Consider the following 72,089-nt stretch of genomic DNA (forward strand, 5'->3'; position numbering starts at 1 on the left):
CCACCAGGGATAGTTTTTACCTCCCTTTGGGCAAGGGAAAACCAGCTCAGAAAGTATTCTTCCAAATTTTTGTCCTCCCCTCCACAGTCCTTGTAATACAGCTTTTGAACTTAAAAGCTGAGAATTAACATAAAGGGCTGCTAGTTCTTCTGTGACAGTCATCCTGGGTCAGAAAAGGTCTGCTCTTTTGTCCCTGTGAATTCAGGAAGGTACAGCAAAAGGGAGAAAAAAAAAATCAGTCAGGATGCCTAGCATCCTGCCAGACTTGTGAACTTGGTTCTCTTTCCCACGTTACTTTAGGCCTGGGGCGGGAGGTGGGGGTGTGTGTTTGATGTGTTCAGCATCGCATACCTGGACCAGCGTGTGTCAGGTGTGCGTATCTGTGGAATTTATGAATGAATGAAGCAATGGAAAATCAGCACTGTGCTTGTGCGCACACACACCAGATGCAAGAACAATTGTGCAGCTCTCAGCCAGGGCACAGTGACCCAGTGACTGGCAGTGACCAGAGGCAGGTAGGAACTAGAGTACATTATCACGGGTGGCCAAAACTCAAAAGAAACTTCAGAAACTATTTCATAACCTGGAAACATTTTACTGGTTCTGAAACTGAAAACTGGAGAAGCAGGCTAGACCGAAACATCCAGACCACATTGGATTTTCCTGAGGTCCACTGAGTCCACCCTAGCCCCTCACACCTTTGCTGAGGTGAGGTCTGCAGATGGAAAACTTGGCTTTGAAGCTCAGGGCAGAGTTGAAAGCTCCACACAGAGAAGTGTCTTTAAAATCTCATGTTTTATATTAAATCTTCAAGTTGATTTCCTATTTGACTCCATGATAAGTGTGTATATGTGTTTTAAAACAAAAATTAATGTTTTTCTCACAGCCTGCTGTGAGCTCAGAGCTCTTTTACGCTTCCATAAATCATTTTAGCTTTGAGCTTTTCTCTTCCAGACTGATAATGTTGTCACATGAAAGTCCTCACCAAAGCTGGAATTCACTGTCAGATTTATATTTTGTGCTGATGTATTGGCAGGAATTATGACCCAAAGAGATCGGGAAACAGAAACATAAATATAAACACAATTAACGAGTTCTTAGTCTTGTTTTTACAACTTTCAGGACAAGTTTTATCTTGACAAATTTTGTTATGTTTGAAATCGTAAATACTTGAAATCTGTGTAAAACAGAAATAGTGAGTTTCCAAACTCAGACTGCATGGTTGTGAATATTTTGCCATTTTACTCCAGACATGCTTGAGTGGTGACTTAAGACCCCTCCTAAAAAAAAAAAAAGACCCCTCCTCCTCTCACCCAGGCCCTTCCCTCCCTCCTCAAAGGAGCTTCTATCTGCCATTTGTATTGGAGTTGTCAGATTTTATATAAACAGTAGCATGTGCTGGGTTTGTTTTGCAGCTTCACTTTTGCCTCAGTGCTTCCCTGACATTTATTCGCACTCCTCTGTGCAGACAGAGCTAGAGCAGTGAGCTTGGAGTTTGAGGAAGTGGCTTTTGCCCACGTCCACTCTGATGGAGTGCACATGCCTCGTGGGGTGTTTGAAGACTCTTGAGAGGGGGTCTCCGAAGCGCCCTCTTCTCTGGGCTCTTGGGCGAGTGTTGCGTGCTCAGTCGTGTCTGACTCTTTGCAACACTATGGACCATAGCCCACTAGGTTCCTCTGTTCATGGGATTACCCAGGCAAGAATACTGGAGTGGGTGGCCATTCCCTTCTTCAGGGGAATCTTCCCAACCCAGGGATCAAACTCAGGTCTCCCCCATTGCAGGTGGATTCTTTATCACCTGAACCACCAGGATACATATAACCCCTCCCTCCTGAACCTCTCTCTCAACCCCCACCCATCCTTCTAGGTTATCAGAGCATGAGCAGAGCTCCCTTATACAACAGCTTCCCACTAGCTATCTACACATAATAGTATATATATAGACATAGACATATAATAGACATATATATATGTCTATGCGACTCTCTCAGTTTGTCCCACACTCTCCTTCCTCCCACTGTGTGCATAAGTCTATTCTCTATGTCTGCGCAGTGTTACTTCTTTACTTTTACACAATACCAAACCTGAGCTGAAAACTACTGTGTCTTGAACTCTCACTGTGGGCCAGGTACTGTGGTGAGTCTTGTAGACCAATGAGGGTTAGGACACATATGGTGCATGTTGAATGAAGAAGCTGAGGCTTAACAGATCTATCTAACATGACAAGAAGGCTCAGAACAGGCTGTCCGACCTCAGGGCCTTCTGGTCAGCTATACACTGTAGAGTCGTGGGTCTCACTGTCCAACCCACAGTCTGGACTTGGGGGCAGTGTCCCTGAGCTGCCCGTGGATGGTGCCAGCATCCCCCACCACTGCACCCCGTCTCCTGCTGGTGATGCCCCGGACCCTCTCAGATGAGGAAGGGAGGCCTGCACTTCTTGAGGAAGCAGGGTTCTGGCTGGCTGGAGGCCTCCTCGTGAGGACCACCTGCCAGCCACTGAGCTTTCACCGCAAATCTGGGAGAAACATTACATCCCCATGGCAGTATGCCACTTCCCATCCTTCGCATCGCCGTGAGTGTTGAAGCTACTTCAGCCGTGAGCCTTGGCACATTACTGGTATAAAGTGTAAATATCTGTATGCTGATTATCGTAAAACAAACAGACCGCTGTGTCCGAAGCAGATTCAGGCAGCCAAAGACCCCAGCTGGCAGGCAGCTTGTGCATCTCTGAACAGCCAGAAACAGGCTTCCCAACCCCTCTGCCCTGCCACCACCTGCCACCCCCCTTGCAGAAAGTTCTGAGAGCTAAAAGCTGCCCAGTGCCACTTGCCCATGTGAACCTTTGCCTCTTATTTATTTTTTTAAACTTTTTATTTTCTATTGGGTATAACTGATTAACAGTGTTGTGATGGTCTCAGGTATTTGGCCAGCTATACATATGTATCCATTCTCCCCTAAACTGCTCTCGCATCCAGGCTGCCACATAACATTGAGCAGAGTTCCCTCTGCTGTACAGTAGGTCCTTGTTGCTTATCCATTTTAAATCCAACAAGTCTCTGCCTTTTCAACCGTTTTCCATCTGCCCTGCTGCCTGAGGACAGACCTTGAACTGCTGAGGAAGATGGTCCCAATGAGAGGGGCATCCCACCACTCCTGGTTACCCATGTGCATACCAGACAGCCAGGCTCACCACCCTGGCCAGAAGGGTCTGAGCCCCTCCTGACTCCACTCTGTCCCTCAGGGTCCACCTCTGGTCCCCTCCTCTTGGAAGCAACCAGGATGACTTCAATCCCAGTCGCTCTTCTGTCCACTCACCCATCTTGGGACAGCGAAGGCAGACAGAATCATCACTTTGTCTTCCTACTGAGAGAGCAAACCCCCTGGGATCAGGGACCTCCACACCTGGAGCTCCTCCGAAAGTGTTGGGAGCTGGCCTCCCCTTCTGATGGGCGGAATTCATGTGGTTGGCCAGCTGGGCAAGGCTCTCTAGTGGCTGCCAGCTCAGAGCCCTGTGGATTCTGTGAACATAAAAAAGGATGTTAGGGGAAACAGGATTTTAGGGGACCATGTGATCCCACCAGTGCAGGGACCTAGGCTAGAATTCAGCATGGTATTTGTGGCAGAGAGGGGAAAAAAATTTCATTAAAATTTTAAGCAAGGTGCACCATCTCCAGCTTTGAGATATAATAGAAAAAGATGGGACTCTGGAACGGTGTAGAGGAAGGGAAACATTAGGAGCCAAATGAGATTAATAACGTTTGTAAGGAGTTTGTTATAAACATTGTGTGTGTTCAGTCACTCACTTGTGTCCGACTCTTTGCAGCCCCATGGACTGTAGCCCGCCAGGCTCCTCTGTCCATGGGATTTCCCAGGTAAGAATACTGGAGTGGGTAAAACTGAGAATGAAGAATTAAAATGAAATGGTATAGATACAGTGACTGGTTTATAGGGGCAGCTGCTGATAGCAGTGAGTGATGCTGGTCTGGTCCACCCCCCTGACATCTGCTGTTCATAATCCCCCCTGCCCCCGCCTGACCTAACGTGACCCCATGACCCGGGTTTCCTTTGCTGGGAGCCGCTCATAGGATGTCAAGTGGATCACGCTCTTCGGTAGACACTGCCCCAGCCGCCACATTTTGCTCTGAGGGGAAGCCTGGTGCTAAGGATTGTAACTTAACACGTTTGCCCAGCGAGCTCCCTCCAGTGGTCCAGCCCCGGTAGCATCCTTCCTCCCGTTAGGGACTGCGGCATCCTTTTGAGGGCCTGGGATCACTGACCAGAAGCCGCCAGCAGTGGGGTGCCCTTCCTTCTGAGGATGAATTGCCCTCCTGCTGGTAAGAGAGAGACAGAGAAGGGGCTATCCTCCCACCAGGAGTTCTGCTCGACCTGGCTGACCTTTTCCTTTCTATTCTTCCGACATTAGCCTAAGAATGGGCTGAGATGGAGATAGGATGCCCTAAGGAGTGGACTGTTACTGGCCTTGAGGATTCCTCACAATTATAAACAAAGGAAAAAGAAAGCGGGTCCTCTGTGAAGGGAAGGCCTGAGGTGCTGAAGAGACTCTCCCTCCAGGGCAGCCCCCTCCTGTGCTTGGCAGGCTGAGTGTTTTCTTGAAGATGTGATGATAGCTAATTTTAGAAAAATGGTTCTTGAAAGAAAATGACTCCTGAAGGCTGTTAAGATGCACGAGTGCCTCGCTGTAGCTCATACACCACATCTTCTTTACTATTATCTCACTGTTAAAACAAATACTTAGGTTTTAGACAAGAACACACACACACACAAAGGGCACAAGAGTTTCTCAAACCAAGAGAAAACCTGGCCGAATGGCAGTTATGGCAGATGCATCATCCATCAACGTGTGTGTTAAAAAAAGAAAAGAAACTCTCCATTCAAGAAAACCAGCAACCAAGCTTGTCAACCTCACGGGGTAGGTAGGACAGTATTCAAGAAGCAAAGCCCAGGAGTAACTTCTCTTTCATTGTTGTCGTTATTTAATCACTGAGTTGTGTCCTACTCTTGCGACCCCATGGACTGTAGCCCGCCAGGCTTCTCTGTCCATGGGATTCTCCAGACAAGAATACGGGAGTGGTTGCCATTTCCTTCTCCAGGAGATCTTCCTGACCCAGGGATCAAAGCCACATCTCCTACATTTGTAGGTGGGTTCTTTACCACTGAGCCACCAGGGAAGCCCTAATTTCTCTTTAGCCTTAATAAGATGGTATTAACCCTCGGCTCCCTCAGCTACTGGAGAATCCCATGGACAGAGGCGCTTGGTGGGCTATAGTCCATAGAGTTACAAAGAGCTGGACACGACTGAAGTGACTGAGCACAAACGTGTGCAATCCTCAGTGGCGTCGTGGTGTTGGTCTGGGCCGGTGCTTACACTGCATAATTTCATCGGACGACTTATCACAAATTGTGCCTTTCTGAGAATGTGATTTCTTTCTGAATGACTTGGAGGAGCATTTGACTACTCTGTGCTCTTGTGGAACATCCATGCAGAAATGGGACTCATTTCTCTGAGAATTAGTTTATAAGATTTGGGCATCAGAATTCCAGAGCAGGTAGAAGCATCAAAATGATTTCTTGCAGTGGGTCACTTTTTTGTTTTGTCTCTAATCCTTGTCCGCATGTTATGTTTCCTAGAAGCTTGGCTACAAAGGCGACAGAAAGTGGGCAAAAGATAAGAACAAAGAAAATTGGTTGAAATAGGCAGAGCACCCAATTGGAACTTATGCCCTAGCACGGCCAGATGCTGATGTTGGAATCCTAAAAGGAAAAGAGAGAAATCCACACAGCACAGGCCATGCTTCTCAACCTGGCCAGCAGGACCTCAACAGCCTCAGTCAAAGACACCATCCCAGAAAAGGCTGCGTGTGCTCCATCAAGGAGCCCCTTTTCATCACCGCCTGGGGACCAGTGATTTGTATGATGAGCCTCTATTCGTATGTCCCTGGTGCCATTCATGTCCCCCTGCTGATGATGAAATAGGTCAGTGAGTTACAGACACTATCCATTTGAGCTGTATCATCACAGCATTTCAGGTGTACTATACTAATGGGGGGAAAATGTTTTTTCTATCATTTATCCAACATTTCTTCCTGTTAGGCCATGTGCTCAGTTACTCATTCATGTCCAACTCTTTGCGACCCTATGGACTGTAGCCCTCCAGGCTTCCCTGTCCATGAGTTTCTCTAGGCAAGAATACCGAGGTGGGTTGCCGTTTTCTATTCCATTTTCTATTCAACCCCTGACCCAGGGGATCGAACCCACATCTCCTGCATTGGCAGGTGGACTGTTTATCACTGAGCCACCCGGGAAACCCTATTAGGCTGTATGGTTATTTTAAGGCAAAAACTGATCCAGGCTCTGACACTGACAGCATCCTCCACCTCTGTGTCCTGGATCTTTGCAAAAGTACCAATAACTGGGACCATGACACATGAAATGATTTCTGCAGCCTGTTGCTAGCAGAGGATCTGCACCACCTTGAGATTTCAACATTTTGGAGGACGTTTCCTTAACTGGCAGCAGAGATTTGCAGTGACAGAGGCTGCAGGCACAGCTGCAGTTTATTAACAGTTGAAGCCTCACCCAGAGCGGAGGCAGCGAAACCATGCCTTCAGGTTATTACCAAGCATCAGGCACGGAAGTCTCAGCTGATGAGAAGTCATCCTGTACCTTGGGATGATGTTTGTTTCTCCACGTCCAAGGCCTCACAGACCCACCCTTTCAGCTCCCAGAGACCTGTGGAGGGAACCCCACATCGCCCAGGGTGCTGGCCCCTTGCAGCTCCGTCCATCCTGCAGGGCTTCTCCTTTCCTCATTTCGAGTCCCCAGACATCCTCTCATCACATCCCTCCCTTTCACATCTCTCACCTCACCATGAGGGAAAGGGTTTCTCGAACCTTCTGCTGGGAGTCAGGCATATCCATATAAAGCAGGCTGTGTGTGTGATGCCGAGTGTGCGGTGGGATGTGGCAGGTCCCCTCCCAGCTCAGTTCCCATGGCCTCCTGACCCTGCAGAATGGAGGCAGCTGGGTGTTGTGCTGGCCCCCAACTCCTCAGGAAGTCAAGGCTTTGCCAATGCCAGCCTTGTGCACACCCCTCACTTTGACTCTGAAGCAAATGCTGAAATAAGAAGCCTCTGTTTCCTATTCTTTTTTTTTTTTTAACTTTATTTTACTTTACAATACTGTATTGGTTTTGGCATACATCAACATGAATCCACCACGGGTGTACATGAGTTCCCAATCCTGAACCCCCCTCCCACCTCTCTGTTTCCTATTCTTTAGTGACCTTCCAGGATTAGCTCAAAGCTATTCCCAGTGCAGCCAGCAGTAACGAGGATTTCCAGCCAGGAGCAGAAAGACTGCCTTTTACATTAGCTACTACTGCCTTACTGTAGTACAAAGAATTGGTCTTTGTCCCAGGTCTAGAAATGGAGCTTCTAAAACCCTTGAAATCTCCTGAGTTATAAGAGGGTCTTTGTTGTGCTAAAGAGGTGAGTCTTGGTGAAACTTCCAGGATGGGGGCAATCACCAGAAAGACCAATCCAGTGATGAGATGGTGGGGGCTTTGGGCCAGCCTGACCTCTGGAGATGGGAAGGCAACTGGAGTTTGAATTCAGTCACACCGCCAAGTATTCAGTCAGTGATGTCCAACTAATGAGACCCCAACTAAACTCGGGTCCAGGGCTCAGTGGAGCTTTGTGATTGGTCAACACATGCATGTCCATCATTTGACATTCCTAGACCCCAGGTACAGAGAGCCTGAAACCTCTGCCCTTGGGACAACCCCCACCCAGCCCTCAAACTCTGTGTTTCCCTTTCCCAGAGACTGTGATCACTGGTTTATGTTAATAATAGTGCTTTTCTGAGTTCTGCCAGTCTTTTTAGCAAATCTTCAAACTTAAAGGTGTCATGGGGAGCCCCTAGATCAACAGCCAAACTGCCAGAAGTGCAGGTGGCCTGGGGAGCCCACTCCAGGCTGGTGTCTGAAGTGGGGCCATCATGTGGGCCTGAGTCTTTTCCCTGTGGGGGCCCTACTAGCTGCAGGGGTTGGTGTCAGAGCAATGCGGCAGGGCGCTCAGCTAGAGGAAACACAGAATAACTGTTATTAAGGGTAATTTTGTGATTGCTAATAGAAGTGTTGAGATCCTGGAAACAGCTTTTCGATCATCAGGCTGGGGCATCACAGTTTGAAGCGCAGGCTCCTGAGTGGACAGGTTTTGGAAGATCATTTAGCAGTTTCTGCTTGGTGTGGTCCCTAGGCAGTGTCTGTCTGGGGATGCTGCTCATTGGCTGTCCCTCAAGAGTTATGGACAGAACTTGGTGGTGAGCCCTGAGAAGATTTTTCCAGCACCAGGACATTGCCGAGACTGTCAGGAATGGAAATGTGTATTCAGAGTCCCACAGTTTGGCATATTTAGTATAGACAGCCTCATCTGGTACCATCAGATGGAGTCAGAACTTAGCATTAAAAGTGTAAGCAGGTGGCTTTTTTGGTGCTGTCTACTGCATGCTATCTCTGTAACTTTGGGCAAGTTACCTAACCTCTCCAGGCTTCAACGCCCTCCTCTATAAAATGGACATAGCAGTGTTTCCTACTTACTAGGTGTGTGCTAAGTCGGTTCAGTCATGTCTAACCCTGTGCAACCCCATGGACTGTAGCCTGCCAGCCTCTTCTGTCCATGGAATTTTCCAGGCAAGAATACTGGAGTGGGCTGCCATTTCCTCCTCCAGGGGCTTTTCCTAACCCAGGGGTTGAACCTGCATCTCTTATGTCTCCTTCATTGGCAGGTGGATTCTTTACCACTAGCACCACCTGGGAAGCCTGAGTAGGTGCCAGGAAGACCAAATAAGATAATGAAGGAAACATGTTAAGTGAGCACGGAGTCTGACAGAGGGCAAGTGCTGGCACTATTCTTGTACACTTGTTCGCTGGCATGAGTGTCTGGCTTGGTGAGACCATGCTCTGTGTGTGGGTTTGATGTGTGGCTGCGAAGGAAATCTACAGCCTTGCTTTGATGTGTCAAGCAGACAGCAGCTTTTAAGAAGCCCCAACTTAAAAAACACTTCAGTGAATGTTTCTCTTCACATAATCCCTCTGAGAGGCTGGGCTTGTCTCAAGGGTGCATGACTGTTGAGGCATCTGGGGAACTTCTCATCTGGCTTTTCTAGCAGAGCCTGTTCCAATGATCGTTTCTGATGTAACGAATCAGCTCCAGACCTGTGGCTCATAAGAGCAACCTCTATCACTTTAAACCAGTGTCTTTATCACACCTGGTTCTGAGGGTTAACTGGCTCCACTGGGTTCCCGCTTGGGGTCTTACCTGCAGCAGCTGCCAGAGGCTGGACAGAACTGGAATCATCTGAATGTTCCACTGGGCTGGAGTCCAGGATGGTAGTGGGCTGGGACAATTGGACACCCAGGGCTCAGCTGGGCATCTCTCAGTCCATGGAGAGATGTCTGTTTCTGCTGGTGACTACTTCCTCTCTCGTGAGCATTTTAAAGGCAGGACATGGAAGCTGCTGGACCTGAGCCTGGTAACTGCTCAGAGCACTCCCTCTGCTCAAATGGGAGACCCAGACCCATCTCTCCGTGGGAAGAGAGCGAAGGACCCATGTCCATCTGTAATCAGCTACAGGGCCATAAGGCGTGTGGGTTTCACACCCTGGCACATCATTTTTTCCACAAGAGACTCTGTGTACCTTCCTCAGGTGACCACACTGATCTAGGGATCGCCCACTTGGTTTCAGTTCTTATCTAAGTAAAACCCTTTGCCCTTGCATGAAAACCTCATCTGCTCCCATCTCCTCATCTGCTCCCTTATTTAAAATTTCGACATTTGTCCATCTTACTCTATCAGAGGCTGATGATGAGGGTGAACATCAAGGGGTGTTTTGAGGTCCACAGACACCTTAACATAACCTTCTCCTGCAGCCTCAGTGGCTGGGTCATCACTTACTAGGGACTATCGGGGCACTGTGCATACTGGGGACCATCGGGGCACTGTGGAGAAGTTTCCCTTAGAAGCACTTGGCCCTTTGTTGTACAGGATCTGAGCTCTGAGCCAGTGTTCTGATGAGAGAGGGCAACCCGACTGAGGCCTGCTGCCAGCTTCCCCAAACTGAAACCTGGAACCAGCTGCGGGGAGGGAGCGGGGAAGCGGGGCAGGGGGGCGAATTAGCCAGTCGTGGCAGTGGGGAGGCAGACACATCACCAAGGTGCCTTGGGTAGTTCTCCAAGGTATACCGAGCTCACCTCCCCTCTCCCAAGACCCTGGGCTGAGGGGATGCGACTTCTTGTTCTGTAGGCATCCAGAGTGGGGCATATGGGCGCTGAACTTAGCCAGAGCTCCAGGCCATCCCGGTTTCTGATGCTCCCTCCAACCGTCTTCAGAGACCCTCATGGGTAGACTGTCCCCAGTGCTGTCCTGCGTGGCTCACTGTGACACCCTCTGTTTTCAGGTCCAGCTCGCCACCTTGGGACACAAGCGCTGACCCCGTGGGCCTGCCATGAAGCCGCACCTGAAGCAATGGAGACAAGGGGTGCTCTGCGGGGCGTTTGCGTGGGGGCTCCTCTTTGTGGTGATCTTCCTCTACTTCACCGACAGCAGCCCGGCCAAGCCCTCGCCCAGCTCCTTCTCCTTCCTGGAGACCCGGAGGCTACTGCCCCTGCAAGGGAGGCAACGGGCCATCATGGGGGCCTCAGAGGGCCTGCCCGAGGGCGCGGACTCGCGGCGGGGGTCTCCCCGGGGACTCCCATCCGGCCCCCTGAGGACATGGGCCGGAGATGGCTTTGAACGTGAACAAGAGTTTCTTTCGGCCCAGCCAGGGAGAACGTCCCTAAGCGCTTTTCCCCCGGAGGACCCCGCTCCGGGCACGTCGGGGCGCCTCTCCCCTGGGGACCCAGGCCCGGAGGGGGCTCGGCCGCCACGCACAGCCCCGGGACGGCGGGCGAAGCGAGGGCCCCTGAGGCAGAGCCGGAGCGCAGGGGGCGAGGACCGGGAGCGGCTGTACTCGTCCATGTCCCGGGCCCTGCTGAGACGGCTCTGGAAGGGCGACGCGTCGGCGCGCATGCTGCACCCGCGCCTGCAGAAGGCCATGGGTGCCTATCTGCGTGCCAACAAGCACGGCGTGCGCTTCCGGGGGCGCCGCGCGTCCGGGCGGAGCCGCACCGAGCTGCTGTGCGCGTTGCGGGGCCGCGTGCAGGTGCGCACCCTGGACGGCACTGAACCGCCCTTCTCGGCGCTCGGCTGGCGCGCGCTTGTCCCTCCGGTGCCACTCAGCCGGCTGCTCCCGCGCGGGCTCCGGACCTGCGCCGTGGTCACATCGGCAGGCGCCATCCTTAACTCATCTCTGGGAGAGGAGATAGGTGGGTCCCCGCGGCCACCCGAGCCCCACCCCCAGGGCGGCCAGTCTGACACTGTTTCTGGAGAGTCTTGGGTCTCCTTCTTTCCCTGGGACCGAATGAGCCCAGATGGATCCAGCAGAGGTCTCCTTTTATTGTTGTTTACTCGCTAAGTCATATCCGACTCTTTCGGACCCCATGGATTGCAGGCAACCAGGCTCCTCTGTCCATGGGATTCACCAAGCAAGAATAGTAGAATAGGTATTCTTACTGGAATACTGGAATGGTAGTCATTCCCTTTTCCTGGGATCGAACCTGTATCTCTTGTGTCTCCTGCATTGCTGCAGAGAGAAAGGTTAATTTTAAGGCCTCCTCCCTGCCCTTGTGGGGGCTGGGAAGCCTGAAGGCCACTGGACAGGCAGATAGGCTGGCTGGAAATGCATGTAAAGGTTGTTGTTGCAGCCTGGAGCCCCAAATTTGTGGGGCAGGCTGGCAGCGGGCAGTTCAGGAGGGTTCCCACTTCTAGATACAGAGTCCCTTCTTCTCAAGAAACTGCGGTCTAGTTTCAGGACCTCGACACCCCCAGTGACCAGCCCAGCCAGCTGCAGCAGCAGTGACCCAGTAGCTCCTCCACTCCTTTGGCAGACACGTGGCCCCTCCTCTGGGCAGGTTTCTGTACCAGGTGCCAAGAAATCAAGTGCCTACTGGACGCAGCCTTGGCCTCGAGGCCAGATGTACAACCACAGCCCTGTAACTCCTCACGGCGGATGATGTTAGCTCAGCCTCCCTGGACACAATCTGCAGGGATCACTGCCCACTGCACTGAAAGGAGTCATCGCAATCTCTGGGGCCGGGGCATTTTCCATGTTCCCTAGGAGTGGCTGATGCCCCATCACTAGGCTCCACAGCCCAGACCTACTCCCACAGGGTCTTGGCAATGAGGCTGAATCTGAAATTTTTAAGAAGTTGAAAAAAAAACAAAGCTCAAGCCTGGACTTGTGGCCTGGAGTCCCAGAGTCCCCATGCTAACATTAAGCAGGCTCATAATCACGTTGTCCGAGTGTCACAGAAACTTGCGGCCAGAGCTGAGCAGAGCGGCTGCTTCCAATTAGGAGGGAGCTCTGGCTCAGAGGCCCCTGGGGCGAAGTAAAGCCACACTTCCCTCTGGTTCCCAGGACATGATTAATCACGGAAGGAGGAATGTAACCAGCACGCTTTAAAGCAGGCACTGACTTGCTCTTGGTGGTTTTTTTTTTTTTTTTTTTTTTTGCTTTGTTTTAAGCCCCACTGCCTCCTACCTGTGGGTTTGCATTGTTTTCATCCATCAGGCAGAATTCTCTCACTCTTTATTCGGGCGTAAATATCCCCAACCAGAGTCTTGTAAATTCTCTTCTATTCGACCAGAGTCTTATAAATTCTTTTCTGTTCAGAATTCAGAAGAGTGTGAATGGCACTGGGAATGTCATATTTCTGGGGAACACGATGTGTCAGCTATATCTTTCTTAGTTTCTGGCAACCAGATTTAATTGACAGCATCTGCGCTCACACAAAGGTTCATGATTAGAATCATAGAATGGTACGTGAAGAACAAACACTGGGAAATTTTTAAAAATTCTCTATTGTTTTGCTTCACTTCCTTTGAATCCAGTTTTGTAGCTGCCTTTTTAAGAATATATAATATAGCACAATTCCATCTGTAAAGACAAGAAAGAAGCCTTTCCTTTTCATAAGCTGGCATCTCTCAGCATCGGCCCTCGTGATGCCAGGTGCTGACATGAACTGAATGTACACACACTTATCAGTACACAGTTGTTAGCACCTCTCTTGATGAGAACAAAGTCACCGAGCCAATTTCCTCAGGAAGCTTGGAACTGGGCGTGCTGTGTGTTAGTGGCTGGGTCGTGTCTGACTCTCTGCAACCCTATGGACTGTAGCCCACCAGGCTTCTTTGTCCTTGGAATTCGCCAGGCAGGAATATAAGAGTGATAACCATTCTCTTCTCCAGGGGAGCTTCCTGACCCAGGGATTGAACCCGTGTCTCCCTCATTGCAGGCAGATTCTCTACCATCTGAGCCACCAATAGGGCATGCTGTACTGTTTAACTAAACTCATCTTCACCCCTAAGCATCTATTGTACTTGTGAATTGGCTAAGTGAAGATCAGAAGACTTGCAGGAGGTTGTGGTCTTATGAGGGCAGAGGTAGAAAATCTCCCCGAGCCCCCTCCCCAAGGGAACCAGGGATGCCCCAGGGTTGCCTGCAGCTGTCCCCTCAGCAGCTCCCTCTTCTGGCTGCTGTGATACCATGGTGTTTCCCCAGTTCTGTTGCACTGAGTCATACCTTGTCATTGTTTTTGAGAACAGTGTAGCAGCTGTAAACACCTCCACTTTGAATATGTTACTAAAAAGCAAACTGAACTATTTTGGAAACATGGAACACCCATTGCTAGAGTCATGAGATGATCTTTTTTCACCTGTTCTGTAAATAACAATTATTCGTGAGCTCACTAGCAGCCATCCTTGGGAAGCACGCTCTAGACAAGAAACGTCTGCCCTAAGCTAACAGGCATCACCTGGAATGCGAGATCAAGACTGTTCCTTGAAACTCAGATTCCGGCCAGCGTGTGGGAAATGGGAGGATGGAGAGAAGGCTTGCAGGGAGGGGACGTCTTCCTGGGTGAACTTGGAATTTGGCATCCTGTTACCATTGCTTAAAAAAGCAAGAGAGCCGGTCATATAGTCATTCAACAACCATGGTCCCCAACTCTTCACCAGCTACTGTGCTCACCACCAGTGATGGAAAGATGGATGAGGCCCAGCCCTAACCCTCAAATCTTCTGCTGTCTGGTGGGAAAGACAGACTATAAAGAGACACTTCTGCTATCACAGTTAGAAGGACAGAGAGACACATAGGGAAGAAATGACCTTGGGATCCGGCCACCCCTCGAGGGCTGATGTCTGAGGAGGTAAATCCTGGCCGAAGGCCGGCAGAGCAGGTGGACAAGAAAAGCAGTTCAGTGTTTGGGTGATGAGGGAGAGCACAAGGGGCTGGGGGTGAAGAGCCAGTAGATAAGCTGGACCAGTGGCAGGTCAGCCCCATGCTTTCATATGTCATTCTCCAGAAGTTAGACTTCACATAATGATCATAATAGTAGGTACCACATATAGTTGGATGGCATCATCAGCTTAATGGATATGAGTCTGAGCAAACTCTGAGAGACAGTGAAGGACAGGGAAGCCTGGAGAGCCGCAGTCCTTGGGGCCACAAAGAGTTGGACATGACTTAGTGACAACAACAGCAAGTGTAGGGTCTTCCCTGTTACTGCAGGGAAGTTCCCATCCTCCATGCTTTTATGTGTTAACCAGCCTTGTGATGCCAAGTGACAGACAAGATGATTCCCATTTTATAGATAAAGGAAACCGATACACCTAGAGACACAGAGGATGGAGCCGGGTTTGAACTCCAGTCTGGGTCTCAGAAATTCCGACTCCATCCCTGGCTTCCTGGTGCAGAGCTCTGAAATCTTAAAGTGGAGGAGTGATGGATCAGGGTCTCCTTAGGGAAAGATTGCTCCAGAGCCAAGATTGGAGCAAGCACATTGTGAAAGTCAGTGAGGTGAGAAAGACCTGAGTGGCAGGTTTGGGAGGAAGAAGAACTGTCTCTTTGGCAGGCTGTTCCCCAGAGACCGGGGCGTGGACTCCCTCTGCAGATTCCTGCCCTCAGGAAGGGTTGGGGGCTCTGGGAATGCAGCGACCGGGGCTGGGGCTGGATTTCATGCTGCTGCGCCTTCTGGCCGGCTGCTCCCTGCAGGGTTTTCATCTTCCTCAGTGATGCGCTGAGCCTGGCTCTGTTCTCAAGGTCAACATCAAGTGGCTCTTGCCTGGAAACGTGTCCTCCAGAAATGACTGACTCTATGTTCTCTTCTCTTGTCTCCTGTCTGATCCATTCCTCTCCCTCTAAATGTGATGGACAGTTCAGTTTTTAAGGTGATTATCTGGGAGAGGCACAGCCAGGCAAGATCTGTCTGATGGACTCTCACAGCTCGTCCTCTGCACACTCCCCCTCCCATCCTGGTCCCTTCTGCTCCCTGACAGCTGGAGGAGGTTCAGTTTCTGTCGTTGCCTCTCTATGTCCTCCACAAAATTGACCTCTTAACTCTTCAAACTCATGCCACTTCCAGAAGAGTGAAACTTGATTACCTTTCTGTGCCCTGTGCCTTGTCAAGTCCTTCTGAGACTTAAAACACACCTCAGTATAGAACAGGGTTTCCCTGGAATCCACCTGCAATGCAAGAGACCAGAGTTTGATCTCTGGGTTGGGAAAAGTCCCATGGAGAAGGAAATGGCTACCCACTCCAGTATTCTTGCCTGGAGAATCCCATGGATAGAGAAGCCTGGTGGGTTACAGTCCATAGGGATGCAAAGAGTCAGATATGACTGAGCAACTAACACTTTCAGTGTAGAACACCAGCTTTTAAAAACTGGGGCATTTGCTGCAGTGATCGATTAATCTGAAGTTTCTACATAATCTGTTAGAAATGCACCCACTGCCTGGCCTCCTCAGTTTGTTCACCTTACCTCTAGATGGAGGCTGTGTTGAGGGGGCATGGTTTAGAGAGAGAACTGGTCCAGGAGTGGGATCCAGCCACCCCTCGAGGGCTGATGTCTGAGGAGGTAAATCCTGGCCGAAGGCCGGCAGAGCAGGTGGACAAGAAAAGCAGTTCAGTGTGTGGGTGATGAGGGAGAGCACAAAGGGCTGGGGGTGAAGAGCCAGTAGATAAGCTCTGGCCCTGGTGCCCACCCTGATTACCTCTCAGTGCCTGGAGTCCACCCCACTTTTGCCCCAGGTCAGCAGTTCATAGAGTGTGTGACCTTGCACTTGGAGTCCCCAAGACCCTTTCAGGGGTTCGCAAGGTGAGAACTATTTCCATTATAGTACTCACAGGTCCTTTTAGCTGTTGGCAGTTGAATAGGAAGATGCAGGAGCAGCAGTGGATAAAACAGATCAAAGCAGTGGTAACCAATGGTACTAGCCTTCATGGAATGCTTTGCTGCCAAGCTTAACAGTAACAGGAAAGGGTGCCAGTTCCAAATATGGATGTCCTTGATGAAGCAGTAAAAATGATTGGTTTTATTAGATTTCAGTCTTTGAAGTACATGTGTTTTTAAGACCAAATGGGAAATAACAATGAAAGCGTTTCTGCAAACCAGCCCCCAGTGGAAAAGCACTTTTGTGATTGAGCTGTGAGTGGAACAAGCCCCTTTTGTCACGAAACACAGTTATACTTGGGACAGATGACTGATAGACAGATATACTTAATTTAGACTTGGACATTTGGCAGGTATTTTCTCAAAAAGGAAGTAAGTAAGCCTGTCACTTTTAGGAACATAACCAACAGTATTCATTGCCAGTGACAAAGCTTTCAACCATGAGCTTAGAAGCTTCCCAAAGTTAAAAAGTGATGATATCCATGGTGATATATATGATATTTGATACTTTATAATGAAATGCATAGATATTTGAAAGATCTGCATGACTTAATGAGCTGATAGTTTCCAAATGACCCTTATACAGTGTTACAAACGATATATCATTTTTTTAAAACTTGAAATATAGTTGATGTACAATTCTGTGTTAGTTTCTGGTGTACATCAAAGTGATTCAGTTATATATACATATATTCTTTTTCAGAGTTGTTTCCATTATAGGTTATTACAAGGTATTGAATATGGTTCCCTGTGCTATGCAGTAGGTCCTTATTAGTTATCTATTTTATATATAGTACTGTCTATCTGTTAATCTCAAACTCCTAATGGATCCCTTCCCTACTCACTTTCCCTTTGGTAACCATAAGCTTGTTTTCCATGTCTGTGAGCCTGTTTGTGTTTTATAAATAAGTTCATTTGTCATCATTTCTTAAGATTCCACATATGAATATCATAGATTTGTCTTTCTGTCTGACTTTCTTCACTTGGTATGATCTCTCAGTCTATCCATGTTGCTGCAAATGGCATTTTTCATTCTTTTTTTATGGCTGAGTATTTTTTCCATTGTGTAGATGTACCACATCTGTTGGTGGGCACTCAGGTTGCTTCCATGTCTTGGCTGTTGTAAACAGTGTTGCTGTGAACACTGGAGTGCATGTATCTTTTCAAATTAGAGTTTTCTCTGACATATGCCCAGGAGTGAGATTGCTGGGTCATATGGTAGCTCTGGTTTTAGTTTTTTAAGGAACTTCCATACTGTTTCGAAACTGGAGAAGACCCATAGAAATTCCCTATTGCTGATTAACTGTGGTTTCAGCCCTGTTTCTAGGAATCACATGAGACTCCACAGGGCAGTCTAGACACACACACACATCTTGACATTTCCTGCATACGTAAAGCATGTCCTTAAAGACTGTGAATGCACACCAAGCATCTAAATATAACTTAGATGTTGTAGGATGACTTGTAATGGATTGACATGGTTTCATGTTTATTTGCCCCCAGCCAGGATCTCATTCTAAATAAACAGTATACCGAACAATGTGTATGGAGAAGGGGGAGGAGTGTCTGAACTTTACTGGGGTCCAGTTAGTTTCAGGTATTGAAAGATTTGCTTTAAGATATTTTCCTAGATATTGCTGATTTTTATGCAGAGGCAAAAAAAGTCATTTTGTCACATGTGTGCCCTCAGATTCCCACGATGCAGTTTTGAGGTTTAACTCTGCTCCTACACGTGGCTACGAGAAAGATGTCGGAAATAAAACCACCGTCCGCATCATTAATTCCCAGGTAAGCTGGGTAGACTTTTCATGGATGTACATTTTACAGGTAAATAGCTTAACTGGGTGAATGAAATCACCCAGCTCTCCATGACCATGATCTCGGGGTTTTGTAATAATAAAGAATTACTGAGAAAAAATGCAGAGACATGGGAATTCATGTGTGCTGTGAAGAGGGAAAAAAGTGGTAAATAAAAGCAAAAGGAAAACTCAGAGTAGAGGTAGAAATATATATATAGGTAGCACACTGAGTTCTGTGAACTGTGAAAAAGGAAGTTAAACAGAATAAATCAGGGGTGGAGGGCAGAAAGGCAAAGATACAGAATTCAAGAGGCAGAAGAACCCCTCAGAAATTTCACTTTGTCTTTGTCATTTGAAAATTTTAAAAAGGGTGATTCTTTTTTGTGTGTTCTTAAGAAGAATGTTTTCCAAAATTCATAACAAAATTATTCTCAGAACAAACCACAACAATTTCTAGCATTTCAAACTATATGTAAAAAATGGAGTGATGAGAAATTTATAGTGAGTTTCTTACCGAAAAAAAAGGTGTGTTTTCTGCATCAGGCCCTGGGCTCACAGCCTGAGAGAGAGGTGAGAGTCAGGCCCTGCTTCCTGAATTCAGAGACGCCACTGATTGAAGATTCCTCTTCTGTCTGACGACAGCTTTTCAAAGAGGAGAAGATAAGCTCCAGCAAATTAAGACACCTGTCATTGTGAGATACACCCTAACTTTAGAAATACTAAGATGTGAAGAAGAGTGTCTTAAACCTGAGACAAATCAGTGCATCATTCCCCCCGGCACCCACCCCAACACCACCACCAAACTATAGTTTTAAAAAGGTGATGGGCAGATGAAATTGAAGGATTCACCCAGGGCCAGAGAGGGCCCCAGTCTCCAGATCTCTGGGCTCTGTTTGTTCTGAGGCTGTTTGTCGCAGGGAGGCACCTGAAGATTCTGGTTCTTCTAGGTCTGCAGCTCGCCCTCAGTGACCTGTGAAAGCCACTGAGGAAGAGGCTTTTGGAGTAGCCAAGGCGCCAGGGGATTCAATCCAGAGCTGGTATCTTTAGATGGGTCCATTGCGGGCTCTTTTTTTAAAAAAGGAACCCACCCCCCCTTTCTCCAGATATTTTCTAAATTTCTAGTATGTAAAGCCTGCCTCTCTCTCTCCCCCAGAAAATCTGAGGAACATTTTTTTCCAATTCCTCTTTTAAATTTTCACTTCTTGGGCTTCTGTGGTGACTCAATGGTAAAGAATCCACCTGCCAATGCAGGAGACACAGGTTCGATCCCTGGTCCAGGAAGAGCCCACATGCTGCAGAGCAGCTAAGCCCGTGCACCACAACTACTGAGCCTGTGCTCTAGAGCCTGGGACCTGCAATTACTGAGCCCAAGTGCCACAGCTACTGAAGCCTGCGTGCCCTAGAGCCTGTGCTCTGCAACAAGAGAAGCCTCCACACTGAGAAGCCCGCACAACACAGCTAGAGAAGAGCCTGCACAGCAACCAAGACCCAGCGCAGCCAAAAATAAGATTATAAAAGACAAGTTTTCACCTTTTAAAAAATACTGATTCTGAAGACCTAAACCCTTACTTTGCAGTGATTTTTGTATATATTTGCAGATTCTAACCAACCCCAGCTATCACTTCATGGACAGTGCCTTGTATAAAGATGTCATCTTGGTGGCCTGGGACCCAGCTCCTTATTCTGCAAATCTTAACCTGGTGAGTATTTCCTTGGTGCCCTGACCCTTGCAGGTCAAACGGTACCTTTGACTGATACATAACAGGAAGAAGTCAGGGACTGAACTTGGACAGGCAGAATGAAACTGATCATAGGCGCTAATTAAACTCATGTATGTTTATACTGTTTGACTCCCAGTTGCAGTAGCTCCATGGTGAGCATCAACTCTCTGACGATAAAGTGTTTTTGTTCTGGAGGACTTAAAAAAACAAAACGTACAACATCTAGATGCTAGGAAAGTCCTAGTCATACCGGAAATTGGACTGCTTACATGCTGAATTTTTCCATTGTAGCACAGTTACATCACCTTCCCATTTGTTAAAAGATATTTTGAAATAAATGGGAAGTTCCTGGTGCGACAGGCTAAGCTTTGTGACTCCACAGCTCATTATTATTGAAATGGAGCCTGTCACAGTTTTTTCCTGAGTGCCCAGCTCTTTGGCTTCTGCCTCCAAACCTTCTTAATCTTCTACAAGAGAGGATAAACAAGATTATTCAGTTCAGTTCAGTTATTCAGTCCTGCCTTTGTGACCCCTAGGGCACTCAGGCTTCCCTGTCCATCATCAACTCCCAGAACCTACTCAAACTCATGTCCATCCCGTCTGTGATGCCATCCAACCATCTCATCCTCTGTCGTCCCCTTCTCCTCCTGCCTTCAATCTTTCCCAGCATCAGGGTCTTTTCCAATGAGTTGGTTCTTCTCATCAGGTGGCCCACTTGACTTCACATTCCAAGATGTCTGGCTCTAGATTAGTGATCACATCATCATGATTATCTGGGTCATGAAGATCTTTTTTGTACAGTTCTTCTGTGTGTTCTTGCCACCTCTTCTTAATATCTTCTGCTTCTGTTAGGTCCAGACCAATTCTGTCCTTTATCGATGCCATCTTTGCATGAAATGTTCCCTTGGTATCTCTAATTTTCTTGAAGAGATCTCTAGTCTTTTCCATTCTGTTGAAGTCAAGTGAGCCTTAGAAAGCATCACTACGAACAAAGCTAGTGGAGGTGATGGAATTTCAATTGAGTTGTTTCAAATCCTGAAAGATGATGCTGTGAAAGTGCTGCACTCAATATGCCAGCAAGTTTGGAAAACTCAGCAGTGGCCACAGGACTGGAAAAGGTCAGTTTTCATTCCAATCCCAAAGAAAGGCAAGGCCAAAGAATGCTCAAACTACCGCACAATTGCACTCATCTCACATGCTAGTAAAGTAATGCTCAAAATTCTCCAAGCCAGGCTTCAACTGTACGTGAACTGTGAACTCCCTGATGTTCAAGCTGGTTTTAGAAAAGGCAGAGGAACAAGAGATCAAATTGTCAACATCCGCTGGATCATGGAAAAAGCAAGAGAGTTCCAGAAAAACATCTATTTCTGCTTTATTGACTATGCCAAAGCCTTTGACTGTGTGGATCACAATAAACTGTGGAAAATTCTTCAAGAGATGGGAATACCAGACCACCTGACCTGCCTCTTGAGAAATCTGTATGCAGGTCAGGAAGCAACAGTTAGAACTGGACATGGAACAACAGACTGGTTGCAAATAGGAAAAGGAGTACGTCAAGGCTGTATATTGTCACCCTGCTTATTTAACTTCTATGCAGAGGACATCATGAGAAATACTGGACTGGAAGAAACACAAGCTGGAATCAAGATTGCTGGGAGAAATATCAATAACCTCAGATATGCAGATGACACCACCCTTATGGCAGAAAGTGAAGAGGAACTAAAAAGCCTCTTGATGAAAGTGAAAAAGGAGAGTGAAAAAGTTGGCTTAAAGCTCAACATTCAGAAAACAAAGATCATGGCATCTGATCCCATCACTTCATGGGAAATAGATGGGGAAACAGTAGTAGAAACAGTGTCAGACTTTATTTTTTGGTGCTCCAAAATCACTGCAAATGGTGACTGCAGCCATGAAATTAAAAGACGCTTACTCCTTGGAAGAAAAGTTATGACCAACCTAGATAGCATATTCAAAAACAGAGACATTACTTTGCCGACTAAGGTCCGTCTAGTCAAGGCTATGGTTTTTCCTGTGGTCATGTATGGATGTGAGAGTTGGACTGTGAAGAAGGCAGAGCACTGAAGAATTGATGCTTTTGAACTGTGGTGTTGGAGAAGACTCTTGAGAGTCCCTTGGACTGCAAGGAGATCCAAGCAGTCCATTCTGAAGGAGATCAACCCTGGGATTTCTTTGGAAGCAATGATGCTAAAGCTGAAGCTCCAGTACTTAGGCCACCTCATGTGAAGAGTTGATTCATTGGAAAAGACTGTGATGCTGGGAGGGATTGGGGGCAGGAGGAGAAGGGAAGGACAGAGGATGAGATGGCTGGATGGCATCACTGACTCGATGGACGTGAGTCTGAGTGAACTCCCGGAGATGGTGATGGACAGGGAGCCCTGGCGTGCTGCGATTCATGGGGTTGCAAGGAGTCAGACACGACTGAGCGACTGAACTGAACTGAACTGAATCAGGTGGCCAAAGTAATAGAGTTTCAGCTTCAGCATCAGTCCTTCCAAAGAATATCCGGGGGAGGCGTGCGTCAGCAGTGGCCTGCTGCAGGGTCTGAGGCACTGAGTTCAGCAGTGCGTGCATGGAATCTTTTGAAGGAGGTTACCATTATCTTCATTCAGTTCAGTTCAGTTCAGTTCAGTTCAGTCTCTCAGTTGTGTCCAACTCTTTGCGACCCCATGAATCGCAGCACGCCAGGCCTCCCTGTCCATCACCATCTCCTGGAGTTCACTTAGACTCACGTCCATCAAGTCCATGATTCCATCCAGCCATCTCATCCTGGGTTGTCCCCTTCTCCTCCTGCCCCCAATCCCTCCCAGCATCACAGTCTTTTCCAATGAGTCAACTCTTCACATGAGGTGTCCAAAGTACTGGAGCTTCAGCTTTAGCATCATTCCTTCCAAAGAAATCCCAGGGCTGATCTCCTTCAGAATGGACTGCTTGGATCTCCTTGCAGTCCAAGGGACCCTCAAGAGTCTTCTCCAACACCACAGTTCAAAAGCATCAGTTCTTCAGTGCTCAGCCTTCTTCACAGTCCAACTCTCACATCCATACATGACCATTGGAAAAACCATAGCCTTGACTAGACGGACCTTAGTCAGCAAAGTAATGTCTCTGCTTTTGAATATACTATCTAGGTTGGTCATAACTTTTCTTCCAAGGAGTAAGCGTCTTTAATTTCATGGCTGCAGTCACCATTTGCAGTGATTTTGGAGCCCCAAAAAATAAAGTCTGACACTGTTTCTGTTTCCCCATCTATTTCCCATGAAGTGATGGGACCAGATGCCATGATCTTCGTTTTCTGAATGTTGAGCTTTAAGCCAACTTTTTCACTCTCCTCTTTTTCATCACTTTCATCACCTTCATTACCTCCACCATAGTTTGGCTTCAGGTCAAGCAGCAGGGAGGGAACATAGCCCCACCCAGCAATAGAAAATTGGATTAAAGATTTACTGAACATGGCCCCACCCATCAGAACAAGACCCAGTTTCCCTTACCTTCCCTTATGGAAGTTTCCCAGCTTCCATAAGCCTCTTATCCTTATCCATCAGAGGGCAGACAGAATGAAAACCACAATCACAGTCAACTAACCAAACTGATCACATGAACCACAGCCTTGTCTAAATGAAACTATGAGCCATGCTGTGTAGGGCCACCCAAGATGGACGGGTTGTGGTGGAGAGTTCTGACAAAATGTGGTCCACTGGAGAAGGGAATGGCAAATCACTTCAGTATTCTTGCCTTGAGAACCCCATGAGCAGTATAAAAAGGCAAAAAGACAAAATTCTTGCCAGCCAGCAAACTATAAGGGAGTGGGCTTCCCAGGTGGCTCAGGGGTAAAGAATCCTCCTGCCAATGCAGAAGACAGGGATTTGATCCCTGACCCTGGAAGATCCCACATGCCATGGAGCAACTAAGCCCATGCACCACAACTACTGGGCTTGTGCTCTAGAGCCTGGGAGCCACAACTACTGAGCCCATGTGCTGCAGCTACAGAAGCCCAGGTGAGCTAGAGCCTGTGCTCCACAAGGAAAGCCCCCTGGATGAGAAGCCCAAGCACAACTAGAGAGTAGCCCCTGCTCCCCACAACTAGAGAAGGCCTGTGCATGGCAACAAAGACCCAATACAGCCAAAAGTAAGTTGTTGTTGTTCAGTCGCTAAGTCATGTCCAACTCTTTGCTTCCCCATGAACTGCGCACGCCAGGCTTCTCTGTCCTTCGCCATTTCCCAGAGTTTGCTCAGACTCATTTCTATTGGGTCAGTGGTGCCATCCAACCATCTCATTCTCTGCCACCCCCTTCTCCTCCTGCCCTCAGTCTTTCCCAGCATCAGGGTCTTTTCCAGTGAGTCAGCTCTTTATTTGAAAAAAACACATATATAAGAGAATTACATTCACAGTCTCTGTACTTTGGGGAAGCCTGGCGTGAAAAGCCAGTCTACTTGTTCTGAAAGGGGGCTAGGAAGATGGGCTGCACTTTGTCCCCATGAGCAATGCTGTAAGCTGTGCCACTGGCTGTGGACTTGTTCTCCGTGACCCCAGAGGATGCCAGCTTCCTCCGATGAAGATGGGAACAGATTTCAGCCCTATCGGGGGGTAACTTTCCAAAAGCGCTGCCCATGGTGGACTGTCCCTCTGGAAGAAGCATTCTGTCACTGTGCATTCTGAGACAGAGGCTGGACACACACCTGGCATGGCTATAACTATTCTCACCCAAGAGTGCACACCAGCATCTCCTGAAGTCTTATCCCACACATCTCCAAAGCCCTGTTCCTGGGAATCCAGCCGTATCCAGCCTCCACCTGTGATTTTGAGATAGCTCTCTAATCAGTTCTCACACACACCATCTACCGAGAACCAGCATCAAGTGGGTGTTTGCATTTGTCAGCTTCCTTCCAGTCTGAGGTTCTGTGGTTTTAAGTTCTGACAGCTTTCTTGCTGTTTTGGACCCATGAGAGTCTCTGGCCGTGGGCCTTGTTTCCTCCTGATTTGGAAGCTTCCCAGCTCAGGGCATGAGCTGTCTGATCAATGGACACGGGCAGTGACTGTGCTGCTCTTGGGAGGCCAGGCTCTGCTTCTGCTCCATGAGGGTCTGGAGGAGGTGGCGAAGACCCCGAGCTTCTCTCTCACTGCCCCCGGGGTCTGGGGGCCACAGTTCAAATTATTCTTCCCAAAATGTTTAAAGCCACAGACCACATTCAACCAGGGACTGTTAAGTAGGATCATAATACAAGCCTGGGCTTCCTTGGTGGCTCAGAAGGTAAAACCTGCATGCAATGCAGGAGACCCAAGTTTGATTCCTGGTTGGGATGATCTGCTAGAGGAGGGGATGGCTACCCACTCCAGTATTCTTGCCTGGAGAATCCCATGGACAGAGGAACCTCATGGGCTATGGTCCGTGGGGTCGCGAAGTGTCAGACACCACTGAGCAGAAACACCAGTACTTTGCCCAAGGCATCTATTTGAAGGGACTGTCAGCCGGATGAGCCCCTCCCCACACACCTTCTCCAAACCCCACTTCTTGGTGGCACCTGAGATGCTTCTGAAGACTTTTTAAAAATCAACCTTAGTGTGTATGTTTTCATATAATTGTTGTTGTTCAGTTGCTAAGCTGCGTGCAACTCATTGCCACCCAATGGAGTGCATGGGCGAGCTCATCTTCTGATGTCTTATCTTTTCGACTTTTCATGCCCTTCCTGGGGTTCTTGAGGCAAGAATACTGGGACAGATTGCCATTCCCTTCTCTAGTGGGCCACGTTTGGTCAGAAGTCTCTACTATGACCCATCGGTCTTGGGTGGCCCTGCACGGCATGGCTCATAGCTTCATTGAGTTACATAAGCCCCTCCACCAAACCCCTCCATGAAGAGGTTTCATGCAGTCATTTATGTGTAATCTTTGTACATGTATGTGTTGCTGGGCAGTAGTGAATGTATACAGTCCTGAATTCAGCACCACAACGAAGGAACAGAATCTCCCCATCATTGCAGAGAGTCCTGTGTTTCACTTATTCACCTCCCAGACCTGGCCCCAACCCCGGGCAACAGCTGACATGTTTTTGCACTAGAGATTAGATTGGGAAAGCATATTTCTGAAATACAGTGATTGAAACCATGGCCATTGGCCATCTGGCCCTGTTTTTTGTTTTTGTTTTTTTCCCTTCTTTTTATTTTTGTTTTTCTTTACTTCTTTTTTGTTTGTTTGCCTCTGTTTTTGTAAATAAAGTTTTATTTAAACACAGCCACATATTGTACTATCTGTGGCTGCTTTCCATGTAAGTAAACAGTGGAGCCCAGGAGTTGCAGCAGAGACCCCATGGCCCCAAAACTCTTTTACTACCTGGCTCCTTCTAGAAAAGTCCACTGACCCTGCTCTAGCCCTTCTCCCTCATTTTACTAAAGAATAAGCACCAGTCCCCCAGGCTGGACCCCAGCCCCTATACTCACTCACCCCTCATCCAGTGTAGAAGTGCCTACAGAAGGGGCATCCTAACCCCACCTCCCAACCTGATCCTCAGCCTCTAAATACCCACAACCCCAGCACTGCCCGGTTTCCTTTTCACAGTGTGGACCTCTGCCTTGACTGTGTGTTTTTTCCTCTTAGTGGTACAAGAAGCCAGATTACAACCTGTTCACACCGTATGTTCAGCATCGTCAGAGAAACCCGAACCAGCCATTTTACATTCTTCACCCCAAGTTTATCTGGCAGCTTTGGGACATCATCCAGGAGAACACAAAGGAGAAGATCCAGCCCAACCCGCCATCCTCTGGCTTTATCGGTATGTGGCTGTCAGGTTGGGTGACTAGCAGCAGGTGAAGGTTTATGCTAAGTGAATGTACATCCGTGCTATATAAGAACATCTAGAGGGTATCTTTAGAGGGGAGATAGATTCACTAAAAAGAGTGCAAAGACTCTGTTTCGGTTTCTACGGGCGAGTAAGAAACTACCCCAACATTCCAAGATCTGAAACGAACTGCTTCATTTTCTCTCGTGGTGGAGTGGGTCAGGAAGGGCCCAGCTGGGTGACCCCTTTGTTCCAGACTCATGGAGTCACTTGCAGCCTTTCAGCTGCCCCATGGGATGACCTTGCTCCCCTGTTGGGCCCATCTGCTGGGACGCCTGGGGGGTACAGCTCAGCTGGACTGGTGACCATGTGCCTGCAGGTGGTGCCCTCATGGTAACTGGACTCTTGATGGAAGCTCAGGGCTCCTGGCAGGTGTTCCAGTGATAGGAAGTGGAAGCGGGCTTTCTCAGGGCAGAAGCCTGAGGACTCTCTGTGGGTCACAGCCATCAGAGGCCCCCCAGACTCAAGGGGTGGAGACCCCAGGGCCTCCCAGGACCACCACCACTCGCATGCACATTGTTGATGTGGGGCCAGACCAAGAACAGGATTTCGTGGCCAATGGACCACCCCCCGGGGGTTGCAAGGTCACCAGTCGGTCTGGGCTTTGAATAGCAGGATTCTTGGGCTGAGCTCCACTCTCTCCCCAGATAATGGACTTCATGAAACAAAGGCATCACACTTGGCCTAGTGTATTGTTTGCAGTCAGGTTTTTATTCTCAAATGTGGTCTGAACCCATGTTTCTTTTCCCATGTTTCAGCCTCTTGCCCTGTTATTGTCTTGGTGGTACCTGAATAGGGTGATATTAAAGAAGACCTTAGCTCCCCTTGGCATATGAAAGCTGCAGTGGAAACACAGGATAGGAATTTTGTCCATAAACCACTGATAGCAGTCTCTACCCTAATATTGATGAATTTACAACCTGCATGCTGACTTGGGCTGCACAGGTGGTAACCATGACTAAAGGAACGTTTATGGAAGTGACGTGGGTTGGTCAGCAATACAGGCCCAAGAAGCATGCAAAGTGAGGCTTGTGGGTTTAGAGCAGTTTTGAGGTATTATAATAATATGAAATATTTTATGCAGAATTCAAGACAAAATTCATGACTGCATGTTATTTTCCTTAAGCAGAGCTCCCTCACCCACTTTATGTGATGCTTTTGATGCACTTTGTTTCCAAGGCACTTTGTCAGATTCTAAGGTGTTTTTTTTTAACATGTATTTATTTATTTTTAGCTGAGCTGAGTCTTCATTGCTGTGTGCAGGTTTTCTCTAGTTGTGGAGAGAGGGGATACTTCCTAGTTGTGGTGCACAAGCTGCTCGTTCCAGTGGCTTCTCTTGTTGTGGCATACGGGCTTAGTTGCCCTGTGACATGTGGGATCTTCCTGGACCAGGAATCGAACCTGTGTCTCCTGCATTGGCAAGTGGATTTTTAGCCACTGTGCCACCAGGGAAGTCCATGTTGTGTTCTATTTTTTCTGTGAGTGAAAGATTACTCTGGGTATTCTGTTAGGAGACACTGCAAAATTCCCAGAGCAAAGGGTACAGATATGTAATTATATTATAACCAAAAGTGGCAGGTTAGATACAGTAATCCAAGCTACCACATAAGGATTCTGGAGCTCCAGTATGAGTGGAACAGACTACAAAGTGTCAGTCTTAGGCGCAGACATCTGGGATTAGAATAGGTCAGAAAAACCAGGGTGGACTATGATTTGTCTTTCCTGTGGTGTCACGGAATCCTGCTGACCTAGGGAAGAACGTGGAACAGGACGGAATGATGCTGAGACAGCATAACAGAACATGGCCATCCGATCAAGTCTCCCTGGGAATTCCTGTGGCAGAAATCTGATCACAGCAAGAGCTTGGGAGCACAGTAGGGGCTCTCAGACGCACTTAACCACTGATGCGAAGTTTGAAAGTTTCCTCTGACATAGTCATAGCAGGGGAACAACATTTCCCATGTGTTTTTGCTATTGAAAGAAATCCTGCCACTTGTGGCCAGCTTCCTTTCACAGCTATGTGCTGAGCATTTAGAGTTTTCAGGGACACTGCTTGCCTGTGTGGCTTCTTTTCCGGGACACGGGGACTGCAGTTGGGGGTCATTTCAGGAGCGGGGGCTGAGCTGAATGACAGTCCTCTGATGTTGCTGGCTTTCCAGTCGCAGGCAAGTCACTTGTGCCTGTGAATGTCCTCATGCTCCTGGGAGAAAGGAGAGTCATAGCAACACCTTTTTATGGGGCCAGTTCATACCTGTGGTCATTTTCTAGCTCCCTTCTGTCCAGGCTGGCAGCTCTTAGGCACTGGTGGCTGCTCAAGTGTAAGTTAATTAGGATTAAACAGGAGGAAAATGTCTCCCTCAGTGCTTGAGCCCCATTTCAGGCTCTTAAAGTCCCGTGCTCCCAGTGGCTATGGCCCTGGGCAGTGTGGATGGCGACCATCATCACCACAGGGAAAGTTACGAAGGACAGCAAGAAGAAAAGGAACTTTTGGAGGAGCAACCAGTTCCTACTGGACGCTGTGCTCTGTGGGCAGGGACCTCTCTGACGGAAGACGTTTGATGTTATCCATCATATTGATGAATTGTTACTACATCCACGTGTCAATTCTAATATATACTATAATTTATTCTATACGTGAACATGCAGACTTTTCTTCCCTTTAAACTATTTCCTTAAGATAAATTCCCAGGTGTATATGAATGCTGAGGAGAGGGTGTGGTATGTTGATCACTGTTGGAAGTGCCAACTTACTGCTTTTTCCCTGACTTCTGACCAGAGGCCGTATTTGTACTTCCGGGTCATAGAAGGACATCCTTATGTGCGTCAGAGATGTACTCTGTGTACCATCCCCTTGTCCAGAGCAGCAGCAAAGAGATGCTTACCCCTCATGCATGGCACATGTATTTTTTTTTTTAAGAGTAGAATTTTGTTTTAGCTATATGTATATGTGTATCTCGGAGAAGGCAGTGGCACCCCACTCCAGTACTCTTGCCTAGAAAATCCCATGGATGGAGAAGCCTGGTAGGCTGCAGTCCATGCTAAGGATCAGACACAACTGAGCGACTTCCCTTTCACTTTTCACTTTCATGCATTGGAGAAGGAAATGGCAACCCACTCCAGTGTTCTTGCCTGGAGAATCCCAGGGACGGAGGAGCCTGGTGGGCTGCCGTCTATGGAGTTGCAGAGTCGGACACAACTGAAGTGACTTAGCAGCAGCAGCATCTGTGTATCTGGGCTTTCCTGGTGGCTCAGTAGTAAAGAATCTGCCTGTCAATGCAGGAGACCTGGGTTCAATCCCTGGGTCAGGAAGATCCCCTGGAGAAGGAAATGGCAACCTACTCCCGTATGTTTGTCCATGGGAAATCCCATGGACAGAGGAGCCTGGTGGGCTATAATCCATGGGGTAACAAAGAGTCAGACACGACTGAGGGACAAAACAGCAACATACATGTATCCCCTCCCTCTTGGTTCTTCCTCCCACCTGCTCTCTATCCCACTGTTCTCTGTCATCACAGAGCACCAACCTGAGTTTTTTGTGCTTTATATTTTTTTAATTAAAAGGAAGTAACATAGGACTTCCCTGGTGGTCCAGTGATGAAGACTTTGCCTTCCAGTGTAGGGGGTATGCTTTCAATCCCTGGTCAAGAGCTAAAATCCCACATGCCACGTGGCAAAAAAATAAAAATAAATAAAACAGAAGCAATATTGTAACAAGTTTAATAAGGACTTTAAAAATGGTCCACATTTTTTAAAAATCTTTTTTTATAGAAAGAAGTAGCATACATCCAGGTAATCTGGATGCTCCACAGGACCCATTTCTTTGGAACATTTGTTCCACAGTGTCAGGACCCTTCCCCTCAGTCCCCTGGGAGCCACTTGTTCACATGGCAAGAACATCTCTCTTTTTCATCCCTTTCTGGATGCTGGAGGCCTTTCTCATTACCTGGTACTGGGAGGTGGTTCTGACAGCACTGAGGCCTGGCTGAGGATGAAGAGTCATTTCCTAGGAATTCTATGGTTTCCACATTGCCTTCATACACACTGATATGTGGGAGGTGTGTGAGTTCATCCGGAGTCCTGAAGCCTGGCTGGATGGTTCTGCCGTCTGATGCAGGAGGCCCTCCAGCTTCACCCCAGGGGGCTCCAGGCTGAGCAACGTCAGGCAGACTAGCCTGGTGCACCAGCCTGACCAGCACTGACTGGGGACTTGCTTTAGCCTACGGTCGACAATGCTTTCATTGTACAAACCACCAACACCCCCTCACACCTTTGGAAAAGGCAGCCTCAATTCTTTATAGCATAAGTACTATTTCTAGACATCACAGATGCAAATGCTGTAATTTCAGGCTATTGAATATACAGGCAAGAATAATATGCTTAAAAACAAGTCATAACTTTGTTTCTTTTCCACTTTATTTTGCATTCAGGACTCTAATTTTCCAATATATCATCCAAACTCAGATGGTAACACAAAATAATAACACGTTAACTCAAAATAATAAGCTGCTTAACATCTCTATACATGACTGTGTAAAACCAATCCTTATTATGTTGACGAGGAACAACTTTTTACATTTCCCTGTAAACAGTGAATCCTGAATGCATGTTACCATCAAATAATACAATATAAATGGGCTAAAAAATGGATTTTCAAGTATTATTCATGCATTACATGATTTTACTTAATATAGTAGACGCTTTTTAAATTATTATTTTATTACATGAAATGCAAATTTCCAAACCACTTATTTTTTACAATTTAAGTAACTCATTTTGTTGAGCTGCTATTGTGAATATTGTCTTTGATTTTTTTTTTAATTAATTTTTATTGGAGTATAGTTGCTTCGCAGCCTGTTAGTTTCTACCATGCAACTATCCCCTCTTTTTTGTATTTCCTTCCCATTCACCACAGTTCCCTGTGTTACACAATAGGTTCTCATTAGTTATCTATTTTATAAATAGTATCAATAGTATATATACTCCAATTTCCCAATTCATCTCATCCCCATAGAAACCACATTTTAATTACAGATATCTTCTGGAAATGTCACTTAAAATGTCATTTTTGCTCCTTCAGTAATCTTAAGTACAGTTTTCATAATTTTCCATCTTATGATGAATTTATGGAGAAACCACAGAATAGCTACTACATTTCCATTAGACCAGCACATTCAATACCCTTAACTTTTCACCCTCACCCCTCATTCAGAAACATGTTTTGCAGGGTTTATTGGATATTCTCAGAAATTTATCATTTACCTGACATGTGAATTATGTTCAAGTGTTACCTGAAATTGATGAGAGCCTATATTTTTCCCATTACTTGCATTAGGTTCTATTTATGTCCATAGCTTATTTTGCCCCATGTTAAAAAGATACATTCATCAAGGAGAAAATTCTGTTATTGTTAACAATTTGGGGTATCATTTTAAATATTTTTCCAAGTGCAAAATAAGATAACTTGGTGTGATCACAATTAAAGTCTAAATGATTAAGTTCTGTTAGACTCTAACACATCAAACACATCTTATATATCTGCAAAGTAGAGGTTTGGGTTTCTTTTTTTTTTTTTTTGGTTGCACTGGGCTGAGTCTTTGTTGCAGGGTGTGGGCTCTCTAGTTGTGGATGTGGAGTGGGCTTAGTTGATTATGTGGACTCTTAGTTCCCCACGCAGGTACTGAACCAGCGTCCCCTGCATTGAAAGGCAGATTGTCAACCACTGAACACCAAAGAAGCCCCAAAAGTAGAGTTTTTATAGGAAACCCTTGTTTATTCAGAATTTGTGGTCGTCTGAACACAACATGCAAACATGCAGGTGGAAGTTTGCTTTTTATCCAGGTTTTGGAAAAATAAATAAATGTACATACTGCTTGTTAAGCTGAGTCATAGACTATGACATTTTATTAAGACCAGTGGAAATGCTTTTTAATTGGTTAGATAATTATATTGAATTATACAATATTTTAAAACCTGTAATTTGACAAATGAATGGCTCTTGAGTCATAATTGCCCAGAAAAATTTGCACTTTTTTTTTCTTCAAATGAATCCCTACTCATTTGTAAAACCTGGCCAAAAAACTTAACATGAATTATGTTCAAAGATTTTTAGGAACTGCCTGCATGCCCATTTGATTGGTTTGGAAAAATACATTAAAAAGTGTCTAAATATTGATCCACTTATCAAAAAGTCTGGCTCCACACTGAAAGCAGTAAAATTTTATTAGTGCTGAAAGCAGTTCCTTTTGGATAGTCCATAAATGAAATTATGTAACATAAAAGTTCCTTAAGTGATTTTTCTAAAAATTCTTTACTGAATAAAATAGCATGAGATGATTTGTATCCATTTTTGCTCTGGGGGTAATCCTGAGCAGTCCTAAGAAAGGAAATGAAAAAAAATTTTTTTAGTGTAGCCAGATGTGAATTCCCCATATGGGTATGACTTGGGGGAATGATGAGGAACAATGTGATGCTGTGAGTTTAGACATACAGGGTATCTGTGCAGACAGGCTGCAGCCCCGCTGGCCTGCCTGCTGACCACCAGGGACCCCTGCCTGCAGGGTTGACCCTTGGCTGGCTTCTGGGAGCCTGGGTTTGGGGAGACCCTCCCTTCTGACAGGGTGGGTCACTGTGCCCAGATGCTCATGCAGCAGTGGGGCCTCTTCCCAGCACCTGCATCCTTCTGGAGTCTGGACAGTGTGAGCCAGGTTTGTAATAAATCACTGACTCTCTGCTGGGTCCTGTAGGTCCCTCTGGCAAGTCATCAAACCCAGAGGCAGGCTGGGGAACTCAGACCCGGTCCCTGGTCAACATAGCGCAGAGAAAATGTCTGTGGACCACGTGTTGTTGGTGTTGACGTCACCATGGTGATAGAGCAGCATCACCGCAGGCCAGAAGAGATGCTGCTGGCAGTGCAGGCGTTTGTCTCAGACCATAGTGAAGACACTCTCTTCAGTCATCCTCAGGATGGTAGGTCATGGGCCTGCCACCTGTTTTTAAATGTAAACATTCGTTCTTTATTTTACTTTTTTCTTTTTTAAGATTTATGTATTGATTTTTTGGCTGTGCTGGGTCTTCATTGCTGCACTCAGGCTTTCTCTAGTTGCAACGAGCAGGGGCTAGTCTCTAGTTGTGGCGCTCGGGCTTCTCATTGCAGTGGCTTCTCTTGTTGCGGCTCACAGGCTTTAGAGAACAGGCTCAATAGTTGTGGTGCACAGGCTTAGTTGCCCCATGGTATGTGGGATCTTACTGGACCAGGAATCAAACCTGTGTCCCCTACATTGGCAGGCAGATTCTTAACCACTAGACCACCAGGGTAAACCCTACTTTTTTTCCTTAAAGAAACTTTTTATAAATCCCAGTCCTCAGCCTGTGCCCAGTTGAATACAGAGTGAGTTTAACTGAAGAGGCTTCCAACAGTGCCTAACGGCCTGGTCCCTCCCAGTGTGGTCCCAACCCCACCTCCTGCAGTCTTTCCTCCTCACACCCCATCTCCCAACTCGAGCCCCCAGCTGGGCCAGGGCTGTCCAGACATCATGGTCCACCCACTTCCTCTTTGCAACACATGCAGAAGTTTCATTTCAGGATTTTATGTGTGTCTAAGTACTCTAAACTCCTGTGAAAAGTGATGTGCAGATTTAACCACATTTCATAATGATGTTCAGTATTTATTATATGACACAGTTTAAATTTAAACTCAAATTTATGTGTAATATCGGCTTGGTAAATTAAAAAGCAGAGTATACATATGCTAAATGAAATGACCATGATATCTGAAAAATTTTTAAATAATTAAAAATATTCTCCACTTGGTTTTCTAAATCTTGTCCACCCTTCACATATACCCTACAAGTTGCAAACTGATTTTTCCTTCCCTTTGAAGGTGTAGCCCTGACGATTTGATATCAGCGCTACAAATGCCTGTCAGCTAAACACTTGGGGCAGAATCGGCCCTAACTTAAATTTTAGAATGCTCTGGACCAAGGCTTGTGGTTACAGGAACTCACAAGTTCATATGTGTGTCTGTGTTAGTCGTTCAGTCATGGCTGACCCTTTTGTGACCCCATGGACTACAGCCAGGCTCCTCTGTCCAAGGAATTCTCCAGGCAAGAAAACTGCGGTGGGTTGCTATTCCCTTCTCCAGGAGAAGGCAATGGCACCCCACTCCAGTCCTCTTGCCTGGAAAATCCCATGGATGGAGGAGCCTGGTAGGCTGCAGTCCATGGGGTCGCTGAGAGTTGGACACGACTCAGCGACTTCACTTTGACTTTTCACTTTCATGCATTGGAGAAGGAAATGGCAACCCACTCCAATGTTTTTGCCTGGAGAATCCCAGGGACGGGGGAGACTGGTGGGCTGCCGTCTATGCGGTCGCACAGAGTTGGCCACGACCGAAGCGACTTAGCAGCAGCAGGGGATATTCCAGACCAGGGACTGAACCTGGGTCTCCTGCATTGGAGGAGGCCTGGTTACCACCTGAGCCACCAGGGAGGCAAGTTCATACAAGAACACAAAATGAGATGCAAAAACCAGGAGGAAGAATGCAGATAACTCAAGATAAGGACCCTACTTCTAAACCTCTGTCGGCCTTCAGTTGGGATGGCCATGAAATATCTAGCAAATTTCTGTATTCCTGAAGCTCTAAGAGTTGTTTTAAAATATATTTATATATGTGAAGGCACTGGTCCTTGGTTCTCTCTGGCTCTACCTGGATCTGGGTCACACTGAGGGACTCGTGGAAGGGGGAGGGGAGGAGGGAGCCAGCAGAGCTGGGAGGAAGGAGGGGGACTGAGCTGGGACTTGATGTTTCCACATAGCTCTTGGGAACAGCTTGACTTCCTAGAAGCCGACCTGAAGAATCTCCATGTCTCCTGTAAGGAGCAGTGTTTACTCACAGCCGAAAGCAGCTTCATGGCCGTCAAGGCACGTCCTGATGTCTTCTGAACAGGACACCGGGTCCTCTCTATCATCCTGTCTCCCCTCCCCCTCCCCCCAGGTGGTGCCTACAGATTCAGCCCTCATCTCCCCCAGGAACCTTTCTCTGCATCCCCAAGCCCTTCCCACTGCTTCCCCAGGCCCTTGTGCTGGACTTTCCCCATTTGTGAGCATTTTGATGCTGCAAACACAGTTGATTACTTAGAAATATGCTTGTCCTCTGCAGACCAGCCTTGTCTGTAACAGGAACTCACTGTGTGATTTCATATCTTTTTCATAACGAGGATTATCCTTTCCTAAAAGGGAGAAGGAAATGGCAACCTACTCCAGTATTCTTGCCTAGAGAATCCCACAGACCAAGGAGCCTGGCAGGCTGGAGTCCATAGGGTCACAGAATCAGACACGACTGAGTGACTTAGCACACACACACACATAATTTTAAGTTTAAAAGGTGTTACTACATCACTTCTCGCCCTTTCAGCTAAGATCAAGTGTAAAGAGTGTTAACAGAGGTGACGGGGAAAATAACAGAGCTCGGAAAATACCTCTCTTTAGCATAGATCCAGATGAGACTTCCTCTTATGATGCAGTTTTATAGCTATTTGAAATATTAAAAATAAAAAAGAAATCAAAGAAACTTTAAAACGGATAATTCCAGTGAGAAAGACACTTTTAATATGAATCTTGAACTCTGTGTCTCCATCTCTTTCCTTTTAACAATTTTATAATAATTTTTTTTTCACATTACATGCATTTCTTTGTTACATCACGGTCCTCCTGTTGTAAATCAGGTAGACCTGGGTGTGGAATGAGATAGTATATTTGGACTCGGGGATGCAGATCTGGCCCCAGCTGTCCTCTGCTTAAGTTTGATTGCTTGGTCTTTTCTTCTCTCATTCCCAGGTCCCCAGGGTCAGCTGGATGGGTGAATGTGTAATAGCATCGTGTCTTAGCATGGCCCCGGTCCCCAGACCTCACACATGTCACTCACTGGAAGCTAGAGTCACAAGGTGAAGCCGACAAGGCAGGGGGCACAGAGCAGGTATCTCCTGCCCCAATTGTGACCCTCCTCCCCATCTAAAGATGCCCCCCATTACTTCTCCTTAAGAAAGTAGGTCATATAGGACTCAGGGAACTCAAACCAAGACTCTGACAACCTAGAGGGGTGGGATGGGAAGGAAGGTGGGAGAGAAGTTCAAGAGAGAGGGGACATATATATATTTATGGCTGACTCGTGTTGACGTTGAGCAGAAACCAACACAATTCTGTAAAGCAAATTATCCTTCATTTAAAAAATAAATTTAAAATTAAAAAAAAAAGAAAATAGGTCATATAGTCATTCAACAAACATGGATCCTTAGCTCTCCACCAATACTGTGCATGCCATTAATGACAAGAAGATGGATAAGTGACTCAGCCCTAACTCTCAAATCCTCTGCTCTCTGGTGGGAAAGTGACTCTAAGCAGATACATGGTTAGAACAGAGAGACACGTAGACAAGGAAGAAACGACAGTGGAATCCGCCACCCTTGAGGACTGACGCCTCCCCGTCCCCGAGTTGCTCACGGCTCTGCTTCCCCCTCCCCCACCAGGCATCCTGCTGATGATGAACCTTTGTGGCGAGGTGCACGTGTATGAATACGTCCCATCAGTGCGGCAGACAGACCTCTGTCACTACCACGAGCCCTACCATGACGCCGCCTGCACACTGGGCGCCTACCACCCGCTGCTCTACGAGAAGCTGCTGGTGCAGCGGCTCAACGTGGGCGCCCATGGTGACCTGCACCGCAAAGGCAAGGTCGTGCTGCCCGGGTTGCAGGCCGTGCGCTGCCCGCCAGGTGCCTGAGGGGCCGGCCGGGCTCTGCATCCCGGAGATGCTGGAAGGCACCCTGGAGGCGGCGTGACCTCGTGTCTGCAGCTGTGACTTTGTGCTGACCACGGGGATCCTTCCCTTTCTAAGCCATTGAGTGTGTCCGACTGTTCAGAACATAGAAATGGAATTCAAAGAAACAGACTCCAGAAAGATACAAAAGAAAATTTTTCAAGGATAGCTAGGGGGAAAAAAAATGTGTAAGAAATGGATAACTAGCTCCAGAATGTTGGTCTTTCCTTTTAGCTGGCACAGCTGATGGATGACGTGGTTTGTACCTGGAAGCAGCCTCGCCTCGGGACAGTACCTGACACACCTGCTGTGTCATTTGTGTGTCATTTGTCGTGAAAGAGCCCAGAGCTGATGACGAACATCTGGATTATCACTCAGACCTGTTTATAGGAACAGCAGACCCCGCAGGATATCCTGTGAGGAGTTTTCTCCACCTCTGTTCCCAGCTGCCACCGAAGGCTTTGCAGTTTGTGTATCAGGACACATTTCTGAAAGCATGAAGCCCCCTTCCTGGATAGTCCAGGAAGAAGCCAGCTCCGGGCAGCACCCAGGGGAGGCACTTTGCTCTCCTGCAGCGTTTCCTTGCTTGACTAGAATCCCCAGGCATGAGGGAACATCGCGGCAGGTGCGCAGGGAATGGGGCAGCAAGTGGCCGTGGGCAGCACGGCCCCAGGCCCCAGCTCTTCTGGCCTTGGTACCCGCCAGCCCTCCACACAGCCTGCGTGTCTACAGGCACTGACAATTAGGACTCCCCGTGGTGGTGCGGGCGGTCCTTCCAGCCGAGAGCTGTCCCCCTGTGCTTCTAGGGCTGCACACCCGTCTCTTCCCTGTGTTTTCCTCACAGGTTCATGTCATCTGTTGGGATCCTGACAGTGATACACTGACTTCCGCTAATTCTTCCTACAGTCAGATGGTTAGGAATTCCACCATCATCTTCACAGATCTTTGTACATCAGTAACATAACAAAGCCATATAATTAAATACATTTGCGTGAAAGCACTGCTCTTTAACAACAACAACAAAAAAGTACATGATTCAGAGGGAAAGACAGTGAGAGGGGAGAGTCAGCCAAGTATGTTAGCTGTAGCAGCTCATTTTTTTGTAATCTCAATTTTTGTCACAAAAGCATCAAAAAAATTTTTTTCCATAAGTGTAGTAAACCAGAAACATTATGGAATACCTTAGTTAAATGTACAATTTCAATCCATACCCAACACCTATCTCAGCGGTCCAGTTACAACTTCTTGGCCAGAACAGTCACAGCTTCATTAAGTGTGTTCTCCACAAGTGTGTCAACATCAGGAAAGTTTAGTACAGAAGGTTTTTTTGTTCCAGGACTTTATTATTTTTTTTCCTGAGCAAGAATAGTTGACAGAAACTGGCCTCTCTGGTCGGTCTACTCAGCAGAAATCGGACCAAGTCCCAGACATCTCCTGTGGCTTATTGTCACAGTGAATTTGGGGTCATTGAAAAGCTTTGATTGTGACAATATCCACTATAAGCCTACTGTGAGAGCCTCACTTCCAGCTTTATGATAAGGGGTGGATAATTCTGTCCAGCCTGCCAACTAATATCCAAGCAGACATGAGCAGGCCACTTTTCTCCCTCGTTTCCTGAAGGGACACAGCCCTGTGCAGTATCCAGTGAGTCCTGACGCTGGGAAGTGGCTGGTGCAGGGTGACCAGTCCAGTCGCCCTGGGCCCTCCCCAGACTGTGCAGGCTCTGGCCTCAGACGGCTCTGACACTGAAGTTTCTTTACTCACCTTCCTTCTGGGTTTCCCTCTGGGCCTCCTTGTGTCCAGAACAGCCCCTTCTGCTGGCATGAAATACTGGGCAGAAGGAAATTTGCTGGCGGGTCAGCATAGATAAAGTTCAGAAGCCCCAGAAAACACTTCAAAGGCCTCCAAATACATTTTGTTGTAACCCATGCACTTTTAAAATGTACCCTTAGCTCACAGAGATTATAAGAAAGACTGAAGAGGATAAAGCAAATTTAATTAAAGGTTTTGGATTTATTATGGCCTTAAAGACTCTTGGGAACCAGGGTCTGTTAAAAACACTGAGACAGCATGGTACAAGTATTCATACATTGCAGGCTGGGCATTCTTCTGCTTAAGAGTTTAAGTTGTTTAGCTCCTTGAAACTATTAGGCAGTTATAGTTGATGTGTTGACTCTTCATGTCTGCAGACAGTGATTAAGCCCTCTAAATACACACAAGGCAATAAGCAGCTGGCCTTTCCATGAAGGAATTAAAGGAAATGGTGCCTGCTGCATTTCTTTCAGGCTTCACCCCTTCCAGAACGTCCACCCTTGCTGTAAAGAGATGCTCCGTAAACCAAGGCCGTTAGATGGTCCTTTCTTCTCTCTCAGGACTGAAGGAGGTCACACTGCGTCATTTATTGAGGTAACTTCATTCCATCTTTTGTTGTTGCTGTTGTCACACTGAAATGTTGACCAGACATGACAACTCACTCGCGTCCAGGTCCCAGGTCCTCCCCTTGAGGCTCTCCAGCCCTTCCCCAGGTATGAAGGGAGGGTCTAATTGGTAGAGCATCCTCGCTGTCCCCAGGGATGCCAGTGCTGGCCCTACACATCACCTTAAGGGCGAAGGGCCCACAGGTGGACAGGAAGGAATTACATAAGTACCTTCCTCCGTCAGGGATGGCGAGGGGTTTTGGTTCAACTTTAGTCCCAGGGTCTGTCATTGTCCACAGTATGCAGGCCACAGGGAACCCCAGCCCCACCCTCCCCACATGTCCCACACCCTCCTTTAATCAACACTGGGCTCCCCAGTATCATCATCACAGTAGCTGTAGCATCTAGACAAAGCCATGCTTAGGTAATGATCAGCCTTCTCAAAGCTGGGAAATGAAAGTAAGTGTTTAAAGCCACCCGGGGTCACTCTGTTACATGACCACGAGCCAGTTCCTTCTGCTGGAACAGATTAATTCCTGATGTTGTGGGCTGTCCCTTAGGGGCAGGAACGCTCACAGCCACAGAATTAATTAGGTCCAGTCTGGCGGTATAGAGTGGGGTCAGGATCACGTGAGGGATGGTAGGTGATGGAGGATTCCATGCGCACAGATGACGTCATGATGAAAGCACCCTCTCCAGCCTTTCTCTTAGAGATCAAGGCACCGTGCATGGTTGAGGCTGGTGGCCAAAGTGACCCAGTCCCACTGCGCTTAACTATGGCAAGAGGCAGAGCCAGGAGGTAGGGTGATGACCAAGAAACCCGTGGCTGAGTGTGCAAGCCACATAGTGTCTGAATATATTCAACCAGATTGCCTATGTCGACTTCTCACTTTCTGATCGTTTAGGACTCTTACCCAGAGGTTCCACAGCCAGTGAGGGCAGTTGTATGTAGACATTCAGTGCTTAGGGAAAGTGTGCCTGAGTTCACACTTGTGTGTTATCCTCTGGATATTTCCATCATGAAATTATTCTGCATGTGTCTGTGTATCTGTCTCTCAGGCATTATTTATACAACTGGTAAATGAAAGATATTAATCGGTTGAGGGAATAAATTATAAGTTCTGATTCTTGCTTTATTAAGTAACTGAAGCCTTTTAGTAAGAAGAAATACAGAAAATTTCTCTGTGAGCTCAGGCTAATGGAATTTAAGGAATGAAAGATACTGATATAGTTCTGACTCTTGTTATAACAAGTGTGCATGTAGATATAGTTATATAATTGTATATATACATATCTACATACATGGTTGCTTTTAAACATTTTTTTTCATCAAACTTTATTTCTAAAACCTTGACAATAAATTTCTTTAATTATACAAGCACCAGTTTTTTAAGAGAAGTAAGCAAATGTTATATGTCTTTCTGTGAAACAAAAAAATCCAGTTTTCCCATGCACTCATATCTCTCACCTTCTGGCTACATTAAAAAGTATGGCAGAAATATTTACAAGGTGCTCTGAGGGTAGAACTACAACCTAAAGGTTGTGTCCTCATCAGAAACCTAATTGAACTCTGACCTTTGATGAGAAGTTGATCTAGAATTCATGGTTTTTGCAAGATTAGGGGAAGAAATGCTCATTTGGATCTATGGAAAATAGTCTCCCAGCTTAGGTTTCACACAAATTAACTGCATCAGAACTGTTAAAACCTAACATTTATGACACCACACATCATGTTATACTCTAGATAAAAATCCTTGTGAAATTTTTCTTGGAAAAAAAATCCTTGGAAACCAGTCAACTTTTTTAACAGCTTTGGGAATTTTTTGTATGATACTTTTTAAAATGAAATGTGTACTCTTCAACATGAATTAAGGCTTGAGGTTTTCCAGGAGTCACCTTTTAAACGTGTTTGTACACAGTTTAACACTTTGATATTTTCTAGTTTGGTTTTGTATATTTTTATGTGTACACAATGTACAGACTTTTTTCCCTGTAAATAAAACATGTTTTCATTTGTCTAGATGCGTCTCTGTTTTAATTTGTAGAAGTTGCACAAAATAATGAATGAGGGGCAAAATCATGAGGCGTCTCAAGAAAAAAAATGGCACAGAGCCAAGATCTAACTGGAAGATTGTAAAAGGAGTAAGAACAGCAGGGCTTCCCACTCTGAACCTGGACACACCCAGCCTGAAACAGGTAGTTACCTGAGGGTTACCTGCCAGACCAGGAGAATGGGCATGAAATTCAGAGGAAGGACAGCCCTAGGCATTCCGTGCCATGCTCAGGAAACCACAAGTGCACAGAATCCGGCAGGAGGGAAGCCCTCCAGCACAAAAGGCAAAATTAGGCATAGAGGTCCTAATGTTACTTATAGGCCAGCACATTGATTAATTTATTGTCACCAGCGTGACAGAGCTTTTAGTCTTAGAGACTACAAATAAGGGCTTCGCAGGTGACTCAGTGGTAAAGAACCTGTCTGCCAATACAGGAAACAGGAGACACAGGTTCGATCCCTGGGTCGGGAAGATCCCCTGGAGGAGGGCATGGCAACCCACTCCAGTATTCTTGCCTGGAGAATCCCATGGACACAGGAGCCTGGTGGGCTACAGTCCATGAGGTTGCAAAGAGTTAGACACAACTAAGCGACTTAGGATGCCTGCACACATGATAATTGAATGATTAGAAGGAGGCCTTGGAGAAGGCAATGGCAACCCACTCCAGTGTTCTTGCCTGGAGAATCCCAGGGATGGGGGAGCCTGGTGGGCTGCCGTCTCTGGGGTCGCACAGATTCGGACACGACTGAAGCGACTTAGCAGCAGCAGCAGCAGCAGCAGCAGCAGCAGAGGGAGGCCTGGAGACACTGGAGTCACCTTACCCACTACTATGTCACGTTATCCTTAGTGTCTTTGCCCTTTCCTCATGAAGGGAAATCAGTTAGTTAGGCCCCCAGAAGGAAATTCCCAGAGATTTTCTGGTTAGAATGTGAAGGAATCCTGGAGGGGAAGTGTCCAGGGTTGACTCTGAGGACTGATGTGAGCAGCCGGGAGGCCCTGAATTCCCTCTGAGTGATGTGCTAAGTCACAGGGGACCCACACTGTAACTCGCCATCAGTTTTCTTTCCCCACAAGGTGCAAGATGCCAGCTTCCAGGTCATTGAAATGCAGGCCTGATCTGGGAAGACTAGAGCTGGGGCCCTGCAAGGATGCTGAGATGAGGTGGCCTGGGACAAAGATGAGGCCAAAGAGTGGGGAGCAGGAGGCCAACTCCACCTGCCTCAGGGGAGACAGCCCTGGGCGCTCTGTGCTGTGCTTACAAAACCCCAGGTATACAGAATCTGGCAGGAGGGAAGCCCTCTGGCAGCAAACCTCCCTGACCCTTCATCTGAGCAGGGGTTGGCAAACTATAGCCCACAGCTTCCTTTGTCAGTAAAGTTTTATTGGGCTGCAGCCATACTCATGTGTTGACGTCTTAGCCATGGCTACTCCATACAGAATCGAATAGTTGCTACAGAGACCTAATAGCCACCGATCCTAAAATATGTATTATCTGGTTCTTTACAGAAAGGATCTGCAGAGTCTCAATTTTAGATACAAAATACAAGAGCTTGTTTAGGCAAGCATTGTGTTAATGGCGGGCAGGTGGTCCTCCCAAACCACCTTCTAAGGTAGTTATAATATCAGCTTCAAGAATATTGGGCTTACAGAGGTTAATTCACCAGCCTGCAACCCCACAGCCAGGAAGTGATCGAGTCCAGCTTGCAGTACCCATCTGACTCAAAGCCTCTACTTGGAACTCTTAGGTCAGGCTTTCTTTTTCTTTTCAATTTTTATATATTTATTTTGTTGCCCTGGTTCCTAGTTGTGGCATGCTCACAGAATGTGAAGTCTTAGTTATTGGCATGTGGGATCTAGTTCCTTGACTAGGGATCGAAACTGGGCCCCCTGCACTGCGAGCGTGGAGTCTTAGCCACTGGACCAACAGGGAAGTCCTGTGTCAGGCTTTTTAGAGCCTTTTCTCCCTGTGACACTACCCTGCTGCTCAAATACCCCCCAAACTCCTAAACCCCTGAACTGCGTGTATCAAGTGCAATTTCTACTTCCCATCTCTGTGTTTGTCACAGCCCAGTAGAAGGAGCAGGTCTCATATGCAAAGAGAAAGCCAACATCCCATAAACTCCCCCCAACACATACACAGCTCCCATCCTAACTCCTCGGTGTTGTGCTGGAGAAACCACCTTGAAGAATGAGACACTACATGTGAAATGATCACAAAAGTCAAAGGAACAGAAAAATCAATGGATATAAGGGGAATTTGTAGAGACTGGAAGGCAAAATAACAAAAATGAGAAAGCTGGGGGTGAGAGGGAAGCTGAAGAGGGAAGGGATATATGTATATGTATAGCTGATTCACTTTACTGTACAGCGGGAGCTAACACAACATTGTAAAGCAACTATACTGCAATTAAAAAAAAAATAGAAAACTGATATGCTGCAGGAGCAAGATCTAATCCAAGCTTCTAGGCCTTCAGCCTTTGTTCACTTTGTTGTGCTGCTTCAGTGTTACTGGCCTCCCCACCCACCTCTGAGCTACTAGGCCCGCTAGACCACTGCACTTGATGGCTGCTGCTGTTATTGTTTAGTGACTAAGTCTTGTCTGTTTGTGACCCCATGACTATAGCCCACCAGGCTCCTCAGTATACTTGCCTCTCCAGGCAAGAATACTAGAGTGGGTTGCCGTTTCCTTCTCCAGGGGATCTTCCTGACCCAGGGATAGAAACCACGGCTCCCGCATTGTCAAGCAGATTCTTTACCATCTGAGCCACTAGGGAAGACCTTTATATCATACATAAATACATACGTGACTTAAAAATAATTTTAAGTGCCCAAATAATTAGAACTAGTGATTATCTCTGCATGGGCATGGTGAGAAAATGAGGAGCTTATCTTTATCCTGATACTTAATATATTTTTAAAAGATCTATAAACATAACAACAAAAAACAAATTTTAACAATATTCAGGAGATCTTGTGGTCTAGTGGGAAAAGATGAGCTTCGACAGTGTGGCTGGTCAGAGAAGAGAACCCCTCTCCTGCTTTGCTTTATTCATTTAATTGATCCAGATGTGGTGGGGATCAGAACCCCCAGATGCTCACTGCTATACAGGCAAGTTCAGCACCCAGCACCCTGTAATGGCACCACCAACAGCACGGGATCATGTTATTGATGAGAAAGGCCAGGTCAGTGCCTACCTCCTCTCTAGCTAGGCAACCTTGAATACAGCATTTATTTTCTCTGACGTTTGTTTCTTCATGTGTGAAAAAAGAGGTCATAACAGCACCTACTCATTGAATTATTGCAATGATTAATTTAGACAGTGTGTGTAAATTATTTAGCATAGGGTCTGACAGCTAACGAAATGAATCGTTGCTGGTCTTGTTATTATTTTTATATTTTGATCTCCTCAGTCTAATATATCTAAATAATTAATAGAAGAGGACATTCACGGATGCTAAACAGAGCAGATGGTTGCTTTTTCACAGACGTTTCAGATGTTTAAATTTTAAACTAAAATGAAACTATGTCTTTGTGGGGATGATTTGTTTTCAACTCTCTCTAAACAAAGTACAACAGGAATCCTCCTCTTGCATGAAATAAGGAAGCCCAGGTAAATATGAAAGAAAATTTTTTCTTCTTTCTTGAAACATCAGGGCCTATTGGCCTAACACCATCTATCAGACATGGGGATGAGGTAAGCTATCTAGTCGGGGTGACTCCACGGCTGCATTTAGCCCTGGAGCCACCCAGGAGAAGCCAGCAGAGGAACCGGCCGACAGACCTGCAGAGTGGGAGGAACAACACAGAGCTTCTGCTTTGAGCCTTTCTACCCTGGTGACTCAGTGGTAAAGAATCTGCCTGCAATGCAGGAGACCCAGGTTCAAGCCCTTTGTGTCCCAGCAGGGGTGTGTGATCTCAGGTCTGAGTGTGGTCCAGGGGACATGAGGGGCAGTGGCTGGAGGTTCTGAGTAGGACTCATAGGGCCTTGGGGATGGGGTGGGGACAGAACCCCTCCCCCACATTCTCTGCTGCAGCTCCTCTGAAATACATAGACGGCAGTATTTGATGCATGTTTCCTGAGCACTAAGTGGAAGGTGTTAACTACTTGAGACCCTGAACACACAGCCCAGTCCTCCTATAGCCTAAGGACTGACAATATTCACCCTGTGACACCACCGGCAGCCTCCCCATCAGCCAATCAGAGGATTGTGGGCGAGCTAATCACACACCCTGAGACCCTCTCCCTTACCTGCTTTTAAAAGTGTTTTGCTGAAAGCCTTCAGGCAGTTTGGGGGAGCTAGGGGCTTTTTAGGGCATGAACCACCCTTCTGCTTGTAGGGCCCTGCAACAAACCTCTGCTCCAAACTCCAATGTTTCAATTTGCTTCACTGTGTGTGGGCACACAGACTTGTGCTAACACAAGTTTGGGATGCTGTCCAGGGTTTTGATGTTTGTGGTGAACCAGTCATCAGTATGTGGTGCTTTCTCATCCTTGGCCAAAATAAATAGTTCTAAGGTGAAAATGAGGGTACCCATCTTATGATCACGCCTCATGTCTGAGGCTAGCAGAATAGGCCATTCCAAACAGACCACTTTGGCTTAAGGATTATTTTGATCTAAAGGCACCTGAAAGACAGCAGGTGCAAGAAGTGTGCTCAGATCACCTATTTTCCTCCTGGAGGCAGGAAATGAAGCTCCGCTATGAATGATGCCCTCTGGTTCTAGGAGAAAAGAAGCATTCCCATTCCCTGAGAAAGGGAGTCGAGGTGGAGAGAAATCTGTACAAACTCTGATGAAGTTTGACCTTGACCTTCCTTTAGCCTCTGAGTATTTTAGTTTCTTCCCCATGACGGAAACTCTGTTCAAACTGCTGTTCGAGCACCGAGGCCTCCGGAGGCTCCCACGTGCCAGCAACAATCTGCACTGTGTTGTGTGCTGTGCTTAGTTGCTCAGTTGTGTCCAACTCTTTGTGACCCCATGGACTGTAGCTCACAAGGCTCCTCTGTCCATGGGATTCTCCAGGAAAGAATACTGGAGTGGGTTGCCATGCCTTCCTCCAGGGGACTTTCCCAACCCAGGGATTGAACCCAGGTCTCCCACATTGCAGGTGTATTCTTTACTGTCTGAGCCATCAGGGAAGGCCAAGAATCTGCACACCATTCTGTAAACCTACTGTTTGTCAACTTAATTCTCAACCTAACTGGAGCCCGTAAGACAGTCAAGATAAAGCTTGGCCTTCTTGACAGACCCGGTGAAATATTTTTATTGCTGATTGCTGCAATTCAGTGCTTTTTGTTTGTTTGTTTCTTTTTAAACCTTTCATTTTAAAAATTTTATTTATTCATTATTTTTGACCACACCATGAGGCATGTGGAATTAGTTCTCCGATCAGGGATCATACCCATACCCCCTCTACACTGGAAGTGCAGAGACTTCGCAACTGGCCTGCCAGGGAAGTCCCAGTGCTTTTCTTGTTTGGAGGCTTCCTAACCAAGAGAGGAAGGCTTCCAGTGGGGGACACAGCAATGTCACCAACATCTTGGCCATTTGTGTTCTCAGGTCATTTGGCCAAAAAAGTGAGCAGAGAAGAGAGGTTGCAGTCTGCTGGGGTACCATGGTCCTGCCATGGAGGAGACAGTGGGAGCTGTTACACTATGGGGGCAGGAAGAGGAGAATGGAGCCCAGACAACCCCTGGTCCTTAAGCTGCCACGTCTTGTGTGACACCTGAACACGGGCCAGTTTACTGAGGCTGAGATGCAAATGAAAAGCTGAGTTATCCCCGGGAAAATGGAATGGGAGTGTGGCCTCTGTGCATGTTTCCTTCCCTGCCCGGAGGAGCATCTGTTCATATTTTCAATGGTCTCCTTTCTCTTCCCTTGCCTTCTTCCCCACATTGTATGAGGCAGAGGTCCCTGGGACAAATTTCATGGAAGACAATTTTTCCATGGACAGGGATGGTTTCGGGATGATTCAAACACATGGCATTTATTGTGCACTTTATTTCTATTATTCTTACATCAGCCCCATCTCAGATTATCAGAAACTAGGTTCTGGAGTTTGGGAAGCCCTGGCATAATGGGTATTCTAGTGATATTCATGTTGAAACTGTGACTATAAGTTGCAGAATATTCCGAGGGCATTACAACTGCTGCAGAAACCCCTGTGTCTCCTGAGATGCCTGGAGCTGGTTGATTGAATGATGGTGGCTTGGACTGGATCCTGTGGGGAAGGGCCATGTTGTTTCAGGTGGGAGCTGTCACTTCAAAAGTGTGAGGTTAGAAGGAAGGTTTAGGCAGGTGCTGAGTAATCAAAGGTGTGGGTGCAGGAAATAGCTCACAGTTTTGAGGATGTGCCCACCTGATTCACACATTCTTTCAAGTCAGAAGGAATTCCTCCTTACAAGTCTTCTTGGGAAGCAGTAGGAAAACTGGCAACAATGCATGCTTCCTCTCCCAGCCTACAACCAGGAGGGTGGGCACACACCCGTGCACTGCCCAACTGCATGTTCTCCCCCTGGACTCTGAGGTTTGCGTTTGTGGCACAAAGTCCACAAGATCATTGAGACATGAGCCCTGACAGCATCTTGGCCAGGCCACCAGTGGCCCCGAGCTGGGTTCCGTCCACAGCCCCACCTCCTACTTCTTTCAGGACTACATCCCTGATACTGAGCTCTCTGAGATTAATATGGGAGATTAATCCTTTGTCAGTTGCTTCATTTTCAATTATTGATTAATGCATATATGTGGAATCTAAAAAAATAGTACTGATGAACCTATTTACAGAGAAGAAATGGAGACGCAGATGTAGAGAATGAACTTGTGGACACAGCAGGGGAAGGTGAGGGTGTGACAAATCAAGGGAGTAGCATTGACATACATACAGATAACTAGTGGGAAGCTGCTGCAAAACACAGGGAGCTCAGCTCAGTGCTCTGTGATGACCTAGAGGGTGGGATGGAAGAGGATGAGAGGGAGGTCCAAGAAGGAGGGGGTATATACATACACATGTACCTGATTCACACTGTTGTACAGCAGAAACTGATACAACATTGTAAAGCAATTATCATCCAATTTTTTAAAAAAAGGCTGATTCTCAGCCCTTCACTGTTGTCATCAACAGCTCAACATCCTTCCTCTTCTGATGAACTTGCCTAAGTTTGTTTCTATCTCTTGCAACCAAGGATTGACTAGTACCCCAAGCAATCAAAAGTGCTCTTCAAAAATGAGACAATTTTCTAGCAAAGATTTTTTTCTGTTATCTTTCTAGCAACCTCTTTTAATCACAACTATTGAAATATTTTGATAACATCATTTGACATCATGTTCATTAGAAAAATTTTTGTAAGTAAGAAATTAAATGGAAAAATTAGAAAATTTATTAAAGTTAGTATTATAAATATAAATTACAATTTGCTTCAAAATTTCAGAGTAGGCTGATGGAAAGCTAAAATACTTTGGCTATTGTAAAATCAGAAATGAGATAAGGTATAAATTACATATACAAGGTATAAATTACATATATGTATACATATAATTTACATATACAATATAAATAACTATATAAATTACATATATAATTTACATACACATGTACATATACAAGTGTGTGTGTGTGTGTGTGTGTGTGTGTGTGTGTGTGTGGTTGTATACTTTCCTCCCAAACACAGATTTCCTTGTACTTTTTCCAGAGCTTCAGAATCAGATTTACCATCCTGCTAATTTTACATGACATTTAATGAACATCTGACACCTCCATAAACAATTTTTTGAATTTCTTCTCTCCATTTGAAAATTTCTGAACCATTGTGAAAAGACATCTATTTTTAAAGACATAATATGTTCTGCTTCTATCGGAAGGTTTTGAGAGTTGATTTTCCCCTGTAACTTATGTCGGCAGTAACTGACATTTGAAGCTTATGAAGCTTATTACATGTGCTTGACACGTCGACAGTGTCATTGAACATGCTGCTTGGTAGATAAAGATTAGTCATCAGTGTGAAGCTGTATTTATGGAAACATGAAATTAAAAACTCAAGTAATTCAATAATTTACACCTTGAAAAAAACATGTTCCAGAAGCAAAATTCTAAGATGATAACACTTCTCAAAGCAATCTACAGATTCAATGCCACCTCTACTGAAATATCAATGCCTTTTTCTGTAGAAATGGAAAAGGCAGCACTCAAACTCATACAGAATTACTAGGAAACCAGAAAAACCCAAACAGCCAGGTGTCCTGTATGTGAGTAAAAAGGACAAATGCTCCTCCAGGACTGTGGGCTCTGGGAAACAAATGCCTTCAGGCTCCAACATTCCAGACTCTAGGGATCATAATGAAGGTTTTTCCTCTCGGGCTAGGATTAACTGTAAGATGGGCTTACAGAATCAAGGTTCCTCAAACTACAAGCTGATGGCAAAGTTGCAACATCATTAAAATCCCTGTGTCTCTGTACATGTGTGGCTGAGTCCCTTTGCTGTTCACCGGAAACTACCACGAGGTTGTTAATCAGCTATGTGCGTGCGGGCTAAGTCATTTCAGTCATGTCGAACTCTTTGCAACCCTATTGACTCCCACCAGGCTCCTCTGTCCATGGGATTCTCCCGGCAAAAATAGTGGCATGAGTTGCCATTTCCTTAGGGAGGGGCACTCAGGCAGTTACCCACATCTTAAAGCCATGGTTCTCAGATCTGGTTGACTGGATGGTCCAGCTCTTTTTGCTATTTGGAATCACAGCACAACTGTGAGCTAGCTCTCCTTCTGAAAATGTCTCTGAATTGAGAACTTCTGAACTCCTTATGATTCTTCTGCCTCACATCAAAGCCGCAGGCCCATCCTAATTAACTGCCTGTCTTTCAGAGATGGATGGAATGAGCTACTTGCATCTGTTTGATGTTCTTCCAAAAGCATAAATTACCCACTCAGCCCACCTCTAGCATCCGAGTCAAACGGGCTTGGGAAAGATGAAATAGAAGCAGACAAAACCTCGCCCCCTGACCCTCCACCAAGTACTTGGAAAGTGGAGATAGAGAAAAGATTTTGTCTGTGGGATCTATGGTTTGAAGAATCCATGCAATTTCCTCCTCTTCTTCTGTTTTCTGAAGCGTTTTCTTTTTTTCCACTTCCTCAGTCAATAAAAAAAAGCTGAGTAACAGCTGTTTCATCTCTTGCTCTTATAAATTGGAAATGGATTTTTTGTAACACAGCGAAATTCTGTACCACAAAAATCGATGAACCCCATGGACGGTGGGAAAGGGATTTGACCTATTTAAGGATTAATGAAATGTAGGTGCGAGCCCAGCGCTGAGCCCATGTCTCCAGCTTGGCCTCTGTCCACCTGCCTCCTGGGGAGGGACTAGGGGGAGCTGCCTTTCTCTGGGTGGTGCACACTCTGGGCTAAGCTCTGATGGCTTCTGTGCCTCTGATCTCACTGTTCCCACGCCCCACCCTTCACTGCCTTCATCTGCCGGCGCGGTCCCTGACTGAACATCCCTCCGTCCACAGAGCCCTCCCCATCAGCCTCCCCCTCCCCCTGCTGTGGATCAGCCTTTCCTCTGAAACAGGGCTGAGCTCATTCCTCTGTTGCCTGTCCTCTGCCTCCAGGCCTGGGCTCCTGGGGGGTGGAGGTGACTCCTCCACAGGGAGCAGTTCTGAATTCATCACTTGGGTTCATCAGGATTGCCTGAAACAAGCGCATAGACCCCTGCTCACCTCCATGCTTTATTCATCTCATTCCATGTCTCCAGTGCCTTCCCTCTGTTCTCCTCTCCAGGTGCTCAGATACTAACCATCCACTAAGACCAAGCTGAGAGCATCCCAGGTGGCACAGGGTAAAGAACTCACCTGCCAAACAGGAGACATAAGAAACACAAGTTCAATCTCTGGATTGGGAAGATCCCCTGGAGAAGGAAATGGCAACCCACTCCACGGAAAATCCCATGGACAGAGGAGCCTGGTGGGCTACAGTCCATGGGGTCACAAAGAGTCAGACGCAACTGAGCAACTATACACACACACACACTAGACCAAGGTCAATTCCCACCTCCTCCATGAAGCCCTCTAGGACTCTTCTTCCTGACTCTGATTGTACCTGCAACCTGACTCTGTTGGTTGATTCCTCCTCTGCTCTGTATAAAACTCTGGATCTCCTCCAAAGCTGGCCCTCACCTATGACTCTATACTCTGTCTCTGGGTGGTTCCATCCATATCACATCACTGCCATGGTCTAGGTGCTGTTCTTCCCTTTAGCTTCATCTCTAACTTTAGTTGAATCTATTCAATTCCTTCTTGACTATGCCATTGAACTATTTTAACAGATCAACATGGAACCCAAGATCTTTCTTTTCCCAAAGAGTTCCACCCACCATGAGCCTCACCTCGGTAACCAGAGTTTTCCCCTACTTTGTAAAAATTTAAGAAGTGCCCTTTCCACTAGACACTTTACTCCCAGCATTGGAACTTTCTCATGATATATTAATGTTATCTGGACAAGACAATGCCTCCACCAGTTGGAAACTCTTATTATAAAAATAGGAATCTGTGCTGTCAGGGGAATAAACGGCAGCCTTTAGAAGCAACACCATCATTCTCTAAAGTACACCTGGTCACCCTGATGGACTGAAATACAGGTGCCTTTCCTGTTAAAACTGTCTGGAGCACGTCACCCAGGCATTGGTTCTGAATGTTTACTTGATACAATGAAATAATTTAAAAGTGAAAGTGAAGTTGCCTAGTCGTGTCCAACTCTTTGCGACCCCGTGGACTGTAGCCTACCAGGCTTCTCCATCCATGGGATTCTCTAGGGAAGAACACTGGAGTGGGTTACCATTTCCTTCTCCAACCCACTATTAGCTATGTTCATGTTTTTTTAAAAGGAAAAGAAAATAAGAAAAACAGAGCATTGTTAAAATCATACCCTTGAAATTTTCTGGAAGTAAACAGAAGGAGTGCCCGACATTCTTTTATTATTATTATTATTTATTTTATTCAGGGACTTCTGGTGGCTCAGTGGTAAAGAATCTGCCTGCCAATGCAGAAGACATGGGTTCAATCCCTGGTCCAGGAAGATCTCAGAGCAACTAAGCCCATGTGCCACGACTGCAGAGCCTGTGCCCTAGAGTCCATGGGCTGCAGCTACTGAAGCCCGTGTACCCTAGAGCCTGTGCTCTGCAACGAGAAGCCGCCGCAATGAGAAGCCCTGGCCCTGCAGCTAGAGAGTGTCTCCCACTCCCTGAAACTAGAGAAAACCCTGCATAGGCTCACCTGGGCCGGGCAGGTGAGGGCCAGCGTGGGGCAGGGAGAGGAGCCCCCAGTCCCTACAGCGCACAGCGAGGCGTTGCTCGCCCTACGGGTCGAGGAGCGCCGTGGCGGCTGGTGATCATACCTGGGGACTTGGTTCAGAGAGACGTTCGCTTCTGGCAGCCGGATTGAAGACAGAACCTTTGGGTGGCCCAGAGAACAGGAACCTGACTTGAGGCCCAGCTCTCAGATTCCTGTGGATACACTGCCTGCTCATCTATATCATGGCCCTCCACCCCCGCAGAGTTCGGCTGAAGCCCTGGCTGGTGGCCCAAGTGGATAGTGGCCTGTACCCAGGGCTCATCTGGCTACATAGGGACTCTAAATGCTTCCAGATCCCCTGGAAACATGCCACCCGGCACAGCCCCCAGCAAGAGGAGGAAAACACCATTTTCAAAGCCTGGGCTGTGGAGACAGGGAAGTACCAGGAAGGGGTGGATGACCCCGACCCAGCTAAATGGAAGGCCCAGCTCTGCTGTGCTCTCAACAAGAGCAGAGAATTCAACCTGATGTATGATGGCACCAAGGAGGTGCCCATGAACCCAGTGAAGACATATCAAGTGTGTGACATCCCCCAGCCCCAGGGTTCGACCATTAACCCAGGATCCACTGGGTCTGCTCCTTGGGATGAGAAAGAAAATGATGTGGATGAAGAAGATGAGGAAGATGAGCTGGACCAGTCACAGCACCACGTCCCCATCCAGGACACCTTCCCCTTCCTGAACATCAGTGGTTCTCCCATAGCACCAGCCAGTGTGGGCAACTGCAACCCTGAAGCAGTGTGGCCCAAAACGGAACCTCTGGAGATGGAAGTGCCTCAGGCACCTATACAGCCTTTCTATAGCTCTCCAGAGCTGTGGATCAGCTCACTCCCAAGGACTGACCTGGACATCAAGTTTCAGTACCGTGGGAAGGAGTATGGGCAGACGATGACCGTGAGCAACCCCCAAGGCTGCCAGCTCTTCTGTGGGGACCTGGGTCCCATGCCTGACCAGGAGGAGCTCTTTAGTCCCATCATCCTGGAACAGGTCAAGTTCCTGGCGCCAGAACACATCACCAATGAGAAGCAGAAGCTGTTCACCAGCAAGCTGCCAGACGTCAAGGATAGAGGACTGATTCTGGAGGTCAGCAGGCATGCCGTCTATGCCATCAGGCTGTGCCAGTGCAAGGTGTACTGGTCTGGGCCCTGTGCCCCATCACTTGTTGCCCCCAACCTGATTGAGAGACAAAAGAAAGTCAAACTGTTTTGTCTGGAAACGTTCCTGAGTGATCTCATTGCCCACCAGAAAGGACAGATAGAGAAGCAGCCACCATTTGAGATCTACTTATGCTTTGGGGAAGAATGGCCAGATGGGAACCCCAGGAAAGGAAATTCATCTTGGTTCAGGTCATTCTGGTGGTGGCTTGGATGATCTATGAGATGTTTTCTGATGACTTCACACGATCCTTTGACAGTGGCAGTGTCCACCTGCAGATATCAACTCCAGACATCAAGGATAACATCGTTGCTCAGCTGAAGCAGCTGTACCACATCCTGCAAACCCAGGAAAGCTGGCAGCCTATGCAGCCCGCCCCCAGCATGCAACTGCCCGCTGCGCTGCCAACTCAGTAATCATGAATACCATCTTCCTTTTTTTACAATATTGTACATGAATATTTTTTATTTTTCAGATTAAACCAGCTTTCAAGCCTTTTTCTTCTTTCTAACAATACTAGTAGTCTCTGACTCTCCAAGTATGTCTAACTTTTAAAGTTGATTGAATTTATGAAAAAAATCATCCTTCATACTTTCCTCTTCTTCTTTAAACCTCCCAAGGTAGTATAATGTAGTATCAATAGAAGGAGATTTAGCCTGGAGTCTGGACAACAGGGTTCTAACTGCAGCCTTGCTTCCAATGGGGTGACCTTGAACCAAGTCATTTAAACTCTGGGCTTCATATTCATTACTGTAAAGTGAAGGAGTTAGAATGATGCCTGAAATAATGCCATCTTTAAGACTCTGACTTGATGACTTCATTCTATTTGTACAAGGCAAAACTGCCTGGAACAGAACCCTTCTGCCTTGTTCTTGCTCCTTTTTTTTTTTTTTTTTTTTTGCTTTCGTTAAAGTCCCCTGAAGCACTGAAAAATAAAGAAAAGCCTGAATAGTAACTAAGACTGCTGCTGCTGCTGCTAAGTAGCATCAGTCATGTCCGACTCTGTGCAACCCCATAGACGGCAGCCCACCAGGCTCCTCCGTCCATGGGATTTCCCAGGCAAGAGTACTGGAGTGGGGTGCCATTGCCCTCTCCGAACTAAGACTCAGCACAGCCTAAATAAATAAATAAATATTTACTTATTTACTTGGCTGCACCAGGTCTTAGTTGGGCTTCCCAGGTGGTGCTAGTGGTAAAGAACTTGCCTGCCAATGCAAGAGATATAAGAGATGCCAGTTCGATTCCTGGGTTGGAAAATCCCCTGGAGGAGGGCATGGCAACCCATCCCAGTATTCTTTCCTGGAGAATCCTGTCAGGGGAGCTTGTAATTTCCTCAGTTCTGTCTCGTCACAACAAAAATTTGAAGCGACGGACGTTAAAGCCCTCAGCGCACCACAGCTCTCAGACAGTACGTGTTACAGCTCCATGTTACAGCTCAGTTTTATTTAGAAAATAAAAGGAAAATACATCCATGAGGAATGAGGGCATGCCAACCCAAAAGACAGAGAAGTGAGAGAGAAAGGGAGAAAGAGAGACAGAGAGTGCACGCAAGCACGGGATAGAGACCCCTGGCCCTTTGGCTCCTCTTTTTATATGTTCTTTCCTCCCCCTGGGCATGCCCTATGTAAACTGGGCTAGCCAGGAGTGCCGTTTGTTCTACCTGAGGTCCTCACTCTGGTCCTTGGACATTCCTTTGTTCTATTTTTGAGGGCTTTTCCCTTCCTTGTCTTCTAGCCACCACCATTTTGGACTCCTTTTTCCTGTTCTAACTACCTAACAATCCCATGGACAGAGAAGCCTGGCGGGCTCCAGTCCTTAGGACTACAAAGTCAGACTCGACTGAGCGACTAAGCATGCACGCACACACAGGTCTTAGTTGCGACACGTGGAATCTTAAGTTGCAGCATATAGGATCAGGCCTGGGCCCTCTGCACTGGGAGGAAGGAGTCTTTTCATGTGAAATTTAACTCAAAGAAAGTGAGAGATCATTTATCCATTCTGTATGTAATAGTTTGCATTTACTAACTCCAGACTCACAACCCATCCCTCTCCTACCACGTCCCCCTTGGCAACAAGGTCCTAGAGTATAGTCCAGGAAACTCTACTGAATATCCGGAGATAAACCATAATGGAAAAGAATATTAAAAAAGACTTTATCTGAATGTAACTGAATCACTGTGCTGTGCAACAGAAATTAACACAACATTGTAAATCAACTATACTTCAACTAAAAAAAAAGAGGAGGGGGATCTCTGAGAAACTGATTTTTATCTTGTCTCCTTTCACTGCTTGTTTCTTTCAAATGTAAATCTTGACACTGCAAACACAAAGCTGACTCTAAAAAACAAAATAAAAAGAGAGAGAGCCTGAAATGTTCCAACCTGAAAGAGCAGCAGACAAATGGCTATGATGATACAGCTGTACAAATGCTGATTGAAAAGGCAACTTGAAAGAGAAGAGCAGTGTTCAAAACAATTATTAACACTAGAGGCCCAGAGATCACTGGATAAATCAGAGCTCAAATGAAAGTCTCTTCCTGCACATTCTAGCCAGATGTACTTGAATCTTCAGAAATTGTTAAAATGCACATCTCAGCTTTTCTAGGCTCTGCATCTGTGTCTCCTAACTGTGGGGCTTATTCTGAGTAACACGTGTGTGTGTGCTCAGTTGTGTCCAACTCTGTGTGATCCCACGGACTGTAACATGTGTGTGCTAAGTCACTCAGTCATGTCCAGCTCCTTGTGATTCCATGGACTGTGACCCACCAGGCTCCTCTGTCCATGGGATTCTCCAGGCAAGAACACTGGAGTGGGTTGCCATTCCCTTCTCCAGGGGATCTTCCCAACCAGGGATCGAACTCAGGTCTCCTGCATTGGCAGGTGGATTCTTTACCACTGAGCCCACAGGGAAGCCCTCAAGAAGGAAGATTGTCTCTTAAAGGTTCTCACCCTTGTGAGTTGAAGGAATGCTAGTCCCTAAGGAGGTAGCTGAATGCAGATGCACAGTGCATACTAAAGGGGAGAGAGGAGACCCAAAAAGGCAAAGAAAAATGTTTAATTTCATAAAATATGAATTTAACTTCACCACCCAAGAGAAATTTACATTAGCCGGGCTTCCCACTTCCAGGCCCTTCTGCCCACCCACCACCATCATGATGCATGATCACTTACTTCACTGATTTTCAAAACACTGACAGGAGCTTCCCTGGTGGCCTGGTGGCTAAGATTCCATACTCCCAATGCAGGGGCCAGGATCTGATCCCTGGCTGGGGAACTAGATCCCACGCACTACAACTAAGACCTGGCATAATCAAATAAATAAATAAATATTTTTTTTAGAAAAATACTGACAAATAAGGAATAATCATAAACAGGAATGTCAGATTTAAGGAGGGTAATTATTCAATTTACTGAACTTGCAAAAGCCAAAACTTCCAAGACTTCGTACCTAAGGGAGAAATGCCACAGGGAAGGATGCTTGAAAACGTCTTTTAAAGAAGCAGAGGTTGGGGACTTCCCTGAAGGCCCAAGGGTGAAGACTTGGCCTTCCAATGCAGGGGGGTGAGGATTCAATTCATGGTTGGGGAGCTAAGATCCCACAGGCCTTGAGGCCAAAAAACCAAAGCATAAAACAGAAGCAATATTGTAACAAATTCAATAAAGACTTTAAACATAGTCCACATCAAAAAAATCTTTAAAAGAAAAAAAAAGAAGAAGCACACATCAGTTATCAGAGCTGAGCTCCTGGAAAGAACAGAAGCATCTCCTCACCTTCAGAGCCCAGCTCCACACATCAAATCTGAAGATTTCTGAAAAAGAGTGTATGATACTCAACTTATCATTTTATGTGCACCAACTACTATAATTTTATAAAAAATATATAAAGGCTATTGACAGGTTAATCATATCCTCCAGCTCAAAAAAAAAAAATCTATCTTAGAATGCACAGAAATAGTAACTAAAAGGAAATCATCCATTTTGCCTATGGTTATAAAAAAGAGAGAGGCCAGGGCAATGCCCCTCTGTCGCTACACACTCGCCACACTCATTCGGGGACAGTGGAAAGCCCCATCACCCCTCTGCAACTCTGCTGCTTCTCAGGCAAGGTCTTACAGTGACTAAGGAATCGAGCAAGTGAAAAACAAATTCGTGCACTTAATTTGCATTTGAAAATACTTCACTCCTTCTTGGCATCTTACATCTTCACTAGACTATTTAAAGATCCATAAACCTTATAGACATTTCAGAAGCCATTTTATGCTCCTTTTCCAATGACAGTTTCTTCACTATAATGTACTCTACATAGGTAAGCTTTCTTTGGGGGCTGGGGAGAGGAGGGTGTTAGTTCTAGAAGGTCTTGTGGGTCTTCATAGAACCGTTCAACTTCAGCTTCTTCAGCGTTACTGGTCAGGGCATAGACTTGGATTGCCATGATATTGAATGGTTTGCCTTGTAAACGAACAGAGATCATTCTGTCATTTTTGAGATTGCATCCAAGTACTGAATTTCAGACTCTTTTGTTGACTGTAATGGCTACTCCATTTCTTCTAAGGGATTCCTGCCCACAGTAGTAGATATAATGGTCATCTGAGTTAAATTCACTCATTCCAGTCCAGCTTAGTTCACTGATTCCTAGAATGTCGATGTTTACTCTTGCCATCTCCTGTTTGACCACTTCCAATTTGCCTTGGTTAATGGAGCTAACATTCCAGGTTCCTATGCAATATTGCTCTTTACAGCATCAAACCTTGCTTCTATCACCAGTCCCATCCACAACTGGGTGTTGTTTTTGCTTGGCTCCATTCCTTCATTCTTTCTGGAGTTATTTCTCCACTGATCTCCAGTAGCATATTGGGCACCTATCGACCTGAGGAGTTCATCTTTCAGTGTCCTATCTTTTTGCCTTTTCATACTGTTCATGGGGTTCTCAAGGTAAGAATACTGAAGTGGCTTGCCATTCCTTTCTCCAGTGGACCACATTCTGTCAGACTTCTCCACCATGACCCTTTCATCTTGGGTGGCCCCACATGGCATAGTTTAGTTTCAATGAGTTAGACAAGGCTGTGGACTGTGTGATCAGAGTGGCTAGTTGTCGGTGATTGTGGTTTCAGTCTGTCTGCCCTCTGATGCCCTCCCTCAGCACCTGTTGTCTTACTTGGGTTTCTCTTACCTTGGACATTGGGTATCTCTTCATAGCTGCTCCAGCAAAGTGCAGGACACGGGGTAGCTCCTGTCAGCCACTGCCTCTACTTTGGATGTGCTCCTGCATTGTCGCAGCCACCGTTCTTCTGCAGATGCTGATTGCAGCCATGAAATTAAAAGACACTTACTCCTTGGAAGGAAAGTTATGACCAATCTAGACAGCATTTTAAAAAGCAGAGACATTACTTTGTCAACAAAGCTCTGTCTAGTCAAGGCTATGGTTTTTCCAGTGGTCATGTACGGATGTGAGAGTTGGACTATAAAGAAAGCTGAGCACCAAAGAATTGATGCTTTTGAACTGTGGTGTTGGAGAAGACTCTTGAGAGTCCCTTGGGCTGCAAGCAGATCCAACCAGTCCATCCTAAAGGAGATCAGTCCTAGGTATTCATTGGAAGCACTGATGTTGAAGCTGAAACTCCAATACTTCGGCCACCTGATGCGAAGAACTAACTCATTTGAAAAGACCCTGATGCTGGGAGAGATTGAGGACAAGAGGAGAAGGGGACGACCGAGGATGAGATAGTTGTATGGCATCACCAATTCAATGGACATGGGTTTGGGTGGACTTCGGGAGTTGGTGGACAGGGAGGATGGACAGGGATGGCCTGGTATGCTGCAGTTCATGGGGATACAAAGAGTCAGACACAACTGAGCGACTGAACTGAACTGAACTGAACTTAGGTAAGCTTAGGGCTTCCCAGGTGGCTCAGTGGTAAAGAATTCACCTGCCAAAGGAGGAGATGCAACAGATGCAGGTTCAGTCCCTGGGTTGGAAAGATCCCCTGGAGGAGGGCATAGCAACCCACTCCAGTATTCTTGCCCGGAGAATCCCATGGACAGAGGAGCCTGGCAAGCTATACTCAATGGGGTTGCAAAGTCAAACATGACTGAGCAACTGAGCACACATAGGTAAGCTTAAAGATTGGATGGATTTTAATATGTAGTAAATATTTATACATGCTCATTTCCATGTACATGACACACAGGCAACTGCTAGCATTTCCCATGCTGGACTGAATTTGAATTTGCTGGGCTTTGTTTGAAACACATTGCTTCTGATTCTTATCTTAACATTGGTTGACTCTCATGTTTTCCTTTTAAACTTATTTTTGAGAAAAAGTCAACACAAATGACATTTAACTGGGATGTTTGTACATTGACATTTTAAATTTTATGTTAGATAAAAGAAAATGCTAGGTGAAATTTAAGTAAGGGCATTTTGTGGTACAGTGAAGCCGAGAACTGTAGGTATCAAATTGAAGCTTCTTGCACGGGTGATCATATCTCCAATTTCAACTCTAAAGTCTCTTGATCTTACTCCATCAGTTATGTGGTTGTAGACAATGACTGAGACTCAGCTAACAACACAAATCAGTAAGTAATGGCCTGCACAAAGACAGCCTCAGATTTCGCTGTGTTTGATTTCTTCAGTAACTTTGTTTTTTGGAGAAGATGTACATGTTTGATTAAATGCTGTACATATTGTAAATACTTGCTAAATATTAAGATTCTACCTTGCAATATGAAAACAATTTGACAATGTGAATTTCAGTTCCAAACTGAGACATCTGCAAGCTGTCATTTTGTATAATTCACCCCAGAGATGACCCAGTCACTCAGATCCTTGGATCCCTCTCCTGGGCACACCTGGGACCAGCGTGAGCCATCATGTGGACATCAGTCTGTTAGCAACCAGCATGTGATGGTAAAGACATCACGTGTGGTGTGCCGGTGTTCCTAGAAATCCAATGTTGAGATGCCAAGCCTTGGAAAGTTAAAGTCTTGCACTCCACTCGCTGAATTGAGTCCTGAAAAGGTCCTCCATGGTGATCATCATGGGCTAGGGAGGCAGCCTGAAGGTCAGGACTGAGGGAGGTGTGTGCAGGCAGTGCCCCCTTCCCAAGTCTAGACATGCTGCCCTGGTTAGCAGGGACATGGTCAGCCTCCCTGTCTTCTCCACGTCTGTGACCCCAGAGCCCAGCCCCCTGTCTGCTCATGAAATGTGTTTGATAAATACAAGGAATGAGTCAGATTTTTCTCCAAGGAGCAGTTTCATCTTATTTCTTGATGCATCACTTTTTATAAAATGGGAGGACAGCACTCAGAAATTTCAAAAAGGCCGAGAGAAAATGTTCATGTTTCCTCAGCTGTCAAATAAGATGAGACACAATTACAAAGCACATGAGGACTTCAGAACTGGACCTGTTCCCCCCAAGAATCTCTAAGCAATCTCTCAAGCTCCCCTGATGAGCGTGAGCCCAATTACTGTCCAATTTGGAAAGAATCACTATTTCTATGCTGAATTTCCCTTTGTTGCAAACACAGCATGGAGTCGCTTCTCATCCTTCTCTCAGCAATAAAAATCTACAAATGAAAAAGTGAGCCCAACTTTTCTCTAAAGTTGCTCTCAGTAGATTCTGAATCAACCTCTTGGAGAAGAAAACAAATATTTCTACTCATCACACGTCTGCCATTTTACAGGTACCCATTTCCAGATGGAGCATCTTTTGTATCCATTCAACAACTAAAGCCAGGTGTGTTTCGGAACAGTGGTTGAGATGACCAGAGAGTAAAGTTAAAACACAGATGTAATCATTATATCAAAAGTAGCCAGGTAGAAAGCCTAGAAAAGTTCTCAGAGGAAAAAAACCAACAAATTCGTTTATTTATTTTTTAACTTTTTATCTTATTGGAATAGAGCTGGTTAACAATGTTATGATAGTTTCACATGGACAGCAAAGGCTCTCAGCCATACATATAGATGTATCCATTCTCCATTGAACTCCCCCCAAATCCAGGCTGCCACATGACATTGAGCAGAGTTCACTGTGCTATATAGCAGATCTTGTTGGTTATCCATTTTAAATATAGCAATGAGTACATGTCAGTCCCAAACTCCCTAACTATCCCTTAATCCCATTCTTCCCCCGTGGCAACCATAAGTCTTTTCTCTAATTCTGTGAGTCTGTATCTGAAAAACTACAAATTTATTACTAGTAAAAGCAAATACCACATTCCTGGGGAAAGGTATTTATTCCTATTCTGCATGAAAACAGAATTTTGTTGAAGAAACATGAAGTGAGAATGAGGTATTGCAGTGAAATATCTATTCCATAAAAATCAATTCTTCATTAAAACAGTCCTTCTTAAATATGACTGCACATCTGATAAAATCATAAATTGATGTATATTGGAGTCAACTGTAATTTGATGTGGATAACCTTGGGAGCCTCAGGTCAGAAAAGGAGGATCTCACTGCCCTCCAGTGTGAAGAATTAGAAGTCCTGAATCCTTCCAGAGGGAGACTGAATAGGGAGGCTGGGACCCTCCCTCCTCAGCTCAAGGAGGGGTCTGCCAGGGAAGAAGTGGGAAAACTAAGCAGGCCCTCCCTTTAAAAAAGGTCTCAGCTTGCCACTCAAACAATTAATACATTCTTTGAAGTGTGTGCAGTAGAATATTTATTACTATTTGCTTAGTGTTCAACTTGATAAATTCATATATTTAATAAGATAAAATTTAGAAAATCAGTGTTTCTTGAGAACTTCAACATCGACTATGAATCTGATTAATTATATGTCTGAAAACATGTTAAGTGATAATAACTGATTTAATAAGGCATATTTATTTCAGAGGCTCAAATGCCTGAAGCATCAGAAAAAAGAAACATAAATATAGTGACTACAAATAACTGTTTCTTCACTTCTACTCAAAACTATTTTAAACTGTCAATGCTGTGGATCTACTTCATTTCTTTATTACTTCTGTTACTATTTGTATACGTTCCTCGGGCTGATGATATATTTATTTTGCTATTTTCCCTGTGGCTAAGCAGTAATATTTTGATTGCTTGCTGGTCCTGCCAGATCCCAGAGACAAGGAATTCCTTTTCAGGCCAGCTCTGTACAGGAAGCCAAGGTGCCTGGGCACCAGGCACAGTTTCTTGCCCCAGAAAAGCTGCAAATAATCAGCCTGTGTGACCTTTGCATAATTAAATTTCAGTAAGTCTTTTGGTGTGTGGTAAGGATATTCAACACGAGCTCTATCTTTTTGACAGTCTTCCCCAATGGCTCAGTGGTAAAGAATCTACCTTCAACACAGGAGACTCAAGAGACGTGAGTTTGATCCCTGGGTCAGGGAAGATCCCCTGGAGTAGGAAATAGCAAACCACTCCAGTATTCTTGCCTGGAGAATCCCATGGACAGAGGAGCCTGGCAGACTACTGTCCATGGGTTTGAGAAAGTGTCGATACAACTGAACAACTGAGCGCGCACGCATTCATGCATTACCTTCGTGACAAAATGTTAAGTATACAGTACAGAACTGATGACTATGGGCACAGTACTGTACAGCTTATCTCCAGAACCTACTCACCTTTTGTAAATGAAAGTTTACACCTCTCGGAGAGCAGGGACATGAGGAGGGGCTAGTCAATGGGACCTTTTAATCCTAGGCTTTCTCCCTAGGTTTTAGGTGTTTTTTCTTTTCTGTTTTGCTTTTTTATCAACACTAGCCACATTCCTCCTTGTGGTAGGTGGATCACTGACCCCCAAAAGGTATGTCCACACCCCTCTCCTGGAACCTGAGAGCTGGACCTTATTTGGAAAGGGAGTGCATTCAGACCCCTTTCAGTTAAGGATCTTGAAATGAAGGGACCATCCTGGATTATTCTAGGGGAGGGGGGCTAAATTCGAGAGCAAGTGTCTTATAAGCATCACTCAGAAGACACTTGACACAAAGGAGAGGGGGAAGCACAGTAACCACAGAGGCAGAGACTGGAGTGATGTGGCCACAGCCAAGGCCCACCTACACCCAGATTTCAGGCTTCTGGTCAAGAGCACTGCAGAGGACCTGCGTCTGCTGCTTCACACAAAGTGTGTGCTGAGTTTGTTACAGCAGCCATAGGAAGCTAATACAAAGATGTTTTTCTAATTTATTTATATTCTTTATATTTAAAATTTTTTCTGATGTGGATCATTTTTAAAGTCTTTATTGAATTTGTTACAATATTGCTTCTGTTTTATGTTTTTGGTCTCGAGGCATGTGGGCTCTTAGCTCCCCAACCAAGGATCAACCCCACACCCTGTGCCTTGAAAGGCAAAGTCTTAACCACTGGAATAGCAGAGAAGTCCCTTTTTTATTCTTTTAAAAATTATTATGTTAGTTTCAGATGTCTGACGTGGTGATTTTACACTTTCAAACTTTATGAAATGATCATGGCAATAAGACCAGTTATTACCCACCACCGTACAAAGTTGTTATCACATTATTGATCGTGTTCGCTATGTGTGCATTACACCCTAATGACAAACTGAATTTATAGCTGGAGGTTTGTACCTTTTACTACTCTACTTCTAAAATATTTCTTGGCCTGTCTTACACAGTCCAGAGTCAGTCTTTAGGACACATTGCTATCTGTGTGTGTGTGGGGTGGGGGGAGGGTGTTCAGTCATGCCTGAATCTTTGCAACCCCCTGGATTGTAGCCCATCAGCTTCCTCTGTCCATGGGATTCTCCAGGCAAGAATATTGGAGTGTGTTGCTATTTCCTCCTCCAGGGGATCTTTCCAACCCAGGGATCAAACTCAGGTCTCCTTTGTCTTTTGCATTCGCAGTCGGATTCTTTACCACTGAGCCACTTGGGAAACCCATCGCTATCCATAGTCTGCACAAATTACTAAAACAAAACAAAACAAACACGTATTTCTCATCAGTATTTTATTACTGTTAGTAGGACCACAGAGAATTGATGCTTTTGAACTGTGGTGTTGGAGAAGACTCTTGAGAGTCCTTTGGACAGCAAAGAGATCCAACCAGTTCATCCTAAAGGAAATCAGTCCTGAATATTCATTGGAATGACTGATGCTGAAGCTGAAACTCCAATACTTTGGCCACCTAATTCAAAGAACTGAATCATTTGAAAAGACCCTGATGCTGGGAAAGATTGAAGGCAGGCAGAGAAGGTGACGACAGAGGATGAGATGGTTGGATGGCATCACCAACTCGATAGACGTGAGTTTGAGCAAGCTCCGTAAGTTGGTGATGGACAGGGAAGCCTGGAGTGCTGCAGTCCATGGGGTCTCAAAGAATCAGACATGACTGAGCCACCGAAGTGAACTGAACTGGACTGAGGATCACAGAGAGGGTTCTTTCCTGGTGGAAGGAGGACTCTCTTCCTCAGGTGCTGAAAGAATTTGTCTTTTTGAACACAGAGCCACCTGTTTGCAGGTGATCACAAGTCAGCTACTCCTTCCTGTTTGAGAGAACAGTACCATCTTTTTCTTGGGTTTCTTGCTTGTTTGTAGTTCTTGTGTTTCTTCTTTCTTACACATGTGAAAGTGATAGTCACTCAGTCGTATCTGACTCTTTGCAACCCCATAAACTGTAGCCCACCAGGCTCCTCTGTCCATGAAATTTTCCAGGAAGAATACTGGAGCGGGTAGCCATTTCCTTCTGCACTTGCTCTTCCTGACCCAGGGATTGAACCCGAGTCTCCTGAATTGCAGGCAAATTCTTTACCATGCCTTTTCCTTTTTAAGAAACTATGGAGGCAAACTCTGACATCCAGCTCCCTGGCCCCACCCCCACCCAGTATCCCTGGCTCCAGCAACTCCATAGGTATGTGCCCCAAACTATCAAGGTAACAAAAAAATGCCCACAAGTTCCCAGGGGCACCTTAGGGAATGGGCTTCCCTGGTAGCTCAGCTGGTGAAGAATCCACCTGCAATGCGGGAGACCTGGCTTTGATCTCTGGGTTGGGAAGATCCCCTGAAGAAGGGAAAGATTACCCACTCCAATATTCTGGCCTGGAGAATTCCATGGACTGTATAGAGTGGGACACAACTGAGCAGCTTTCACTTTTACTTTCTTTACCATCTGAGCCACCAGGGAAGGACACTCATAGATAGAAGCAAGTACATATTCATTCTTTATAAACAGATTTAATAGAAGAAACAAAACACACATCTTAACAACATTCATTTATTAAAATCCACAACAATCTATGCCAAAACCAATACAGAATTGTAAAGTAAAAATTAAAAATAAATAAATTAATTAATTAAAAAAAAGCATTTAAAAAAATAAAAAAAATAAAATCCACAACAATTAAGCAATTGTTTCTCACATAAAAGACTTAATGAAGACAGATATGTGAAGTCCAGGGCCTGTGTCTCATCAGTCTGATCACCAGCTGGAGGTCCTGCACTCAACCATCTCCCTCCTTACTCTTCTGCTGGCACCTTGAGGGTCACTACAACACCACCAGTTTTCCCCAAACTGCAGTCCAGTCGCTCCCCATCTGAATCTCCATCCCTGCACAGAAGAGGATGGACCACAGAGAAAAGGATCAGAGAAGTCAGGTCATCAATCCTCCCAACACAGCAGAGACAAAAGTATCTTAGAGATTCACCATCAGAGATTTGACAGATTCTTAGGTAGAGCATATTAGAAATCAATACCTATATCATGATATTTTATACACATAATTCCATTTCCAGAACCGATCCTGGCAAGTACAAAGATATATGTGTTGGGAAGCGTCTCAGAACAATATTTATAACAGCAGGTAATCACATACAATTTAAGCAGGCAAACTTCAGGGTAGACTGAGTGAAGTGTGTGTCTGTGTGTCTGTCTCTGTGTGTCTATATGTGTGTGTGTGACATGTAAGCTCTATGAGGTCCAGGGCTGCTTTGTTTCATTTCCTGCTGGTTTCTTAGTGCCTGTTATGCATATTTATGTAGTTCCATAAATAGGTGTTGAATAGATGAATGGAAATAATAGACTGCTTTGCTGTCTTTAAAAACAAATTTAGGGATTTCTCTGGGGGTCCAGTGGTTAAGATTTTAGTTTCCAGTTTAAGAGGTGTGGGTTCAATGCCTGGTCTGGGAACTAAGACCTCAAGTGTCATGCAACACCCAATGAAACAAAAAGCAGAAGCACTATTATAATAAAATTCAGTAAAGACTGAAAAAAAAGTGGCCCACATAAAAAATTCTATATATATATATATATTTAAAAGACAAATATAAAAAGACATGGATAATTGCTTGAGATGTAATTTCAAACACAAACAAAAAGGCAAAATACAAAATCATAATGCAATTTGCAATTCCAATTTAAAAAAATCAGTTGGAGAGAAAAGAAGGCTACAAGAAAATAAACTAAATTTTAGCACTGGCAATTTCTAAGTGATGAAAGTATGAGTGATCTTTATTTTCTTATTTATTGATTTTAATTTCCAGATTTTAAAACTAGCACAAGTTACTTTAAAAAGAAAACAGAAAGCATCCCAAAAAATACCCTTTTTTGATGACCTGCCATCAGCTTCTACATTTTATTTCCAAATGAAGTGATTCTAACCATGTTAAGGGGTCACTTGGTAAAATCTGGTGGAATGCTTTGCTTAAAAAGTGGATTCATAACTACTCTTTATCAGCTTTTTAAAGCTTATTACCCACCCAAGATTATCTATTGACAGAGAGAAAAAATAAGGTAGAATTTACAGATATCAGCTGGATTTTAAAAATATATTTGACTTTGGGATGATGTCATTATTTTATATTATTTACTAAATAAATTTAAATCTATTTTCAAAAGCCATTCCTAAAAATCAAAAACAAATAAAACAAATAAACTGGCACATCTTTTTTGTAGCATAATGACTCAAAGAGGAATCACACTAAGCTTTAAAACACAAAAATTTAACTATACATCCATAGAAGGATGTTCCTAAAGGACAAAAAGGAAAAGCCTAAAAAATTCTAAAAACATTTTCATGATGGTGGTAGTGGCAGTCTTGTCCTGTGTTTTGAAAGATAAATCAGATAAGTATTTGGGTTGTAAGCTGAGATTTTTCAGCACAGCTGAAGGAAGCAAGATTAATGAGACAGGAAAAGCCCATTAGGGGACAGTGTGAGTTGTAAATATGAGGGTAAACTTGTGACTTATCTTTTAAAAAAAATACAGAGGTGGGAGGGAGGCTCAAGAGGGATAGCAGAGTTATGACTGATTCTCATAACTGTACAACAAAAACCAACACAACGTTATAAAGCAATTATCTTCCAATTTTTTTTTAAAAAAGACAAATTGACTATATTCCCCATCAAAAAATATTTCCTAGTTCTATACACTGAAAAGGCCTAGAAACAAAGACCATGCTAGGAGTATGACTTCTCAGATTACAGCCTTCAAATTAAGTAGGGCTCCTTGAGAAATGGCTGGTTCCAATGTGAAAGATAAACCTGGAACATGTTATCCCACCAGAAACAAGGAAGCTGTCAAGACCATCAGGGTCTTGTCAAATAGACTCGGGAACTAACTTGAATAGGCTTCTGCTGGCTGAAAATAGAATGATTTAAACATCAACAAACATTATCGACTGCAATGGATTGAAATAATAAATATCTAGACATTTATAATATGTTTAAAAAAGGAAAAAGTCTTAGCTCATGAACCTTGGCTATGTATTAGGGAGCCAGCTCACTCCACAGGCGTTAGTTTGAACAAACTCTGGGAGATGGAGATGGTGAAGGACAGGGAAGCTTGGAGTGCTGCAGTCCATGGAGTCACAAAGAGTCAGACACAACTTAGGGACTGAACAACAACAGTTCCAATAAAATTCTTGCGCCAGAATAACCCCAATAGTTAACGTGGGTAAGTTTCTTTCTTGAATTTTCCCAGTTTTAAGTGAATGAAGTATGATTGAATCAGAACAGCCACTTTTTGCAATACTAATGAATTAATGAATGAATAAATCTAAACATAGATCATCAGTGGCTGATAAACATCACCAATAAAAGAAGCTTCTTGATGGATAAAAGCGGTCTAGTCCAAAAAACTCCAAGAGATGGTGAAGGATAGAGAAGCCTGGCTTGCTGCAGTCCATGGGGTCACAAAGAGTCAGATACAACAGAGCAACTGTGCAACTACAACAGTCCATAAAAAGGAAAAAGAAAGAAAGGAAAAAAAAAATCAAGTCTGAATTTGATCGAACATTTAGATCTACCAATTTATAAAGAAGGAAATGGCAACCCACTCCAGTACTCTTGCCTGAAAAATTCCGTGGATGGGGGAGCCTGGTAGGCTACAGTCTACTGGGTCGCAAAGAGTCGGACACAACTGTGCAACTTCACTTTTTTTTCACCAATTTATAAGAGCTACAGAGAACAGAGGAATGTGTTAAAAATTCTATCAGGTTGAAATAAATGAAATCCAGACTGTGGCTAACTCTACAAATTACTCACTTTCTTCCACAGAAGAATTAAGGTAAAGGGGACTGCTCTAGTGGTCCAGTGGTTAACATTTCACCTTCCAATGCAGGGGGTATGGTTTGATACTTGGTCGAGGAGCCAAGATCCCACATGCCTCGGGGCCAAAAACCCAAGACATAAAACAGAAGAACTATTGTAACAAATTCAATAAAAAGGCTTTAAAAATTATAGAAAAAAAAATCATAGAAAAAAAAATTATAGAAAATTAATATAGGGCAAAATAAAAGAAACTCAAGAAATCAAAACAGGGATCTCATTTGGATTCTGATTTAAACAAAATTTAAAAATTAAATTAGGGAAATGTGAAAACAGACTGGATACACAATGATATTGAAGGATTATTGCTTATTCTTTGTGAGGTCACAGTATTCTGCTTAGGAAGCTAGGGTACTTTTGTATATAGTTGAAAAAATCAAAAATAAAAGTTTCAAAAACCCTCACCAAGGCCCCAAATGCTCTTGCCTAAGGTCATACAGATGCAATTTTCAAAGCTCAGGTTGAAACATTGTGAATAAAAGCACAAACAGGCAAGAGTCACTGCCAACAGAAATCACCCGGCATTTGCAAACCTGTATATAAAAGGTAGTTTCTTGATGTTCCTCTGTAGTCAAAACCCATCATCTTCATTCCCCATTGCCATGAAATGATTCCATAAGTGTCCCTAATTTGCTTTGATATCTGGGCATGAGAGCTGGAATGCATGTAAATGTTGGTCTTTTATTCAGGTGCTTTCATCTCAGGCACCAGGTCTGTCAGCCCACTTCACTGAGCCACTTTGAACTACGCTGTCAGGCAGAATGAAATGGCAGACAGTTTTAAATGTCTTTCTCAGCTCTTCCAGTTAGCCTGAATTGACCAGAAATGCCCTTGCATTTTTGGGTTTTGGTTTTGTTTCTTCCACTCAGTTGTGCTGGACTCTTTGCTACCAGTGTGGCAGCCGTGGTCATGTATAACTTTCAAAAATTAAGTATAGATTAATTAAAATTAAATAAAAATTTTAAATCCAGTATGTGAGTCATAGCAGGTCACATTTCAACGTTCTCTAGCAACATGTAACTACTGTGTTGGACATCACAGGTGAGAAAGATGTTAATCATGGGAAATTTTATTAAATGTCACTGGTGTGGAGCCTCCTTACAAAAGCTTTCTGAGCACAGATCCAGACAAAGTCCATGAGTGTGTCCTCAACAATTATTTACTAAATTGAAAGAAGTTAGAAAAGTTGCACAAAATATATTTAATGCATATGGGTACAAGCTCTTTGCTCTATTTGGTTCTGGGAAACTTTGTTCTAGTAAATTCCCTTCAATCAGTTCAATTTAGTTGCTCAGTCTTGTCTGACTCTTTGCGACTCCATGGACTGCAGCACGCCAGGCTTCCCTGTCCATCACCAACTCCTGGAATTTACTCAAACTCATGTCCATTGAGTCAGTGATGCCATCCAGCCATCTCATTCTCTGTTCTCTCTTTCTCCTTCACCTTCAATCTTTCCCAGCATCAGGGTCTTTTCAAATGAGTCAGCTCTTCGAATCAGGTGGCCAAAGTATTGGAGTTTCAGCTTCAACATCAGTCCTTCCAATGAATATTCAGAACTGATTTCCTTGAGGATAAATTGGTTGGATCCCCTTGCTGTCCAAGGGACTCTCAAGAGTCTTCTACAACACCACAGTTCAAAAGCATCAGTTCTTCAGTGCTCAACTTCTTTGTAGTCCAACTCTCACATTCATACATGACTACTAGAAAAACCATAGCTTTGACTAGATGGATCTTTGTTGGCAAAGTAATGTCTCTGCTTTTTAATATGCTGTCTAGGTTGGTCATAACTTTTCTTCCAAGGAATAAGCATCTTTTAATTTCATGGCTGCAATCACCATCCGCAGTGATTTTGGAGCCCAAAAAGATAAAGTCTGTCACTGTTTCTACTATTTCCCCAAATATTTGCCATGAAGTGGTGGGACCAGATGCCATGATCTTAGTTTTCTGAATGTTGAGTTTTAAGTCAGCTTTTTCACTTTCCTCTTTCACTTTCATCAAGAGACTCTGTAGTTCTTCGCTTTCTGCCACAAGGGTGGTGTCATCGGCATATCTGAGGTAACTGATATTTCTCCCAGCAATCCTGATTCCAGCTT

At 45.4% G+C, this 72,089-nt stretch overlaps 2 protein-coding genes across 2 annotated transcripts; both read left to right on the forward strand.

The window, feature by feature from the left end:
• Positions 1 to 10,489: 10,489 nt before the first annotated feature.
• ST6GAL2 (ST6 beta-galactoside alpha-2,6-sialyltransferase 2) lies at positions 10,490 to 41,964 on the forward strand. Its single transcript, XM_040224207.1, has 5 exons — positions 10,490 to 11,382; positions 18,036 to 18,133; positions 19,743 to 19,844; positions 26,474 to 26,648; positions 37,238 to 41,964. Exons 1-5 carry the CDS (start codon positions 10,524 to 10,526, stop codon positions 37,489 to 37,491), a joined length of 1,488 nt encoding a protein of 495 aa, XP_040080141.1. The 5' UTR covers positions 10,490 to 10,523; the 3' UTR covers positions 37,492 to 41,964.
• Positions 41,965 to 53,392: 11,428 nt separating this feature from the next.
• On the forward strand, positions 53,393 to 54,906 carry LOC120851444 (interferon regulatory factor 6-like). Its single transcript, XM_040224208.1, is given in 2 exon segments — positions 53,393 to 54,653; positions 54,656 to 54,906. Coding segments are annotated over 2 exon segments (1,386 nt in total). The 5' UTR covers positions 53,393 to 53,518.
• The last annotated feature ends 17,183 nt before the right edge of the window (positions 54,907 to 72,089 follow it).

The sequence above is a fragment of the Oryx dammah genome, unplaced genomic scaffold, assembly GCF_014754425.2.
Source record: "Oryx dammah isolate SB20612 unplaced genomic scaffold, SCBI_Odam_1.1 HiC_scaffold_25, whole genome shotgun sequence".
Lineage (NCBI taxonomy): Eukaryota > Metazoa > Chordata > Mammalia > Artiodactyla > Bovidae > Oryx > Oryx dammah.

Coding starts and splice junctions, on each gene's coding strand:
- ST6GAL2 (XM_040224207.1), top strand. CDS start 10,524: ATGAAGCCGCACCTGAAGCAATGGAGACAAGGGGTGCTCTGCGGGGCG. Junction 18,134..19,742: donor TCCGCATCATTAATTCCCAG/GTAAGCTGGGTA, acceptor ATATATTTGCAG/ATTCTAACCAACCCCAGCTA. Junction 26,649..37,237: donor GCCATCCTCTGGCTTTATCG/GTATGTGGCTGT, acceptor CTCCCCCACCAG/GCATCCTGCTGATGATGAAC.